Source organism: Pantherophis guttatus, chromosome 1, assembly GCF_059756535.1.
Source record: "Pantherophis guttatus breed Tessera chromosome 1, ASM5975653v1, whole genome shotgun sequence".
NCBI lineage: Eukaryota > Metazoa > Chordata > Lepidosauria > Squamata > Colubridae > Pantherophis > Pantherophis guttatus.
Genome location: NC_142063.1, coordinates 233653290 through 233713550, shown reverse-complemented (window position 1 = coordinate 233713550; position 60261 = coordinate 233653290). Strand labels below are relative to the sequence as shown.

The window sequence follows — 60261 nt, the reverse complement described above, 5'->3', positions numbered from 1 at the left end:
GATAGTTTCGATAAATTTAATTTAATTTAATTTAATTTTGAATTTGTATACCGCCCTTCTCCCTGAGGACTCAGGGCGGTGAACAGCCAAGTAAAAACATCGGATACAAATATTAAAATACAGTTAAAATATACATATATAAATTTGGCCCCGTTAATTAAAAACCATAGACAAAACACTTAAAAACACTTAAAAAATTAGGCCAGCCCGGCTTGCTGGAAAAGGAAGGTTTTAAGGGCACGGCGGAAGGCACTGAGGTCTTGGATTCTCCTTATCTCTGGAGGCAGTTGGTTCCAGAGGGTAGGTGCCCCCACAGAGAAGGCCCTCCCCCTGGGGGTCACCAGCCTACACTGTTTGGCTGATGGCACCCCGAGGAGGCCCTCTCTGTGGGAGCGCACGGGTCGATGGGAGGTCGTCGGTGGCAGCAGGCGGTCTCGAAGATAGCTAGGCCCTATGCCATGGAGCGCTTTAAAGGTGATAACCAACACCTTGAAGCGCACCCGGAAGACCACTGGGAGCCAGTGCAGCTCGCGCAGGAGCGGTGTTACATGGGAGCGCCATGCTGCTCCCGTCACTACCCGCGCTGCTGCGTTCTGGACCAGTTGGAGCCTCCGGGTGCTCTTCAAGGGGAGCCCCATGTAGAGAGCGTTACAGTAATCAAGGCGAGAGGTCACGAGGGCATGAGTGACTGTGCACAGGGAATCCCGATCAAGAAAGGGCCGCAACTGGCGAATCAGGCGAACCTGACAAAAGGTCCCCCTGGCTACAGCCGTCAGATGTTCCTCCAAGGACAGCTGCATATCCAGGAGGACTCCCAGATTGCGAGCCCTCTCAGTGGGGGCCAACGACTCTCCCCCAATAGTCAGTGATGGAGTCAACTGACTATATCGGGATGCCGGCATCCACAGCCACTCAGTCTTGGAAGGGTTGAGCCTGAGCTTGTTCCTCCCCATCCAGACCCGCACAGCCTCCAGGCACTGGGACATCACTTCAAGGGCATCGTTGGGGTGGCCTGGGGTGGAGATGTACAGCTGGGTGTCATCAGCGTACTGGTGGTATCTCACCCCAAAGCCACGGATGATCTCGCCCAGCGGCTTCACATAAATGTTGAACAGGAGGGGCGAGAGGACCGACCCCTGAGGCACTCCACATATAAGAGGCCTTGAGGTCGACCTCTGCCCCCCTGCCAACACAAACTGCGACCGGTCGGAGAGAAAGGAGGAGAACCACCGTAATACGGTGCCCCCCATCCCCAACTCTTCCAACCGGTGCAGCATGATACCATGGTCGATGGTATCAAAAGCCGCTGAGAGGTCTAACAGGACCAGAACAGAGGAGCAACCCCTGTCCCGAGCCCTCCAGAGATCATCAACCAACGCGACCAATGCCGTTTCCGTGCTGTGCCCAGGCCTGAAACCTGACTGGAACGGATCTAGATAGGATGTTTCCTCCAGGAATTGCGGAAACTGTCGCGCGACCACACTCTCAACAACCTTCGCCAGGAAGCGAAGGTTGGAGACAGGACGATAGTTGGCCAATATTGCCGGATCCAGGGATGGCTTCTTGAGGAGAGGCCTCACCACCGCCTCTTTCAAGGCCGTGGGGAAGTGACCCTCACTCAACGAAGCGTTGATAACACCCTGGAGCCAGCCTCGTGTAACCTCCCGGGAGGCCAGTACCAACCAGGAGGGACACGGGTCCAGTAAACATGTGGCCGCACTGAGTCTCCCCAAAATCCTGTCCACATCATCGGGAGTCACAGCATCAAACTCCTCCCAGGTAACATTCTCAAGACTATTCCTCGTCACCCTGCCCCGATCTACCCAGTCAGAGTCCAAATCCCCCCGGATCTGAGCGATTTTGTCATACAGGTATTGTCCGAAATCCTCCGCCCTGCCTTCCAAGGGATCCTCCCGCGCTCCCAGATGAAGCAGGGAGCGGGTTACCCTGAACAGGGCAGCCGGACGATTTCCTGATGACGCAATAGAGGCGGAAAAGTAGTTAAACTTTGCCGTCTTTATCGCCACTAGGTAGGTCTTAATATGCGACCTTACCAGTGTTCGGTCAGATTCAGCGAGACTGGCCCTCCAACCGCTCTCTAGGCGTCTTTTCCGGCGTTTCATCTCCCTCAGCTCCTCGGAGAACCAAGGAGCCGTGAGGGATCGACACCGGGTCAGAGGCCGCAAAGGCACGACTCGATCCAAGGCCCCACCAGCCGCCCGATCCCAGGCAGCTACCAGGTCCTCGGCCGAGTCGTGTGCCAGATCTTCAGGAATTGGCCCAAGCTCCATCTGGAACCTATCAGGATCCATCAGGCGCCTGGGGCGGACCCATCTAATTGGGTCCGCCTCCCTGCGGCGGGGTGTAGCGGTTCGAAGGTCCAGACGAAGGAGTGAGTGATCTGACCATGACAAGGGTTCCATGTCTATATCCCCTATAATAAGACCACTCAAAGGAGAATATTTGTAGTTCAGGGGTGACATGAGGGGTCGTTGGTAATCTCTGAACTTGCTGGTTTTCTTCAGGGGTGGGTTCTAAATTTTTTTACTACTGGTTCTGTGGGCGTGGTTTATTTTGCAGGCGTGGCTTGATGGTCATGTGACAATTCTTTAGGATTTAGCAGAGGTACTGGTCTACCAGGCTTTTAACTGCTTGCAGAGTTGTACCGGTCTATTCATTTGTTTTTGGAGGCACCAGTCTACTCATTTGTTTTTGGAGGCACTGGTCTACCACCACACTGCCTTTTAACACTGATCTGCTGTAGGGCGGCCCTTTGAAGCTGCAAGAGTTTAAACAGTTTTTTTCCTTCTAGCCGATCAGCTGGGACTCGGGAGGCAGCAATAGCTTGGGGGTGGGGCCAAATAAAAGAATAACGCGGGGGGGGGGGGCAGGGGGCCCCAGCTCCCGAAAAAAGAGAACCGGTTTGGTGACATCATATCAGCTGAACCGGGCTAAACCAGGAGGAACCCACCACTGGTTTTCTTGTAGACATCTCATTACCTAAACTAGGCAACATTATCAGTGCTAGCCAAGCTCCAGACTAGCACTGATGGTAAGCTGTGGTGGCCCAGTGGTTAGAATGCAGTCCTGCAGGCTACTTCTGCTGACCTGCAAATTTGGCAGTTCGAATCTCACCAGGCTTAAGGTTGACTCAGCCTTCCATCCTTTCGAGGTTGGTAAAATGAGGACCCACATTGTTGGGGGGCAATACGCTGACTCTGTAAACTGCTTACAAAGGGCTGTAAAGCACCGTGAAGCGGTATATAAGTCTAAGTGCTATTGCTTATTGCTGCCTAGTTTGGGTAACGAGACGCCTGCAAGAAAACCAGCAAGCTCAAGAGAGCACCAAGGACCCCTCTGGATAGCCTTCTAATCTAAAGAATATATTTCAGCGAGGAAACACAAGGGCTTCTGGGCCTACAAATCGCACCAACCCCGGCCTTGCAAGTCAGGTGGAACAAGGGAAGCGCAGCCGATATTGCCCGCTCCACCTCAGCTGCCGCCCTTTTATCCTTAAGCCTCCTGCCCGAAGCGCCCTTTTACGCGTCAGCCTCTTTTCAGCGCCTGACAGAAGCCGGAGGCGAGGAGGCTAGGCCTTCCCACCAGCCAATCAGCACTCGGAGTACTCAGCACACTGCCCAATCCTGCGCCCCTTTGCTCCCGTGTCCCCCTCCTCCCCGCCTCTATCTTTCTCGCCACCCTCAGCGGCATTTGGAGGATTGTAGCCGTGGCGGCTCTTCGGGTCGTCTCCTCCTCCTCCTTCGCGGCCTCGTCCTGACCCGGCCCGGCGCCTTTCGGACCCATTGAGGATGAGTTTCCCGGCCCTCCAACGCGCGTCCTTCTGTGACCGTTCTAGCTCCTTCAACTAGCGACTGGTGAGGCAGTCCCAAAAGGAGAAAACTCATCGCGGGCGAGGGTGGGGAGGGGAGCCGGGTGTCCGGAGGGACCGGAGCGGGAGTAGCGAGCGCACCTTCAACACCCCCCCTCCCCCCCCCGCTCCCACACACTCCAATTCTGGCCTTCTGCTTTTCACACCGACTTGCAGGCAGAAATCCGACAGGTGCAGAGTTTCCAAGTATGGGCAAGAAGAATGAGGTGCCCGGATTAAATTTCTGCACGTCACGGAGATACTAAAGCTCTATTTGTGTGTGTGTGTGTGTGTGTGTGTTGCTGATCCCAATAGATGAAGAAGAAAGAGCAGAAGAGGGGAAAGGAAGCCTGCAGTCGGTGCAACGGTGAAAATGGCTGGGAAAAGATTAGGTGTATAAAAGGAAAGGGAGTTAAGTCTTGCCTCTTCTTCCTAGAGATCAGTCTAGACCAGTGTTTCTCAACCTTGGTAGCTTGAAGATGGGTGGACTTCAAGTCCCAGAATCCCCCAGCCAGCAGCGCTGGCTGGGGGATTCTGGGAGTTGAAGTCCACCCATCTTCAAGCTTCCAAGGTTGAGAAACACTGGTCTAGATTAAGAAAATTGCATTTCCTTGGGTTACAGTAATGCATATCCAAAAATTATGGATCACGGTAGCAAAAAAAAAAAAAGGGCCCTGCCTTTTCCTTTTCTTTTTTGTAGTAAACCTTGTATTCTGCAGTTGCCCAAGAGCAGTACTGTCGTCCTGATTCCGATCCTGAAGTAAAATTGCACTGTTTTGCGGGTTGCATACTGGGCAGCTTTTTGCATGATTTGTTTGTTTTACTGACAATGCTAAATACTACCTGACTCTCTCATGTTTCTGTTGCTGAGGTCAGGTCACTTCCTGACTCTTTTTACCCTGACAGTAGCATGATTGCCACACATTAGCAGGTTGTTTATCTTCATAGAATAGAGGAAACCCTACATTGTGAGAAAGGTATCTCATATGGAAATATTTCAACTTTAGAGTGATCAATCACTTTTATCAGCCTTCTTGAGCTTTGTGATCTCCAGGTGTATTAGTTTTCATGCTCCTTAATCCTCAGGTAGGATGGCTTTTAGAAATCAAGGAATGAGTGTAAAATACTGAGAAGCAAGGAATACCTCTCTCTCTCTCTGTGTACATACATGTCTGTGTGTCTATCCTATCAACCATCGTACCTATTGTCTATCTCATTTTTAAACATTGTTTAGGATTTGTGTTTCTTTTATGCTGGTCTTGGTAATTTCTTGATTCTCTGTGGCATCTTCACTATTTTGTTTGTTGTAATGTGGTTTGTCAAAATAAAATTTTGTATGTTATGGTTAGGAAGCTAAGTGAATTATGTTTCAAACGTGGTAGATGTTGTGCCAAATAGGCCAACTATTGGTAAATAAGTACTAATTAGCTGTAATTTGTTGGCTCTCGCAAAGATTTTAAAATGAATCCCAGTTACAAGCCACAAGAATGTTTGATATGGGTTGGGTGACTGAACCACTTTGATGTGCCTCTTTTTATACGTTGACCTTATACCTCTGACATTAATAGTGTTAACAGTACTAATACTGAGGCACTGGCAAAATTTATGAAATATATAGCATTGGGCATCTGTTAGTAGCAGAGAGAATGTAAAGGAATGTAGAGTTGGCCTTGGAAAGTATGAAAGCGCTATTAAATGGGGAAAGAAGGGACAAGCTATTAAGGAGATTCTTGGAGAAGTCTAAGATTGCTACACAGACCTACACAGTCCCAAAATTGAAAGATGCTTGAAAAAGCTCAAAATAATTCTACACTGATTTTCTTTAATATAAGATGGGACAGAGATAAACTTGGACTGGCTTTCAAGATTCTGTTATTATCCCCTACAGCAGTAAAGTCTATTCCTACAGTATCTGTTTCTTGACCTGGCTTAGCTTGAATGGCTGATTTGTCTGAGACCTAGTCCTCATATAGCTAAATTAACATTACCTATAGAAGAGGATTAATAGAAATGCAATGCATTTTTAGGGGAAGAAATCTGAAGAGATTTGTCAATCCCCCCAAAAAACTTCCAATGCATTCCACAGTCATTTTATGTATTTATTTATGAGATTCATTTATCTCATCTTTCAAAAGCCCAAGATGGTGAGCTACCACTCAAGAACACAGTGAGACAGGTTGGATTGAGGATTAATGACTGGTCCAAAGTCACCCAGTGATCTGTGGTTGAATATGGTGTTGATCCTGTTTTTTTTTATGCCAGTCCAACACTAACTATTATACCACACTTAGCTTTTGTACCACTGTATCACTTTGGAATAAAAAGGTAGCATGTAATAGTGTGATTGTCTGTCTGCATTTGTGAAGAGAAGAGCTTTCACACAGTTTCTTCAAATGTTATTTTTCTCTTCTAGGCCGTGACCGTACTGTGACTAAATATCCAAATGGTGACTTTGAAATTTACAAGCTTCTTCTCATTTTTCTCCTTTCATAAACATTCATGAAAATATCAAAAGTTTGTTCATTGTTTTGTGACACTTTTTATTGCTTAACTGTGAATTTTGTCATTTGCTCTTTCTTATTTTTTTTTCCTGAGTCATTACAACTATCCCTTACAAAATGCTCTTAACTGAGTTTCAGAACTAAGTCAGTGTTTTTACAGTGCTAGTTTCAGAGCAGTGTTTTTGGCTCCTAAGAAACTAGTAAAATATTTATTTATTGGAGGTCTAAATATATTTTTCTTATTAGTTTGTCTCCTTAGCCAAACCTTAAAATAAGTCCCTACATATATTTCTTATTTAAAATGAAAAGAAGATACAGTTACATTCTCCAATAATATGAACTTACAATAAAATCTTAATGATTAAAAGTGGATGAATCTAAATGTTCTTTAGCAGAATAAAATAATGAGAAATTAGAAACCAGCAATACTGTACTGTGAATGCTTTAAATTGCATGCTTATCTAAAGCAAGTGAAATTTTTCAGTACTAGTATATCTAAAACTCTTCTTACTTTCTTTAACTGGCATCTCAGTTAGAGCCTTGGTGGTGCAGCGGACTAAAGTGCTGTTAAGTGCTAGCACTTAGCTGTCAGCTGCCTGCAATTAGTGCAAGTTGGAATCTCACCAGGCTCAAGGTTGACTCAGCCTTCCATCCTTTCGAGGTAGGTAAATTGAGGACCCGGATTGTGGGGGCAATAAGCCAGCTTTGTACAGAACAACACCACTTAAGGGGGGCCAAAAGCCCTAATAAGCAGGTATATACAAAAAAGTATGCAAAAATAGCCTAAAGTATAGGCTATTTCTATAATGCATTGTATGCTGCATTATATAATGTATGCATTGTATGCGGCCCTGAGTCTACGGAGAAGGGCGGCATATAAATTGGATAAATAAATAAATAAATAAAGTCTGAATATGCATTCTGAAGCAGCGAGGCTTTCATTATTTTTAAAATCAAAAATTTATTGCTTCATTTTTTTCTACAAAGTTTTTTTTAATCTGCCCATGTGCTAACAATTACCCACATAGCTTTAGAGAATCTTGTTTGTGATTTGGTTCTTTCATTATAAAATACATGAGTTAATCATTCTGTACTGCTACAAATCAGAGATTGATGCCACTTTGCTAAAAAGGTATTATGAAGTTCATATTTGGAAAGTTGTAACTTCTGTTGGCAACTACTTCAAATCTGAGTTGGGCCTGTTCCCTCAAATCCTGAGGATAAGCTATCTTGAAGAAAAGAGTTGCTATGGAATACCTGCTGCGAGGATATTATATACTAGAATTATATAAGGTTTTAAGGTTAATTGCACCAGTAATTATTGGATAATTCAGTGTTCTGAGAGGCTTCTGGTACACACAGGCACTTGCATTGTTGCAAGCTACTTGGCAATCTATTTGTTGATTCATTTTAAATAGTCATGAGATTGGTTGCAGGTTTCTTTGTTCTGTGACACACACTGTTCTCTTTCTATTGTTTGCAAACATCTCATGTCCAGAGAGGAGAAATTGGAAATGTGTTTATATTGTATTGCATAGTTGCTGATATTTTTGAATGGTATATCTCTGAAGTCTATGTGGTTAGAATACATTATGTTTTGGGGGTCACACTGATTTGTAATGCTTTTAGAATAAATACATTATTGTATTTCTAACATGGATAGGATTAAATTTATTGCCATTCCTGTACCCCTATCTCCTTAAAAGAGAATCTTTCTTATAAAATTTACTTCATAATACATTAAAAAGCTGTTCTGATATTTAAACTTATTTTTATTTTTAAATCAATATAAAGATACTGAATATACTCATGAGCTGAGAATTTTAAATACTGAAATACATCCCCAAAATGAGGTTTGACTTATCTGTAGATGGGTTTATTTGCAAATACAATTTATCCTTGTTGAACTATTACTTGTTCATTTCAAAGGTAGGCTACGCTGCATGAGGGAGACTTATGGTGGGTCCTCATACCTGCAGTGTCACAGCATCTCTATGGTCATGTGATTGAGATTTGGTTTGTAATTATGACATTGCAGCATCTTATTATAGATCACCATTTGCAACCATTACTGCCAGCTTCCAATAAGCAAAGTCAAGGGGGAAGCTGAAAGAACGTGCAAATGTTGATCACATGAACCAAGGGTGCTGTGACCCCGTGGGATTTTCCTAACAGTGGCATCTTGCTACAATAGTCACTTTGTCTGTCTGTCTGTCTGTCTGTCTGTCTATCTATCTATCTATCTATCTATCCATCCTTTTTAAAACTACCCACATATTTTGATTGTACTCATGGATAAACCCATCTGCAAATAAGCAGACCTTCAATTTTTTATTAAAAATACTATGAAAAATGCACCTATTGTGGATGTCAATTATGAAAATTAAAATATATGAAAATTTTGAGGGTTGTGTTGTCTGCAGATGTCACATTTCTCATAATATTTTAACTAAAACTTTGAGAGTCATCTTATCTGCAGATTGGCTTATCTGCAAATAAATATAGTATATATTTTAGCATAAAATTTAAATCATTAATATTCTCTTAAAAGGAGACATAACCTTCGGTCAAATAAATTCAATTGAGGATTGAGTTCTATTTAAAAAGAAATAATTAAAAAAGAAAAATATATCCACTGAGATTAAGCACTATGAATATCAAGTATAACATTTACTTTATTGGATCTTAATCAGTAAGTATTACAATATCACTATTAATGCTGTTCTAGGAACTGCTGATTAACTGCATCAAGGTACTGAAGTCTCATCATGACAGTAATTGTCAGGATCATGTTTTCAGATGCATCCATTCTCTTGGGTGCGGTTCCCTGCTGCCAAATTTATTATTTGAGAAGCCATCTATTTCTCTTCATACTCTACAGTCAGGCAAAGTCGGCCTGCTTCAGGTCCCCTTATTAAACAGTATCATCAGATGGGACAAAAGAAGTAGGCCTTCTCTATCACAGCACCTGCCCCCCAGAAAAATGTTCCATCAGTTTCATATTTTTGTGCGCACACACCCTTAAATGAGTCCTGAAAACTTGGGTCTTTCTCCAAGCTTTGTATAGAATATGGGTGAACACTATGGGAGGATGTTTGATTTGGAAATTTTGCTTTTTTTCTGAAAAAAGAAAGAAACTGCAATTCTATGATGTTAGATAGTATATTTCTAATATATTTCTTCTTTTATTCATCTTCTTACAGGTCTCTCTTGCAATTATGGCTATTTGAAAGACCTAGAACGAGTGGAGGGGGAGCTCCCCTCCCCCTTCCGTGTGTTGCTTTTTGGAGTCATATTTTTTTCTGGACAGTAATAATATATTTTGTAGATTTAAAATGAGGAAATGAACTCTCAATTTATATCGATAAAGTTATTTATTTTTTTAAATATCAAGCCTTAATAGCACAAAGATTCTCATGGAAGCTGGTCGAAAGGTGGAAATCATGAACCTCTTGTGAAGAAAGAACAAAGGGAAAATTTGCAGGGCCTTGTCTTGCATAAATGAACAGTTCAGCAGGGAATAAGATGAGTTCTTTGGTGCCTGATTGTACCTCAAAGTGTCGCTCATTACAGCATGCTTTAGATATTGTTTCCGTAGTGACCCGGGGAAGTGAAGGTCAGATCAAAGCCTTCCTCACTTCTCACTGCTATAATGCCGCAACAAGCAAGGATACGTTTGGCAGGAATGCCCTCCATATTGCCTCCTCTTGTGGTAAAAAAGGAGTGCTAGACTGGTTGGCAGAAACAAACGGAGTGGATTTGTTGGCAAAAGACAAGGAGTCAGGATGGACAGCTTTGCATCGTGGCATTTTCTATGGCCATATAGATTGTGCATGGTCATTACTAAAGGTATTTCACAGCTTTTATTAACATTACGAATCTATGCCAAGCCTGAAATCAAATTGGGCAAAAGAAAAAAAATGCATAAACAGATGCTGATTGCATTGTTGTCAGATCCAATGTAATTAATATTTCTTTTATCTACACAAAGCTTTTAGCTGTTTGCTGAAGTGCTAAATAAAGTAACTAGATTGGTCTTTTGACAGAATGTTTAAGCAAAAAGGTTCCCCACCCACAAATGTTGAAGAATTAAGAATAATTGGAAAGAAATTTATTTGTCAATCAAGTTAAGTGAAGTAGAGAAATATCTGACATAATGGATTCAAATTTGCCTCTTATCTATTAAAATAGCTTTAAACTAGAGAGTAATTCTAGATTGTATTATGTTGACTGTATTTGGTAGCTGCTTTATTAAATATCCCTACTTTAGGGGTGCAAAAATGATGCAAAAAAGTGATTGGAAAAATGAAGAAAGTAGTAGCAATAGTTGGTCAAAAATTATTTCTGCATTTAACAAGGTTGGGGAATGTTTAGCCTGACATCACAGCTTGGGGGGTTGGATTTGTACATTATTCTATTTGTGTATTATGGGTTTAGTGCAGAGTGTCTCATTTTTTTCCATTTATTTTCCCCTTGCTTTCAGCACGGTGTGAATTTGTATGTTCAGGATAAAGAAGGCTTGTCTGCTTTGGATCTTGTTATGAAAGACAGGCCAGCCTTCGTTACCTTCAAGAATACAGGTTGGTCATTCCACTGAGAGGCTTGTTATGCACTTAAACATAAACATAATTGTTTTGGGGATGATGGGAAGAGATATAGTCAGTGAATATATTAAAAATATCTTTTGAATGTAACAATCCAGTAGGTATGGAATATCTTTCATGGTATATTTGGTCTTAAAAACAATTATCACAATGTGTGGGCATTGTTAGGTACTTTAATTTGTCCATTTTCAATCCATTATGGTGGGTAAGTGTCAATTAGAAAACAAGGGAGGCCAATATTTTGTGTCTGCTCTGCTTGTAGAAGTAATCTTTTATCCTAAAGCTGCAATGTTTGACTATTCCAACCTGAGGGTATTGTTAAATCATCTATTTTGGGCCATGTGTATATATTATTGATGCTATTAAAAAGGATGAGGTTATAATCTACTCTTTTAAAGTAATCATATGCTAATTTACCTTAGCATATTGAAGCTGCATTTTTGTACCTTTTTAAATTTGTAAATTACATTCTTTTTTTTTAATGGAATAATCCATAAACTTTATCTAATGATAGCAACAACTACTTACTACCTTTACTACTATACTCTTTTACATACCATCTGGTGGTACATACTAATTCATTCTTCTGAACTTGTATGCTCAGCTTATTCTCTTAGTAAAGTATGTTAGTTTTAAATAAATTGCCCTTTCCTCCAAAACACTGTTTTTTAAATTCTGTTTTGTAATAAAAAAGTAAGTATCAGTTTTGGTAGGAACGCGGTGGCTCAGTGAGGGATGCGGTGGCTCAGTAGCTAAGACGCTGAACTTGTCAATCGAAAGGTCGGCAGTTCAGCGGTTCAAATCCCTAGTACTGCATAATGGGGTGAGCTCCCATTACTTGTCCCCCAGCTTCTGCCAACCTAGCAATTCGAAAGCACGTAAAAAATGCAAGTAGAAAAATAGGGACCACCTTTGGTGGGAAGGTAACAGCGTTCCGTGCGCCTTTGGCATTTAGTCTTGCCAGGCACATGACCACGGAGATGTCTTCGAACAGCGCTGGCTCTTTGGCTTTGAAATGGAGGTGAGCACAGCCCCCTAGAGTTGGGAATGACTAGCACATATGTGCGAGGGGAACCTTTACCTTTACCTTTATCAGGTTTGGTATCAAATACCAGTTTGCCTTTGGGAACATATTTTACAAAATATACTTGTAAGATGAAATATATTTCTATCTATAATCTACTAAATCTCTTGTTACGTCCTTTAACCAAGCAAAGTGGTGCATCATAGGGCAATAATTTTTGAACCGAGGTACCTCAAATGGCCTTACAGAATATATCCAAAATCTGGGATTTAAGATTCCCGAGGAAGAAAAGTTGGGCCTGCTTCATTGCTACTGGCTGCTGTTGCACTGGTCACATGATCTTTATTTTCAATGTTCCATGACAGTTTACCAGTCAGTCTTGCAATCTCTTGTTCCATCCCCTCCAGCAGTCACTTAGCTGCCTGCTGGAAAGAAGGGAGATCTCCCTGCCAGTTTCCCACAAGGAAACTCAATGGGGAAGCAGGCAGGTAGTCTGCTCTTCCTCTCACAGATTTTTTTGCCTGTTTTTGGTCATTGTGTTTTTCTGTTCAGGCAAGGAAATGTCTCTGATGTGGTGACCCAACAGGGCATGGGCTGTCGAGTATAATATAAAAATTGAAAATGCAACACTTGCTATTATGAATAATGTCTGATTCAGCTTTGATAAAATTATATGTCTGGTTGTACACTGAATATGTCTATCTTTTAAGATGCTATTATCTTAATTTTGATTATGCAAATTATTGGGTGTATAATTTTGTTGCAATAATACAGTATTACAGATTAATATTCCTAAATTATATTTTCGGAATATATGAAAAGCATTCATAAGCAGAAAAAAAGTAAATGCATTTCATCCACACGTCAAATGAGACACTGCAGTGAAGAACTTACCATTTTACTTCAGATCCCACAGATGTCTATACCTGGGGAAACAACATCAATTTTACTTTAGGCCATGGTGGTCAGCAGAGTAGACATCATCCTGAATTGGTGGATCTCTTTCCTCGAAATGGGATTTATATTAAACAGGTAATGTAGGCATTGTGGAAAGTTTTGGAAGGTGGGAAACTAGGGTGGCGGCAGTGGTAAACACTTGATTGACCATAGGGGTTGGGAGGAGTTCTTGCATAGCTGCTCCCTTTCTTCTTAACAGGAATATTTGAAAAGAGCTGTGATATTCTTCTGGGCCACTTTTCTTATTATACATCTGTGGCTAAACCAGTTTTCTTTCTGATTTCATAAATACTTTAGTTTCTGATCCAGTCCTATCCTAAAATCCTTAGCAAGAAATGATTTTTAGTACTTTGATACCACTCTTTCCTCTATGGTCTTCCCTATTCTCTCAACAACCTTCTTTTCAAAGAGAAGGATGGAGACTAGGCAGTAGTTGTTCAGCATGGTTCAACTGAGAGAGGGCTTCTTCAAGACAGCACACGCCTCCAGGAAGGAGTTGGCATTTCATCCTTCCTCAAAGAAGCACTTATCACTTCCAATGTTCCACATCTCCTTGGTTATCTGTAGGAGCCAGGTTGGGCATGAAATTCAGTCAGAAATGGCAGAGCTTATGCTACTGTCCGCCTTTCCATAGGTGGATATGTAGGAAATGACCTACATACATAAAATCATGAATAAAGTTATGCTTTATCTTGGTAATTTTTGTTGTTTTAAAACTCATTTAAAAAATATTAGAAATAAAGACAATTATTTTCAAAGTATACATTTTTCTTACGTTACTTTTTCCTGTAATACAGTCAATATAGTAAGTGGTTTTTTGTGTAGGCATCTAGTATTATAAATGTACAATGTGCAATTCATTTAAATTTGTTTAGTATATATTTAAAATCAAATTGAGGCATGATTTGTTTCCATATTATTACAAAATAAATGAATATCAAATTACTTTGCAAAAGTTAGCTAGATGAAGTTCAAGTTCTTACTTTTTAGAAAATCTCTCTTTTTACCTCTGCAGGTGGTACTCTGCAAATTTCATTCGGTGTTCCTTTCCCAGAAAGGACAGGTTTATACCTGTGGGCATGGTCAAGGAGGTCGCTTGGGGCATGGTGACGAACAGACTTGCTTGGTATTTTAAAACTAATAATTTAGATTATGAAAAAAATACTGATTTTTAGATCCACTAAGCTATAGGACTTCTAATTTCTTTTTAAAAACTGGCTATTTAGCAGATATTGAAAAACATGTTTCTGTTTAATGTAGTCTGTTTTAAATATGAATACTATAATTCTAATTGCATATCCGGAATGTCATGTACACAGTACATGTACACAGATGTTACTCCCCCATTATCCACAGCTTGAGACTTTTATTCCATAATGGAATTATGGAAATGATGATGGAAATAGTCCAGTGTAGTTGGAGGGTATAAGGTTGTCTTATAATATTAAAATACCATTCTTATACTTTTAATTGTTTATGTACATGGACTTACAGCATACAAGCAAATATATACACATACATGCATATTATTACATATATACTTCTTGAAGAAATTTGGGGATGTTGCAGTAGTGAAATCCTCTGCGGTTTTCCACCAGTTCGCTGCCCATGCATGTGAGGTGTGCACCAAATGCACGCTGCATGTGCAGTGCATGCCAAACGCACGCTTTGTGCGGAAAAAGGATGCTTAAGGTAAGTAGAACAACGAGAGGGGAACAGCTGTGCCGTGCTACTTAGATTCACTTAGAAAGCAGGATTTCCTGCTTTCTAGCGAATATAAATTGCGCAGCACAGCTGATTGTTGGAAATACCAGTTCAGACCAATTGGTAGCTTTTTTTTTACTACCAGTTCGCCAAACAGATAGCTTTTATCACTACCGGTTAACCCGAACCGGTGCGAACTGGTAGGATTTCACCACTGGAATGTTATAATTCTAATTTTAATGGGTAGATCATATTGAGCTTTTTAAATCTATAGTTAAATATATTGGTAGTTGATTCCATAAATAAACTCATTATTAATGAGTTCTCAAACTATCTGGTAGGGAACATAAATTAAAGAATAATCTTGGATAATATTTTGAAAGGTAGCCATGGACGAGTACTTTTCAGCAAAACAGATTCCTATACTTTAAAATTAACAAATTTATTAGAATATAATGAAAACACTATTAAGACATTTATTTAGTCAGTTTCCAGTGTGTATGGGTTATATTATTTCAGGAAAAGTAACAGCTTTGTAGTACATTGAGAGAGTTTTATTTTCTCCACAAAAACTTGTATCGTAATAACAGTATTGTTACAAGGTGTCCTACCAGACAAAGGATGAGTGGAGACACCTTTTGAAGGTGATTTTGCTTTAGTTCTTGGTAATGAACCTTCTAATAGAGAGATGTGGCTTGAATTGTTGAAGATGACATTTTCTTCTTCATCTGTCTTAGATTCCTAGACTGGTAGAAAGCTTGGTGGGTCATCAGTGTTCTCAAGTGGCAGCAGCTAAAGATCATACACTTGTACTAACAGAAGATGGATGTCTATATGCCTTTGGCATCAATACTTTTCATCAGCTTGGTATACATCCTCCTCCTCCTAACTGCAGTGTTCCCAGACAGGTAAAATTAACCTCCTTACTAAGAAGGTGTTTTAGATGTGCCTATACATTTGTATGTTCATGCACCAAGTGTGCACACCTTGTGAGCATGAACATACTCTATTGTCCATCCATCCTTCCATCCACCCATCCATCCATCCATCCATCCATCCCAATTTCTATAGCTGCCCATCTCAGTCCTTACAATTCAGAATCATATATATGCACATTCATACATCAGATATAGTGCCAGTAGTAGTATTGTGTGATATTTATTATTTATTTTACAGTATTTATATTCTGCTCTATTATAAAAATTCTAGACAGTTCACAAAGCCTGCTTGTAGAAGGATTATAAAACTATGTTCTATCACTATATAAGTATATAAAATCCAGAATTAAAATGTAACATAAAACACATTAAAATGAAATGCAGCAGTTAGATGTTAATCTCTGAAATCATGTCTGAAAGACCAACTTTTAATAGCTTTCTCAATGACAGAAGAAATAGGTAGTCCTCATTTACCATCTACTATTGGACTGGTAACTCCATTGCTAAGTGACACGGTTGAAAAATGAAAAGTCACATGCTCACACCTGACTTAAGATAGCAATTGTCAGTTCCTACTACAGTTACTGTATTTTTCGGAGTATAAAACGCACCTTTTTCCCCCCTAAAAGAGGGAGAAAATTTAGGTGCATCTTATACACCGAATGTAGCCCCGCCCACCCACTGGCCCCCACCTTTTGGCCTCTGCCTCACAGCAGTTTACCTTCTTGCAAGCAAACAGCAAGAAAAAACAGCTGCTTTCAGCTTCAGCACAGGCTAATTAGCACAAGTTGATTGGATCGGTCTCCCGACTCTCAGCTGATTTGCTCTCAGCTGTTTTGCGCAGGGCTCTGCTGCTTGCTGCAAAGAGGTAAATTGCTGGAGCAGATTTTTTTTCCCCTTGTGCTAATCAAGCTATGCTGAAAACGAAAATGAAAGTAAAGCAAACTGTTTGCTGTTTGCTTCAACGAGGCAAAATTGCTCAGAGGGAGATTTCTTTTTCTTCTTTTCCTCACCAAAAAAGGTAGGTGCGTCTTATATTCCGGTGTGTCTTATACTCCGAAAAATACAGTAAGTGTGATGTTATGTCACTGAGACTTGCAACTTTACATTTCCTGCTGGCTTTCCAATTGACATTTTTTGTTGGAAACTGGCTGTGAAGATCATGAATGGTGATCATGTGGCCACAGGACACCGGGGTTGTGATTAAGGTGCTGAGTTAGAAAGCAGAAGGGCCATGTATTAGTCCTCCTTTAGATCTGTCAACTGTCTGGGTGACTGAGTCAGTCACTCGCAGGATTGTTATTGTAGGGAATATAGGAAGAAGGAACATTAACAATAGCATTTAGATTTATATACTGCTTCACAGTGCTTTACAGCCCTCTCTAAGCGGTTTGTAGTGTCAGCATAATGCCCCCAACAATCTGGGTCCTCATTTTACCAACCTCAGAAGGCTGAGTCAACCTTGAGCCTGATGAGATTTGAACTGCCAAACTGCTGGTAATTGGCAGTCAGCAGAATTAGCCTGCAACACTATATTCTAACCACTGCACCACCACGGCTCAGGTATATATTAGGTATGTAAACTGCCTTTAATTAATAAAAAATAAAGGAGAATAAACATGTAATATTAAATGAAAAAAATTAAAGAATCATCCAGAAGGCTAGGCTTGATATGGCTATTTCAAAGTTTTCCCTGATTGCTTTTGCATGTGTGTGCATGCACAAATAGCACTTCTGCTGGATCTGACAGGCAAATGAAGTGACTACATGCATGCAAATAAGCACACAAAGATAGTAGGGGAAAGGTGCTTTGAAGGCTGCCCTGAGCCTTTGTTTTGAGTGCTTTGCAGAAGTCTATTAAACAAGCATTTTATTATGATTAACATCATTCTTGGTGCTCTTAATCTAAACATGAGCCAAACAGATGACAACAATAAAATATTAAAGAACATAGCAATCTAAGGGAATATTGCAAGCTCTTAAAAAGCTCTTTAGCAATTAAGAGTTCTTCGAAATAACTGAAAGGTGTCCAAGCCTGCTGGATGAAAAATGTTTCTGTCTGACATCTAAAACTAAAAAGAGATCGCTTGGCAACTTTCCCTGAGAAGGGAATTTCAGAATTGTGGTGTCACTATGGCAGTGTTCATCATCTCTTTTGCAATGGCTGATTAAATAATATATGTTTCTTATTTTTTAATTTATGAATTAAAATGTCTTTGTTGAATTCTGTTGTTTTCCTGTTCTTTAGATTCAGGGCTATAAACTGATTTGATTTATGACACCTGTATGTATGTCTGTGGGCTTTTTTAAAACAGATACAAGCAAAAAATCTTAAGGGAAGGACAGTGATTGGTGTGGCGGCAGGGAGATTCCATTCAGTATTATGGACCAAAGAAGCAGTCTATACAATGGGACTGAATGGTGGACAATTAGGTGAGAGGGAATAAAAAACATTTGATGTTTTGGGTCTTAAATGTTACTAAAATTTTTACAGTCTACTTGCGGTACCATAATGAGATACCAAAGTTGACATGTATTTGAAGTAGTGCTGTTAATGGTTAAAGCTAACTATGCCCTTGGGAAGTTGTTGATTTTTCATATTGCAGTTTTTCTCTTAGCTATTGGATTTCCTTTACTTTCTAGCCCTCTCTATATATATCTTGTCTATGCAATGAATGTTCCTGCCCACCCTCACAAAAGGAAGGATTATTCTAAGAAACTAAAAGAATTCCTCCAAGCTTAATATTAATAATGTAAATACCTTTAATGTGGAAAACACAGAATTTTGTAATTAAATGAAACTGAACTCAAATATGTATCAATTTAGGAGCTACATAATCAAGGAAACATGGGTACAAATTTTAGAAACATTTACAAGGATCCTTGAAAGAGTATGTGAGTGTAATCTGTAAATTTAGCAATGGATTCAGACTGGTAAAAGGTTGCATTATGACTCCGTATGAAATTATATAGTTTTAAGACCCTTTCAGATAAATGTGTTCCAAGTAAAGGTATACATATTAATTGTATTAGGGGTAAAGTTTTGTTTGTAAAATGTTTTCATATAGTTGGATACTCCCTATAAGGTTGGCTTTTAGTGATATGCTAAACAGAATGTTGTGCAATTATTCATATAATAAACAGATTTTGTGACCTTCTTTCCATGCTGTAATCTGTAACTTTTTCCAGTGTTCTCTTTTAATGTGGTTTCATTACAAAAGATCTGTTCTTTGGCAAGAAGATCCTGGAACATTGTTACTGATCAGAATAAAAAAGTGCTGAGTGTGGTGGGATACTGGACTAAATCAGTATAAGGCTGCTTCATATATTGGCATATGTTTACAATTATTTTTTTGATCCTCCAGGCAAGTACAAGTGGGTGAATGGAAAATACTTATTTCTGCCTTTCTTAATAAGAAAAGAATTGTGCTTAAATGCCAAATAATTCTAGATCTGGAAAACTTGACATTTAGGGTATTCTCTTACATTGTAGGATACTTGCTAGATCCTAATGGAGAGAAGTGTGTAACTTCTCCTCGCCAAGTCTCTGCTCTACATCATAAGGACATCAATATGTCCTTTGTCACTGCAAGTGATGGTGCCACAGTTTGTGTTACTGAAAAAGGAGACATCTATTTGCTTAGTGACTATCAGTGCAAGAAGATTGCTTCCAAGTGAGTGGTTTTTTTTTTCCAGAGAATTGTCTAAGCTGCTCTTCCTGAATTTTTTAAAACTATGTCAACAGATTGAAAGGCTGTGGTTGTTGGGGTTTTTTTTTTTTGCAAAATCTTCTGTTTTGAGCATACCAATATGGCTGTCATCTAATTCTAAGCTATTTGAGTTGTGATGCAGGAGATTGCATGTGGAAGAATTAATACTGCTTGCTCCATTGTATAGTTGTACAAGTCTTTGTCTAGACTGTTCTGCCAGTTGTGTGAAATAGGCTTTTGCACGTAGAGCTGGCCTGGATGCAATCTTTTTTTTTTTTAGTATAGTACTGCAGGAACACAAGACAATATAAAGCAAATCTAGTTTGTAAACATAGAAATCCTTTAAAAATATTCAAGTTTTGAACATTTTTTCCCAGAGAATGAACTTTAGTGAAAAAAACCCCATATTTAACATTTTCTGAATAGTACCTATGTTAGTCTGTTAAAGCAATGAAATGGGGGCCACTTACAATATTTTATTATAGCACCTTTTTTTAGTTTTTAAAGTGCTACAAATTAATATTCTAATAATAATAATGTAATTTTGCCCAGTAAAAGTGAATTATGATGCCCCTAGAATTAAAATGTAAATCAGATATAAATAATTCTGCTGCTTTTAGTTTCAAAATTCTATTGCAGAGGTGGGGCAATAATTTTGGCCAAAGGCTGATTTGGTTTTGGGTAGCCATGTGACAGCTGGCAGGCAAGCAGCCTGATGCATTTTTCTGGAGACTAACCCCCTCTAATTAGTCACCTTTTATTTACACATGAAATTCTACTTATTTGGCTTGTGACGGTAGCTGTGACAGAATGATGTTGGGCTTATTGAAATTTATTTGATAGTTAGTATGCAGCATTGTTTGCAGAGAAAGTCTGTGTTCTTAAGAGTGTTCTTAAGAGAATTAAGTGGAAATATACGCCTATATTCATTTTTTCATCTCATTAGTCACCAGTCAGTCAGCTAGTATACCACCAAATCCCATAAGACTTGCAATGCTGTATACCCATAAAACGTCCATGGTAAATTGAAATATACCATATTTTTTGGAGTATAAGACACTCTGGAGTATAAGATGCATCTTAGTTTTGGGGGAGGAAAATGAGAAAAAAAAATTCTGCCTCTGCCTACCAGCATCCATCGGTATTCATCTGGCTAGCGTCCTTAGCAAACAGCCTGGTCAGCTTTAGCACGTTAGCCTGATTCAGCACAAGCAGCTGATTGGCGGCTGGATCGGCTTCCCGGAATACCCCCAATCAGCTGTTCCCAGAAGTAAACTTTAGTAACAGGTTTGCTGGTTGTGAGCGTGCGCGCTACACTCGCACGCGCCTCATTGGGGTAAATACACAGCTTCAAAAATGCAGCTGATTGTCGCAGGGCGCTCCAATGAGTACAGCAGGGGAAATGCGGAACCGGTCCGACAAGGTAGCAGCTGTTCCGGGTTGCCATTTTCGCCTCTGCGCCTCATTTTTTTACCTTCCAAAAGCTCCATTTGAGAGGCTGCCTTTGCAAAGAAGCTCCTTTGCAAACGGAGCTTTTGGAGGCTGTTTGAGAGGCTCTCTCCGTTTGAGAGGACGCACGGAGGCCGAAGGGTGCGAGTGGGCGGGGTTACATTCGGTGTATAAGACGTACCCAAATTTTCACCCTCTTTGGGGGGGGGGAAGGTGTGTCTTATATTCCAAAAAATATGGTAAACATCCATGGTAAACAGCATTAAAATAAATGTAAAAATGAAATAATAATCCAAAGGTCATAATAGTACATTGAAATCAAGAAGTCATCAGTCAATATCCAAACACCAAACTTAATTTTGAACATCTTCTGGAATGAAATTTGGATGAGACTTGGTCCTTCTTGAGTTTTGGCCCACCTCACCTGATAATAGTAATGGCTTTTCCTATAACAGGCTGGCTGATTGGATCAATTCTGCCTGAAGAATGTGTGGTACCCATTTTTTGTATGCAATGTAATATCACATTGTCAACTGCATGTAATCAGTATTTAATTTTAGTGAAATTTCAATATAAAAAACCCAGCTTTTTCTAGGCCTTGTTTTTTGGAATACAGCTCCAGCATGTTACTCCAAATGCTGATAGTGTAGCGAATGTAAATTGTATTTTGTTTAGCATAAGTTACTGTAAAAATGGAATTTCTATAAATGTTTAAATGCAAATCTATCATCTTTTTAAATTATAACTTGATACTACTATATATGGATTTTTGGATTTCTCAAATTTTGATTGCCTAGATTCTGACTATCATTTGAATCATTATCATCAAATTCTTTTCAGCTTACTTGAATCTGCAACTAGAATGCTTTCTTAAAAATAATGCTTAACTTTTTCTTTTCAGGTGCCCAAGCAACTTTGCATGCATTCTTGTCAGTAATTTTTACAATTTAATTAATGCAACTTGTAGAGTCAGTTTGATTTATTGAGTATAAAGAAAGCTGAAAGGATTATGGTTTGTTAAAATGATTTATTGTGTTTACATTGATATTTCAACCCAGAATGGCCTTATCTAGATTTTAACTATTTTAACTCTCCAGTTGTCTCCAAGATTAAGGATTTTAAGCCAGTGCACTTTTTAACTCTTGCTGTGAGTTGTAAGGAAATTTTGAATGTTACCGTCCTATTTTTCTTTTGCATTTCAAGTGATACTTTCAGATACTATCTTGCAGTCAATAGTTTGTGTTGTTTTTATTGATGCACAATATTTTTTTTTAAAAAAATAGTTGTGTGGTAGGTATTGCATGATTTGTGAAGCAAAATGTTAGCAACAGAATAGGACAAAATGTCACATTGGCTTATTGTACAGATGTGATGTTCTTTTAGTAAGAAAGGTTACTGTATCATGTTCTCTTTGTTTAGTCATTGGGCTATGTCAATACTGCAGTTTTTTCATTAATAACACACTTTTTAAATTGCCAAGTGAGATTTCTTTTTCTGTTCTTATTCTTGTTTATGTCGGCATAAATTCTTTTGTGTCCTTGTTTAGGCAACTTAACCTAAAAAAGGTTCTCGTAAGCGGAGGCCATTTGGATTACAGGGTGAATCCTCAACATCTTAAAGAAAACGGAGGTCTGAGGATTTATATTCTTGCACTGGATCAAGCTGGAAGAGTAAGTTGTCTCTTCCTCTCCCCCTCCATTGCTGCATCTGGACAGCATACAATAAGTATGCTTATTGTACTTTCCCCCCTCCTTTCCCCCTTTCTAACACTGAAAATTTCCTTTTTGAATTGGTTAACAATTATGTATAGTTGCATCAATAGAGTCATAGAGACAGTTAAGTTTCTGAAGCCAGAATGGCTCTATTGACTTCTCAGTACAGAAAATAAGTACAGAGCCTTGGTGGCGCAGTGGTTAAAGTGCAGTACTGCAGGCTACTTCTGCTGACTGCTGGCTGCCTGCAATTTGGCAGTTCAAATCCCATCAGATTCAAGGTTGACTCAGCCTTCCATCCCTCTCAGGTTGGTAAAATGAGGATCCAGATTGTTGGGGGCAATATGCTGATTCTGTAAACCACTTAGAGAGGGCTGTAAAGCACTGTAAAACGGTATATAAGTCTAAGTGCTATTGCTATTGCTATAATAAGTGGAGAATGAAGATATAGAGTGCCACTAATGTAGACCTATTTTTCTTTCCCCCTTTTTTAATGTTATGTTTTAGGTGTTGTGCTGGAAATCTGCCAACAGTCCAATGAAGCAGTGTCGATGGATCTATGGCCGCCAAGTGTATATGTCTGATGTTTTTCTAAATAGGAATGAAATTATGTTTGTTACACAGGATGGTGAAGCTTTTAAGGGAAAATGGATGGATGGGAACAGACATTCAGAAAAGAGAGGTCAGTTAACCTTTTGACAAAACTGAAGCCTTAAAATTTAATCATTTTTGGATATGTATTAGCATGAACCTCCTGGATATGAAATGAAAAGAATAGGCACGCATCGCATTCCTTTTCCCCTGCAGTCAGCATTTGTCTGCCTTTATAGTCTGGTTTGTCCTTTCTCTGTGCTGAGAAGATTTTGGGAGCACATGAGAAAGTTGCAGCGAAAGTGGCAAATTGCAGTCTTATGTTTACCTAACAGAAGCAATTCCCTCAGTGAAAAAATAACATTTAATTTCACTCATACAGGTAGTCTTCAACTTACAACCATTCACTTAGTGACCGTTTGAAGTTACAGCGGCACGGAAAAAGTGACTTATGATCATTTTTCACACTTATGAACATTGCAGCATCCCTATGGTCATGTGATTTACATTAGGATGCTTGGCAACCGACTCACATTTATGACAGTTGCAGTGTCCCGGGGTCATGTCATCGACTTTTGCGACCTTTTGACAAAAGAAGTCAATGGGGAATCCAGATTCACTTAACAACCGTGTTACTAACTTATTGACTGTGGTGATTCACTTAACAAATGTGGCAAGAAAAGTTGTAAAATGGGGCAAAACTCACTTAACAAATGTCTCATTTAACCACAGAAATTTTGTTCTCAATTGTGGTCGTAAGTCAAGGACTACCTGTAATTATTTCTGAACTTTATGTGTACAGACACAAAATTAAAAATTACATATCATGATGGCAATTTTACTGAGGTAAGTAGGACTGCTGACAGCTGAGACAATATTATACAGTAGAGCAGAAGGAATCTGACTGGTTAGTGCCATCTAGTGTATTGAAATAGTATAGATGTATATATAAAACTGATGGAATATGTGCTTATTATTAAAATGTTATTACTTTATCAATGTGTGTATGTGTGTGTGTACACACACACACACACACACACACACACACACACACACTTATACAGCTGCCCATTTTGTGATAACAATCCTAGGGGAATAACTCCAGAACATAGTTCCTCAACTTTTCTGGCTTTGCGGACCAGCAGGGGGGAGGGGAGATGGTTCCACACGAGCGGTAGGAACAGTTTATGGCCTGGTAGTGGGCTGTAGCCTGCTGGTTGGGGACCCTTGCCCTAGAATTTCAGTTGACATGATGTCATAAACCAACATATCTTTTAAACTACAATTATGCTATAGACGATTGATTTTTTTCCCTAACTAAGCATATTTAGGTTGGTTCTAAATATTTTGAGATATTTTAAAAAACAAGATATGTACTCTAATATATGCATATGTCTCTGATATGTCTTTCCCCTGTTAATACTTTCCTTTGTTGCTCCAGAAAATTAGCCAATCAAATTTTAGGGCTTGTAACTTTGTATGCTTGGAAAAGCTTTTTCTTTTTTCTTCCTGTTTGCTTTCAGTTAATGTATCTTGTACTTACAAAACAAAGAAAACTAAATGCAGCATATTTATTTAATACTCTAATCACCTCAACTGCTTAAACCAGATATACTGGATTCTCTCTATTTAGCCAGGCATTATATAGGTAGTCCTTGATTTACAACCACAACCCTTTATTAAGTGAAAACTGCCCGTAGTCCTTGGATTTGATAAAAAAGTGAAGTTGTGCATTACTGAGTTTGATGTTAAGGTTTTGAAAAATCAGCTGCATTTGTGATGTCACAGTAATAAATTTTATTTCCAAAGCAGCCACGGATATAGTAGATGAAGGTTAGATTCAGCATTTTCTTCATCTGGTAAAGTGCTCATATTAGGAATTATTCAATTTATTCCTGGCAAATTAAGAATATTTTCTTTGAAGTCATGAGGGTTTATTTAAAAAAATGTAAAAAATAATAAAATTTTAAGATAGTTGGCAAAAATGCAGTGAAAGATAATAATTTAAGGAGAATAAACCTTTCAATAATATTATTTATATTAGAAAAACCTTTAAAATAAATTTCTGTGTGTTAAACCTGAAAGTTAGTCCTTTTTTCCATTTATTTTCAATGGTCTCTCATATGAGGCTATAGTGGTGCAGGTTTTATGCAGTGTTCTAGCCTTTCCACAGGATGGCAGTGGTCTGTTACAATTAGTAAGATTGAAGTAGAAACTGCTTAAAGGGTATCTTTTAGTTCATAAGAAGTTAATAAAGAACCCCCACCCCAAATCTTGGATATAGCCTTTGATAGGAATAATGAGATACACATCCTACTTCCACAGGAAAAATAAGCACAAGACACAGCGATGAAGCTTAACTAATACCACGTAGACAGATAAATATCAAATTTCTAATGAAATTTTCTTGCTCGACTTGTTTATCTTTTTCCTTAGAGAAAAATAGATTCCTGAAGCAAAATTCTCTGCTCTGCTTTTTCCAGCTTTTTCCATCTTCTTTCAGATTTCAGCCTCCATTAGGCTGAGAACTCTACTGGTTCTTTCTTTTGCTAGCCATAGTACCGAGCTTCTCTATTTCCTCTTCCAGTTCTGCTGCAAGATTGATTAAATTTAAAACATTTAAACAGTTTTCCATTTTCTTGCGTAGAGAGAGGGATTGGGATCTAAAACAACAAAATTACATCCATTAGGATCTGTTGTGTTACTGACTGCTCTGTGCACAAAAGCAAGTTTCTCAAGTTGTATTCGTTCATATGCATGGTTTGCATCATAAGACGAGATATCACCTAAAGAATTCTGAAGAGATATTTTGTAGTGCAGATGAGCAAGAGCCTTGCCTCATTCACAAATGTGGACTAAAGATGTTTGCATTCTGGTAATGGGAAGGTGCCCGCTATGTCTGAGTTGGTGTGAGCTGCAGACCCTAGAGAAGCCTAAGATGGAGCCTGCTTGTCTTGTGCTTAAAGCTAACAAGTGCTTAGTACTTAAATAATTGTATCTTGCTTAAATAAATAAATATGTAAATAAAATCCAACGTGATGAAAAATCTCAGCGGAAACAGTGTCTTTGGGTGAAAAGAATGTAGCTGTCAGATCTAAGAATCCTTAAAGAAAAGAAAAGAATCATTATTGTCTATCTATACTCTTACTCTTAAGATCCTTGCAAAGTTTTAGAAATCCTCAGTTTGCTAAACTATGGGTAAAAATTTAGAAGCCAGAGAGGAAACTGACAGCAAGCCAAGTCCCCTTGTGGTTTTGGGCCTAATTTCAAGAACAATTTAGAAAGCAAACTAGATATGATTCTTAATAGAAATTTGAATCTATAAACTTTTAGCATAGGTGTAATCAGTAAAATTACTCAAAAATATTTATGTTCCTCTGCTGATCACCTAATTAATTTTTTCTTTATTTTACAGATATGGTGTCAAATCTTCAGAATTCTTCAAGTGATATCTCATCCTATGATGCAAACAATACATATGAACGAATACAACTTGAGAAACTTGCTTTTGTGCATAGAGCAGTCAGTATTACAACAGATCCTAATGGATATAATTTTGCTGTTTTACAATCAGATCCCAAAACAAGGTTTGAGTACATATTGCAATAATCTTTCCCTTTGCAACTTCTGGAGGGAATAGTGCTGGTGAACTGAAAATTCGTCCTTCTGATTATTTATGCCTTTATGCAAATTATGCAAAATATTTAATTGCTAAATATTAGCATTCAAGTTCGTACTCTTACCTGACTAAGAAAAGGGTAATTAATCCAGCTTTGCTGTCAGCAGAGAAAACAGTATTGGGCTATATTTCAAAAACGAAGCAAAATATGGGTTGAAGTACAATAAGAAATAATAGCATATTAAATCTTCAGAATGGGAAAATGTTTTTTAAATTGTTAAAACATAGATAAGAATGAATGTTTTTTATTCAAGATACTTACAGTCAGCAGTTGAGAGCTTCCCACGTTCCCTCTTCCAAAACTTGAGCATATCTAAAAGGCACCTACTATATATATCCAGGGCAAGATTGTATTCATTGTGTTTTTGTTTCATGTTCATCAGCAGGTTAAAAATTTGTATTTTTATTGTTGCTTTCTCTTTCTATTACACCTGAAGATTTTTACAGGATATATTAAAAGCTGGATTTCTTGGAAAAATTAATGCTTGTGCTCTTTTTTCTTCCAGTTTGTATGAAATTCCAAATGTGTCAAGCTCCACCATTACTGAAGATTTTGGAAAGTTGTTGAGAGAAGCTGAAGTTATGGACACTATCCATGATGTTACTTTTCAGGTTGGCACTCGGACTTTTCCTGTGCACAAATACATGTTGGCAATGCGCTCTGATTTTTTCCGGAAACTCTTCGTATCAGACCCAAACTGGTTAGATTCTGCTGACCTGTATCGTAAAGATAAAGACGAAGTTGGTTGTGATCTGTTTGTGATGGAGAAACTTCATCCAGACCTGTTTATGTACCTTCTCCAGTACATTTATACAGACTCATGTGATCTGCTGATTCATGGCTACAGGCCCAGAATGATGTACAAAGAAAGAGTGGAAGAGAATGAAGACAACTTAATTACAAACTTGAATAAAATGGCTGTTCATGGGGACGTTAATAACAAGTCTGCATTTGCGGTTTATAGACGCAACCAAGTGCAGATGATGAATGAAAAACAGAGAAGTAAATCAAAATCCACTTCTAAAAAATGCAAAGATGTTGGAGAAGAAATGAATCTTGTTAAAATGTTGCAAATTGCTGCAAAGAAATTTGGTCTTAGTAATTTAAGTTCAAGGTATGTGATACCTTTTTATGATTTTGTATGTGTGATTTACCCTCTCCCTCCACACACATAAGAGTTTTATCTTCAGGTTAATATCTGGGCCAAATATTGATGTGTCTGGTAATGTGTTCTACATTCAGAAAAAATATATTTGAAAACATGAGGCTTTCTGTATTTAATTATGTACAGTGTTGTATCTAAGTTTTATGAACAAAAAATATTCTTAAGAGGAGGGATCCATCTTGCGGTTTGAACCATACAGCTGAACTCATTTACAAATATGCAGAAAGTTAACAACTGAAGTAGCATCTTGTTTGTATAAGTTGACAGTGTACATTCTACTGCATTTACTTTGCTACTCAAAATATAGTAACATAATTATACAAATTAGTTATGGACTTTACCATAATCCTGTTTAGCTTCCCTGATTCCTTTCCTGTTTGTAGGAAGCCTTCATAATCTTTTTACTTTGCTGGCACAGACAAACAAATGCATGCAAAAGCAGACATTTTTCTAATTCTGAAAAAAAGTGCACTCGCTACTGGAAAAATACCATGTATTGAACTTCGGCAGATGAATTTTCTATTGGTTATTTATTATTATTTTCAAAATAAATTCTTGTAATAACAAATGTGATTTTTTTTTAATTTTCACATAGGCTAGATGGAATCAGGATAGAAAATGGAAGAGTTAATGTTGTGAACAGAAAAAATGGCAACAAACCAAAGTTCAGTCAGAAAAAATGGTGAGTTTATAGGATTTGAAAGAGGTGGGGGTTACAAGGCCAAATAAACCAACGGGTAATCCAGAAACTACTCTTCCTGAATTGTGGTGAAGGGGTTTCAAATCTCAATGATGGCTATGGTATTCAGAGTATATACTCCAAGAAGAGTCATCCATGATAGGCTGAACTTAGTAGGGGGAATAAGAATAAACAAGATCCCCTGGAAAAGAAAACGACGGTCTACGCCATTATTTTGCCAAGAAAACCAAATGGATACTCGCAATCCATTTAATGTCAGTATTATACTAGAAGGTACTCTTTGGGTCAGAAGCTATCCAATGAGCTTTTGGGAAAGAGCAGAGGTAAGTAATGCTGGTGATTTAATTTGGACTGAAGCCAATGCTGATGTGACCAGAAGCAAAAGAAAGTTTAGCATTGAACATTGGTATATGGAATGGCAGAATGATGAACCAAAGCAAACATGATGTTGTCAGATAGAAATATCAGTACTGGACATTGACATTCCTGGAATCAGCAAATTGAAATGGAATGGAACAACATCAGAGTAACATTGCATCTAATGCAGGCAAGAAGATAATAAAATAAAGGAGCATCAGTTAACAAAAGAAAGCCAAAGTCATTGCAAAGGTGCTTTTTCAAGAAGCAACTGGTCTTTCTGGGTTTTTTTTTGAAGACGTTTCGCTTCTCATCCAAGAAGTTTCTTCAGTTTTCAAGAGGTTTGCCTCTTGAAAAAAGCTCCTTTGAGTCAACCATGACTTGGATGGACAATCTCCATAGAAGTCAAAGTCAGTTCTGCAATACAACCCAAAAATGATACAATAATCTCAACTTGAATGCTAGGCAAACCAATCAGCAATTTGATGATACCACTCCAATAATAGGAGCAGAGGAATGTATTGTGGCTTGCAAGATCTTGCTGACTCAACAACAACAACAAAGATATGCATTAATGTTAGGACATGTAAGAGCTCAGGGAAGAAATAAATAGCATCTAAGTAGTGGGGAAAATGGCTTTGGGTGTATAAAATAAAGCAGGATAGTAACTGAAAAGAATTCTGCGAAAATAATTTCAATATTTATAACAAATTTTCCAAATTTATTATCCAAACAACCTAAAATATGGCTCTACAAATGCACATTTCTAGATGGGCAAGATGAAATCAAATTGATGTCTACAAGCGTCTTCAGTCAGCAAGGACAAAATCTAGCACTGATTGTTGTTTTCAATCACAAATTTGTTTTTGTAAAATTACAACTTAAAATTAAATAAATACATTGTGTGTTTACATGTTAAGCTTTGTAAGCAATAAACTGCTGTTTTTGGTTAAATTAGTGTAATATTTGTATATATTGTATTCTATATAATGATGTCATTTTTTTCCAGTTCACACCTTTGTGATGTGACTATCAAGTCTAAAGATGGAAAGGAATTCCCATGCCACAAATGTGTGCTCTGTGCCAAACTTGGTAGGTATAATATAAGGTGGCTTGCTTAGTTTATTAATAGTTCTGGGTCTTTTTAATATATGACAGAATGAAATCTCTTTCCTTTGCAGACTACTTTCACAGCATGCTGAGCAACTCCTGGATTGAGGTGAGTGTGCAGATCCGTTACCAATGCCTTTTTTTTTAAGTGCAAAAGTATTTATTGGGGATTATGTGGAGAAAATTATTTTCTTACGAAGTAAATTAAAGTAATGCAGCATTGAGGATTATATCCTTTTAAGAAAATAAAAATCATTCAAGAATAAAGCAGTATTTTCTTTTTTGTATAATTGATTAAAAAATGTATAGTTACTTCATTTTAATACTTATTAAATATTACCTGCACTATATTGATAAATTTTAATGACATGATATATGTAAATATAACAATAGGAAGCAGGACCTTGCTTAGTGGGAGGAACTTCGGATATTCAGGGAAAAATGAAATATTAAAACGCCAGTTAATAATAAAACTGTTCACACGGAAGAAAATTTAAATGTCCTCATTGCTTATCAAAAATAGCCTTAGTAAAGTTTAGTAGATTTTTAATAGATAAAGGAGCATTTAAAAAGAATATTCTGGTTGAGAATACTTTTAAAAGAATAGGATGAGTTAACTTTTATAAAAATTGTATTTGTGACAAAGAAACCACTGTAGCAACAACGATTCATTTTACTGTGATCTCTTTTCTGAATGGAAATGCTTGGGTATGTTGCTATTCTCTTGATTGCAATGGAATAGATTTTTCTATAGGCTTAACTGTTGCATGTTTATTATTTAATTTATCACTCAACTTCCTAAATTCGTAAACCGTTCGGGAAGTTAAAAACAACATCCAATATAATAAAATATAAAATAGAGATTTTGTGGTTTATTGGCAGTGATAACAGAGGCAACTGATTTATTGCTGGATTTGACACTTAATTTCCTAGGGCTGTGCCTGAACGAGCATGGGTTGTTATATTACTAATAATGTGCACATATCAGCGTTATGTAACAGTAATCCAAGCCCTCCCATTCCCAATTGCATTGGGAATTCTTTTTGTGGTGTGAATGTTCAATGGTTTTTCTATTCAATCTTGAAAGCATGAAGTCAGATCGAGCCTTTTTCAAATTAGTGTACACTGAAATTGCCAGTGGATGACTAATAGCTATGGAGCATTTAGTAGACTCCCTTACAGTTATTTTCCAAAATGGAGCATTGCCAAAATTTTTCAAATAATTCAGTTATGTCTTCAGGATACTGTGTTTATGTGAGATTTTCCCCCTTGTTTGCATTTGGCCTGAGATTTCAGAACAATTGATGAGGCATGGATGCTATGTACTGTATCATTAATTCCCATATAATATGCTGTGAGAACATAAGGGCGTTTATCTGTAGTTGCTATCAGAAGAGCCTGCCAACCGTGCTTTTTAGCTCTATTCTGTGCATTAGCTTTCTTTCTGGCAACTGATGTCATTGAAAAGATAATTCTGTGAAGCCTCTTCGTTGGATAGGCTTCCATCATCTTTCAGATAAGAGGTATATTAAGAAGCACAATTCGTGTAGAATCTGGAGATGGTTAAAAAATATTGCTTCTGTTGTACTACTTCTTATGCTAAAATGTAAGAAGCATTAATCCGATTGTTATGGAAAAAAGCATGCCTTGGAGAATAACAATTTTGGGAAAATCCCTCCTGATTTTCAAGAATGAAAACAACCTAATTTTTCATATAATGTATTCCGGTATGCGCTACCAACAGACTCGGCAAATGATCTTCATTATTTGAAAATCATAGATATTTATTTCTTAATTGTTATTTTGTGTGGCCAGTTTATGTCTTTTGAAATCTGAAGATATTTTTTGGAAAATACTTACAGCAAAATTATCCTGGATCATAAAGTGGATTTGCACTCAAAATGTTTGTGTAAACTCTTTTTCATATAGGCATCATGTTGTTCATCTCTAGAGTTGCCGTTCCCATCTGAAATCCTGCAGGTCATCCTGGATTATATTTACACAGATGAAGCCGTTGCAGTAAATGGTGAGGGCATGAACATCTCTTACATCATTAGAATAAAAATGAGTAGTGTTAGGAATGAATAGGAAATGTGGTATCCTTTGAGAAAATTCGTGTTTGCACATAATTAGGGATAAGATAGACATCGGGAGTGGATATTGGGGGTAGTAAGGAATAGACATTGCGAGTAAAGAAGAAAGTAATAGTGACAGCCCCAAACTATGGTATGAAACTCCACTGCAAATAAGGCTAAGATTGCATGAGGAAGGAACTCCTCCTTTAAAATTAGCACCCTAGATTCCCCATAGCAGCTGTTGCAAATAGTAATTCATTTTTAAAAATATGCTTGCAGAAAGGTGAAATGAGGAAAAAGGTAAAAGAAAATAATTCATTATGGAAAATGAAACTTTTAGAGGAAAATTTGATATTTCTATCCAATCATTTGAAACCATTTGGTATAAAGGGAGTTACAAGTGGTAGCATGTGATGTTGGTTCAGCTAGCCCATGAACAGTAAGTAGAGTGAGTTGAAAATTTGTTCAAGTTACAATTTTTCACTGATTTCCAGAATCTCAAAATGTGGAATTCATCTGCAATGTTCTAGTGGTGGCAGACCAGCTCCTTATGTTACGATTAAAAGAAATTTGTGAAGTAGCCATTACAGAAAAATGTGAGTTTTTGTTTCAGATTGTTGTTGTATTTTCATTTTCTATTAAAATAATATAGAAGCTTGTATCACAGTGAGCACATGGTCATATTGTTTATTAAACATGGAAGAACAAATCCCGTTCTTAAAAAATAAGTGCAGCTACCCAAAGTTTTCAATCTATGCTACATGAATTCCTGCTGTCAGTGTGATATGAGTATGCATTTTAGAAAATTCCGTAGAACCTTGTGAATACCCTGGAATATGGTTATAAACCTTTCTTGGTGTACGGGTCCTCTATGATTGGCAGTAGGTGAAAAGTGATCACCTTATTTGTCTCTGTCATGTTCTCCAAATAAATAACCAGTATTTATAAATTTCAGTGACTTTAAAGAATGCTGCTGAGCTCCTGGAATTTTCAGCCACATATAATGCTGAACAGCTAAAACAGTCCTGCTTGCAGTTCATTGTATTAAACATGGCAGCCATACTTGAAACACGGTAAGAGCAGGACTTTGATATCTATATGTTTTACTGAATGATTGCACATCCAAATAGGAGCCCCACCCTCCTATTTGGAAAGCTGTATAAATATGAAATATGAAACCTAGACATCAAAATCAAACTCTCTAGAGGCAAGATTTTATTTTGCTTTTTAATCAAAACAGGACAAAAGTACTAAAAATAGGAATAACAGAATTATATTAACTACCAACATAACCCATATATTTAATGAAATCACCCGCAAGTTGAACCCGCATATTGCAATATTTTTTTTTCTTTAAATGCTGCCATTTAACTAATTCTGTTTTCATGTATGAAATGTTTTGAAGTCAAAACAGTCGATTTGAGTGTTCTGACCTCATATCAGAACATACACATTCCAAGAATTGTATTTTGAGGTTGAAATAAAACACTTGACATGTTTCAAATTTTGCTCCAATGAAATGCATTCATTTCAAGGTTCTGTTTTGTTCCAAGTTCAAAACACCTCTTTTTCTCAATCCTGGTCACTTTAGAACTTAAGTCTGTTATCAGTATACTCTATGCCAGTGATGGCGAACCTTTTAGGCACTGAGTGCCCAAACTGCGCACGTGCGCATGGCCAAAACTGTAAAGTGCATGTGTGCAAACACGTGCATGCATGGAGATGCATGCGTGCATGCAAGGACATGCGCACATGCGCAGCAGAGACTCAAAGACCAGCTGGCCGGCAGGAGGTGGAGCATCCCAACACCGGCAGCGCAGAAAGAGGTAAGATCTTTTGCTTTCATGAGCTTCTGTTTTGTCATTGGCTGGGAAACAAGCTCATGAAAGAAACGCCACCGAGATCTGACCTGGGGTAACGGCGCGCGTGCCTGCAAAGAAGGCTCTACGTGCCATCTCTGGCACGTGTGCCATCGGTTCACCGTCACGGCTCTATGCTTTAAGAAACCAAATTAAAAAAATATTCAGAAGTCAACATGTTCAGCTTTCGTTGATTACTACTGGAGCACAGCAGGGTATAATGCCATTCCTGAACCACATTTTCATTTGTATTTGTCATAGAGTTCTGGATGTTCTAAGTGATGAAGTTTTGAAAGATCTTTCTACCTCTTACAGAAAAATGGTAAGTTCCACACTCATTAGCTAAAACAGACTAGAGTTTAAAATAACTTGAAAGATGAAATGTAATGACAATTTTTTCTAGATATCTGTTTGGATGAATGTAGACCATTAAAATGATATTGTTTCTTTTGAAATCATTTTTTTAATTGAAATTCTCTTCCCAATTTATTTTGGATTATAAGTGGCATTGATAGCAATCTCGTGCTTCATTAAAATTATGGAAAGATATTGTGGGATGTTCCAAATAAAATGAAATGCACTAGTGGGTCTTGGCAGAGTGACCAGTTTCTCATTTTTGTAAAATAACATGGTTTTAGTATTAGCAATGCAGCTCTAAAAATAGTATAACCACTTGAGCAGCACAACTGATGGTAGCATGGAACACATAGGAACCAAGATGCTTGCAATTTCTGTGAAATTTTTGGAACACCCCAATTCAACATTTCATTATTTCTCTGTAATAACGTTCAGGTTTTAGGTCTAGAAATGTCATGACATTTCAGCATTCATGCTTGTAAACTTGGTGTTCCTATCAAGAGCCCAAATATTGTGAGATTTTGGTAAATTCATTTTTAATTTTTACCATCCTTGATGTTGTTTATGGATGCATAGAAGTGGGTGCATCCTGAAGAGTTTGGCCATCCCTGATGCTGCTTTTTTCTTTGCAGAAAAGCTTGATTTAGAGAATAATTTAGTTCAGCTGGTTTTCTTTTTACATTGCATTAAATTCCTATGGCACCAAAGAACAGTGTTGTATTTTGTATAATATAAGTAAAAATGCATGAACATTTTCTACTTTTTTGATAAAGAAGGCTATGTATGTGGTTTATATATATATATATATATATATATATATATATATATTATATATTGCTCCCCGAGATTCATTCATGCATTATATAACACTGTTAGAACATTGTAGCACTCTTTAAACCATACATTTTTTCCAGAATTTCAGCAGCCTAACAGCTTTTTAAAAACACAAATTTGGTGCTTTCCTCCCCCCCCCTCCCATTGTTAAATTAAAAAGATTTTGTAATGTTGCAGATTCCTGCTATGGAGCGCAGATTAATTACTCCATACCAAGATGGTCCTGATATTAGTTCTCTGGAGCCTGAGGAAGGAGAAACCTTTGTCTTCCTAAAAGAGGAGCGGAATACAGAGCAAGCTTTGCAGTGAGAATTCTTTTTCTTCTGATAGAAGTAATAGGCTTGAATGAAGCTCTTCATTCTTCCAATTGAGCCTACAGCGAAGTAGCCATTAAGTGCACCTCCACGTCTGATCTGAGTGTTATAGTAAAGTCTCCGAGCTATCTTGGGGTTGCTGCTACATTGGCTTGCAGTCTTTTGCAAATGTATAAAACCATTTATGCTGAAATGCAATGTCTGAGCAAAGTAGCACACTTTGGCATTTAGATTGCAGAATTTTGAGTCCTGCTTCACTCCAGAGAAGATAGTCCAGAGGACTCTGAAGCATTGCCGCACCATAGAGCTCCAATATTTAAGAAATAGTCATACATTTGGAATGGAATTAAATATCTTTTTTTTTTTTTTTTTAAAAAAATAATCTTTATTTACATTTCATTTAAAAAGAAAGAACAAACAACATAAAATGACAAACATAACAATACAACAATAAATATACGTACTTCCATATAGTACCATAGTACACAAGTATTCGGTACTATAAGTCTAAATTATATTCCGGAGAAGGCAGAACATCTTATATCTCTTAATGCATCATTTAGGTCTGTCTGACTTAATTAAATATCTTTCTTAATAAAGTGGAACTGCCAGACTTCAGAGCCCCCCAGAGTGAATAGGCTCAAAAAACGGCCCATTTTATTGTTGGGGGAAGGGCCAAAGGAGGCAAAATAAGTATTTAAACCTTTGTAATGCCTTAAAGCACCAATTTCACTCTTAAAAACTTTGAAGGATGCTTACTATGCTGCAGAAAGCCTGGTCCAGCCCTCGGACAGTTGAGAGCTGTGTACTCTTCTCTTAGAAGATTTCCTTCGATGCTTCTTGAGTACTATAAATGCCCGCTGTAATTTCCGTGGACTTGATTGAAACTAAAGAAGAGGAGAAAAGTTTAGCCAACTTCAGTGTTCAGGTGTTGAGCCTAGTCAGCCTGTATAATGAGTAGTAAGCCCACTTCACTGTTATAGTACAAGGTAAATGGCAAAATACTGAAAGAACCTTGGAATGGAATAAATTAAACATGTCAAGCTTTTCTAAATTGGGCTAGAAAACCATTGATCTTGAATTTGGAGAAATTTTAATCTGAGAGGCTGTAGTAAGAGGGAAGGACATTTTAAATCAGTGTTTTTTGAACATGGCAACTTTAAGACGTGTGATGCATCTGGCTTGGAAATTCTTGGAGTTGGCGTACACCCATCATAAAGTTGCCAAGTTTGAATAATACTGAATAATAATGTTTTAGATCTTTCTAGATCAAGGTTTGCAACCTTTGATGGCTGGGGCTGTCTACCACAGTTGATGGGGCAGTGACAGAAAATTAGTGGAGTTCTTCCCTATAGAGGTGTATTTTCCACTGAGCTTTTTTTGTGTTAAGGGGAATTACTACAATTGTTATGCGTTTCCTTTCTCAATATAATGGGAAACCATGTCACTGAATTTCAACATATTGTCTGAAAAAGAATTAGGAGTCTGCCTGTTGCCTAGCGATTACAGGGTACAAATGATCACTTTAATTACTTTGAAGGAATTAGTGAGATGGAAATCAATATTGGTTTTGGATTTTTTTTTAAATTAGAGAAGCACTCCTCAAGAAAGCTAAAGCAAAGGCTAAAAAGAAACCCCGAAGACGTTCCGACAGTTCAGGAGGGTATAATCTGTCAGATATTATCCAGAATCCACCGACTACAGGTTAGTGGCGAAAAGCAGGGCTAATCTATTTTTTTAAGAGTGATTTTAGGTAACGTTCTGCATAATGGCATGATTATAATGTATCCACTAACACATGGCTTATAATGGCTGATTTTTTTTATAGTGCCAGAATTAATTTAGAGATTTGATGTAGCCCAAGGTTCAATTACTTCATAAATGAAGAGTATTGTGTGCTAGGTTTGTAAAAAGGTTTTGTAAGAGATGTTTCATAATGCACAATAGCATGAATGAAGCAGCTCTCTTTGAATCATTATAGGATCTATGTCCTTTTCACATCTTGTGTAGCGGCTTTGAAAGCTGGCTCTGCATCTGTGTGCATGCACAGCCACTTTGTTGGTAATTCCAGAGAATTGGAGACAATTTTTTAGAGCACCAGAAAAAGATGCCATATTGTTTTAATTACTTGAAGCAAGATTCCTGTCAACTTTTTTTTATATATGCAGTATTTTCCCCTTACTTTCATTCAAGGAAGTAAAATTTAAAAAGTGTGTGTGTGTGTGTGTGTGTGTGTGTGTGTTTGCTGACGCAAATTAATACATATCCAACAACCACAGTGCCTTTTTTTCCTATAATGTTATGCATATGTTTACTGCTATTAGTCCATGGAGAGATCACATAAAAGGAGATTGTAAAATGAAAAATACTACAATGCCTTGTGAAATTTAAAGTTTGAAGTTTCTTTTCTGTGAAGTTGATAACAATACTGGGAAGTGGCTGCAGTTTGCAGATATCCAGTAAAAAGAGAGAATCAGAATGATATAGTTATCTGAAAAATTACAACATAAATATCCAAACACACAAGAACTGTGTGATATGATTTAATAACCATGTTACAGGTGCATGTACACATTGTTTCTCTTAGTGTTTAGATTGGTTTATTTCCAATCTGAATGCATATTCTAGTTATAATATTTGCATATTAAGACAAGACTTATTAAGATATAAGCATGTTGATTAAACATACAGCCCAAGAAATGGTGAATATAGATTTGAACTCCAGAAGTTTTCAGTCTTCGGGGTTCAACTTCATTCAGGTTTAAACTGGGAACCATTTTGAAGTAATATTTTATTTAGTTATTAAATTTATATGCTGCTCATTTCACTATCCAAAGTGACCAGGGGTGGCTACTTCCAGCCTCATTGACCTTAATGGTTACATCAAGCATAAGCATAAATATCCCTTGTTGACAACAGTAAAGTCCTAAAAAGGCCACTATTTTCCCAGTAAAAACTACTTTTATATTGTAAGAAAGGTTTTTTTAAAAAAATAAAATTAACACTTCCTTGATTATACGATTATTTAATTAAAATAGCTGTAATAGTATTTCAGAGAGAACACCTACCTCACAAACACCTCAGTCACAAAGAATTAGCTTACATTGAGTTAAACTGATCAGCATTTTAGATCTGTAAACCTGTAACAAAAAAGTATATTAGTGTCCTGCACATAACAGATTACTTATTTTCTTCATGTCATTTTGGTTGTAGCTTTAAAATAACATTTCAAAGTAATATTTTTGAATTGTGTGAAATTAATACTATTAAATGTGATATGTATAAAAATAGTGACTATGTAAAAACAATACTGAGCTATTTGCTGTTGTTTTTTGGCTACATTTCTTAACTGAATATTAAATGGGTTGTAGCCCTTCTAACCAACACCTCCTAGCCTCTTATTACTGAAGGAAAATTAAAAGGAAGATTGTTGTTAGATTTTCCAAATGATAAATTTATTTTGCTAAGAAGAAAATACACAAATCTGATTTTTTTCCAATGCAAGCAGCTTATTATAATACACTTCACTGAGGCATGCAAACTTTAACTGAAAATTGGAAACAAGTGTTTCAACTACTCTGAAGCTGTTCCATTCATGAAGCAATGCTATTTCAAAATGTTTCCTCAAAATGACTGAAATAGTGTAATTTATATTTAAGAGGTCATACACTCTTCTATTCCAACTCCACACCAAAGGAGAAAAACAGCTGCCCCAGAAATGACAGTGTGAAGCAATGGGAGTCTTGAGAATTGTGCATAAAAGTACGAATACTGAAAGGCTGCTGCTGCATGCTTGAAACAGAGGATTTGGGGCAATCCCTTTCTCTGTGAACTCAAGCAGGTAGTCTTAACTACTAGAGGAGTCTTTCTGGATCTCAGCAACTTGATCTATGGCTTTCAATCCCCAGCTGAAAAGGGAATTCTGGGAATTGAATCCACACATCTTAAAAATTGGTGAGATTCCGGAACATTGTTGTACAGCATAACGATCCATTCTCCAGATAACAGAAGTTTTGCTTCCCTGGGTATTTCTGATCTGTCCTAAGATGATTGTGTATTTTCTCCCCCCCCCACCCTCCAGTTCATGCAGGAATACTGAAACTGGATAAAGCTAATTCTATTGAATCCCTCCCTGAAATGCTGACATCTGATTCTGAAGGCAGTTCTGTGGGAGTGAACAGTCCTAGAGATTTGCAGTCGCCTGATTTTACAGCAGGTCTCCCTACAGATAAAATTGAGGTTTGTGTTTGCTAATTGTTTTTCTTTAATACTGATGTATTAAGTACAGCATAAAATTTAATAAGTTTTTTAGAGACAGGATAAACCATACCCAGTGGTTAAATGACTTAAGGGGACAAGCGTTCTTATCTAAAGTGCTATGTCTGTCGATTGGACTTTGGTGGTTTATGTGTATTTCATTTATCGGGGGGCTGTTTCCTGAATTCTGCAGATGTTAACCCTCTACTCTAGATTGTGGCTTTGTAATCTGCAAAACATACTGCATAAAATTAGTGTTTTGTTTAGTGCAGAATAATTTACAGGTAGTCCTTGATTTATGACCATTCATTCAGCAGCTGTTGAAATTGTGAAGGTGCTGAAAAATGAACATACAACATGTGCCCAAAGATCACCTGTGGTTATGTGTATGTAGGGAATGTAGGTAACTTGGCAACTCACCCACACTTAAACAGACACATTCCAATTCCCTCCCAACTCTCTATCTCCCCCCACCCTCCCAGCCCAGTCTCTGCCTTCGGGCCACTCTGGACCTTGCCTTGATGGGCAGCAAGCAGACCAAGAACCATGTGGCTCTTGGACTGCTTGCCACATCCTGGGAAGCTGCAGCTGCACCAACTCAATCCCACTCTTGGTCACTTTTGCCACCATGCCCTTTTGAGACCCCTGCTGCCCTGCACTCCAGTGCCCCAATTTACCTTTGCCATTTTATGGCTCCCATTACTGACAAGGTGTATTTGGCCTGGCTGCTGGGATGGGCAGGGTTGGGTTCAGTTGCAGAAAAAAAATGGTGTCTGAGTGGCAGCACAGCAAAATTCCCCTTTGCAAAAACTCCTTAAATGTTGCATGCCAAAACTCCTTTACAAAAAGCTCAATCAATCAGAATAGAGCTGGAAGGGACCTTTGAGGTCTTCTAGTCCAACCTTCTGCTCAAGCAGGACACCCTGTACCATTTCAGACAAGTGACTGTCCGGTCTCTTCTTAAAAACTTCCAGTGATGAAGCACCCACAACTTCTGAAGGCAAGCTGTTCCACTGGTTAATTGTTCTCACTGTTATGAAGTGACTTTTTCCAAAGTCTCAACATCTGTTTTATAATGTGACCAAAACTGGATGCAGTATTCATGCCAAAACAGCCCTCCTTTCCAAACTTCTTGGAGAATGAAATCATTAAATTGCTGCGCGTCATGCTTTTATTCTCATCGCTCCCCACAATCACTATTGTGACACAGGTAGCCATATAAATTATTTAAATAGATAAATATAAAATCAATTGAGAAAGTGGCACAAAAGTCAGTAGGGTTTGTCCAGGTGATTTCCCAAGATGAAGAATGTTAAAAGCAATGTGACACGAGAACTAGCTTTTAGAATGAGATAAAGAGAGAGAATAGTTGCCTTTATAGACTTCAGCCAAAATAGATTGAATAGATTATCTGAAAAGTTCATAAGGTTCTTTTTCTACAACAATGTAATGGCACTATGTTTTGACTACAGGTGAAAGAGAAAATGGGTATTTCAAATACGTTTGTTTCTCCTGCCAACAAAGAGTTAAAAATCTGTCATGGATCATCAGTGCAAAAACATTCTCTTCCACAGAATATCCCTAATAACAAAAGCACCTCTATGAGTCCTTCCAACTGGGTTGCCGGCTCTTTTAGGTATACATTTTCTCCGTGTTTCTGCCTTTGTCAAATTCTATCCTCTTGCAAGATTGTTCCTTTGTCTGTGGAATGTAAGCTTCCCTCGTCATTAAAATGCAGGGCCTTCATAAAAATGATTTTGGAAGAATCAAATCATCTGACTTTCTGGTTAGTTTGTGGTCATTCTGCTCAAAACATTGATTTATTTCTGCTTAGGATGCTAATTTCTGCCTTTCAGTGAGTGCTCTTGCAAGCCTAATTATGTTTGGTTGCAGTTTCAATTTTCCATCTGTAATATTAATTCATGATAGACTTTAAAAGAAAAATAAGCAGGCAGCTTACCTAAAATTCTATCTTAAATATTTTACTCAGTGTTGTAAGTGGACCTAAAAGTATCCTTGGTGTATATATTTCCTGAAAAATATGTATAAATAAAACATTCATTCGAAAACATTCTATTTGAGGTTTGCCATAATTGAGGAGGTAGACATAAATTATACATCCGGTTACATATAGAAGGCTACAATGGTGTGTGGCAACTGGAATGTAAGTAAAAATGGATATTTTTAAAAGTGAACAATTTGTTGTTGTTTTTTATTCAGTCCTGCCAGTCCTCCTGCTGTTGATTTAAGAACTATTATGGAAAGTGAAGAAAATCTACAGAAATGTGAAAGCATGCCAAAAATAAATTTATGGTTAGTAAAAAGGGTGCAATACAATCAATTTCACTGTATTAAAGTCCTAATTTGTTGTGTATCTTTTTTGAAAAAACAACTTTGTTAGAACCAATGCTTCTGAAGTTTCAGTTTTGGATTAAAAATTAGTATTAGTAGTGCAGAACTCATGTTGTCCTGCAAACATGGGTTATTTATGTGTTCATTGACATGAATACATATTCACAGATTAGGAATATTTCTTTTTAAAACTGCTATTATTCTAATTATGGGTTTGGTTAACAGTGGCAAATAATTTTGTAAATTCACAAGATATAATCCATTAGTTTTGTGACTGATAGTCTTTTGTTACATTCTGTTTGATAAACTTTAGTAAAATAATTTTACATTTCTGTATCTAATTTTAGTAGAGCCACTTCCCATGGAAATAAACTTTCTCAGAAGCAAAAGAAATTGATGGCTCTGGCTGCTAAGGATAATAACCCAGAGACTGTGCCCGATGCAGTTGTGTTATCTAGAGCTCCCAAAACTACAAAGCCAGTGACTGTGTGGTATGAACCTTCTAATTTTTCTTTTTAGTTTACTGCCTATTGAGATAATTCAGGTTTGTTTCAGACTGGGAGGGACAATAATTTAATACTATTGATTTGACTGTCAAATTTTTATTCATCCCTGGCATCTCAAGGTAGGAAATGAACCTACTTTAAACCATGAAGAATCATTACTGGTGGTGTTTTGTGGAAATATTGAATGGTTGGACCAAGAACATGACTATGTCCAAAGGAAGTACCAAAAATAAAAAGTTTATTATGATACATGGTTCATTGAGTAACTGTATTTATCTTTGTCTTTAAAATTTATAAATATATAAGGCTTAGCTTGTTTATGTTTTTGTATCAGTAAATAGTATTAGTAAATAAAGTATTCACTGAATATTCCTGAGTACTTAATTAATAGTGAGAAAAGAAGAGGTGTACTTAACATGTTGAGATTTGTGATGTGATATAACTCTAATTTTTAAAAAGGACCATGGCATTTGGCATCAAATTGAGATTTCTGTGCTTGCAGTATATGGCATTCTCTTGAAGCATTGTTTTGCAGTGAAACAAAATACGTGTCTTGGAAATCCAGCAGGTCTTCTGGCAAGAAAATATGCCAGAAGGGTGTGGTACCTTTTGGAATTTTTTTTTGGTTGACATGGAGATACAGGCTACCTTAAAGCATACTTGCATTTTTTTTCTTGCCAAAAATAATGTCCAGTTTACAGTTTTGTGGAATCAGGGATACGTATTGTTCTTTGAAGATTAATTAAGTAAAATATGTGGAGATTACTGTTAGAGTGAAACGTGGAAGACTAAAAGAACAAAGACTAATTTTTCCATTTGGAAATCGATTTAAGTATAATTTCCAAATATATATGTATGTGTGCATATGCATCTCTGGTGAAAGAACATAATGTATTTACTGGAAGATGTGACTTCTTCCTTCTGGCAGGATATATTATGCTGTTACTTTCCTAAGTGCCAGATGGTCAGGGTTTTTTTTTTTTTCAGTTAACAGGTTCAGCAGGTTCTCATTTCTGAGTATTGTTTATTATGCTTAGGACCTTTGGTGGCTTTAACTGAAAAACCTCCTTGTTTGCCTAACTCATGCCATGAAGAGGCTTGCAATACTCATGGTACATCAACGTTGTAAGCGGGTTTCTTCATCTGGAATGTTGAAACTTAATGGGCTGCAGACCACAACATCCCAATTACTCCAACGCCTGAAAAGAAGAAATATCTTGTTGAGAGGGAGAGCATTTTGTATCTAACAGGGAAAAAAAACAGTGCAATGGTTAGAACTAGGGTTAGGGTTAGAATAGAATATTTTACTGGCCAAGTGTGATTTTACACACAAGGAATTTGCACTGCATAAGCTCTCAGTCTACATACAAACAACAAAGTATATAATCATAAGATACCAATAACAGAAGGTGGTAGAAAAGATGAGAAGGATAATAGTAATACAGCCATACTTCATGGGTAAAAATATATCCTTAGACCAGTGGTGAAATCAATTTTTTTTACTACCGGTTCTGTGGGCATGGCTTGGTGGGTGTGGCAGGGGAAGGATACTGCAAAATCCCCATTCCCACCCCACTCCAGGAGAAAGATATTGCAAAATCTCCATTCCCACCCCACTCTGAGGCCAGCCAGAGGTGGTATTTGCCAGTTCTCCGAACTACTCAAAATTTCTGCTACCGGTTCTCCAGAACCTGTTAGAACCTGCTGGAGTTCACTTCTGCCTTAGACATAAAGCAGTACTATGATACTTAGGTGTTCAGAAGAGTGATGGCACGAAGGGGAAAAAAACCCCTGTCTCTGTGTCTATTTATTTTGGCATACAATGTCTTATAGCGGTGCCCTGAGGGGACACATCATCCATACAGTTTACTGGGAACATACTTCAATGGATGAAATTATTTTTTGATTTTAATCAATTATGTAACAGCCCCCCCCAAGGCCTTACCTTTGATTGAATGATTTCAGAATTTCTAGCAGATCCCTCAATGCATTGTACTGATTGAACACAGAAATAGAAGATACGGAAAAGTAATGTTCTAGGACAGCAGTCATGAAGATTCATGTTTCTGAGTGGTTCATTTCACTAATAGAAAAGATAGGTTAGTTAGCAAAAAGAATTGCACTAGGATTGTCAGTAAATGTAGCATAGTAAGATTTGGTTTATTTTACCTTAGGGCTTCTTCATTGCATTCTGCTTTGCCAAAATCATTCCGAGATTTTCTGTTACAAGAGAAAAAAGTAGTTGGTGCCAATTCTGCTAAAGTGATGGAGAATGTACCAGCGCAAAAATGTTTGAGGTAAGAGAACTTCAAATTGTGTTTCCATCTCTGATAAAATACTTTTCTGAGAAACATTGAAGATACATATGCAAGGATAAAAAAGTCAGTAAAGAAGTATTATTTTATTTTGGTGTACATTCTGTAAAGATGTGGTGGCCAGTCAGTGAATATCTAGCATCATGAGATCATGCTGCCAAAATTCAGTGACAAAATAATCAAATTTCAGAATGATTTTTCATGGCTTCAGTGTTTTCAAACCTGAAGGGTAAGAGTGCTCAGCAGGCCCCTGGGGTGACTCCTGCATTATTTCCTGATCTAATATCCCAAAGGCTGAAATCTTTCTTAATTGGGTCACTATCAGCCTTTTTAAAATTTTGGGAGGTTTTAGTGATGGGAATGGGAAGTATTCTTACCTCCAACCCACTGAAATGATTGAAAATTGGTCTGCTGCTGCTATCTATACCTGTTCTTGCGTCCCCCCAAAAGTTGGTGATGGCATCATATCAAAGGAAGATTAGGAGGCTGCATTATAATCTTCATCCATTGTCCTTGGGTAAGGCAATATGATCGACAGGTCATCCTTTTAGGACTGCAGAACATTTTACTTAAAAACAAATGAATGGAATGTCTGTTATTTTTTTCCTCCTGATGTGCAGTCTGTTTTTTAAGTCTGGATATATATCACTCTACCATAACAAAAGATTTTTTTGCCAATCCCAGTCCTGTCAAAACAACCACCCTGAGCTGAAATAGTATTCTATTTTACTTAACCATTGTTTCTTCTTAAAATACTGTTCCTCTGACTCATACTCTGTACTAGTGAATCCCAACACTGCAATGGCTGTTTATGTCTTCACAGAAGTGTTGATTGAAACATTTTAGTCCCTGCTGAATAAAGACTATGTGGTCATAACCATTTACTTTGTAGAAGACGGAGTGCTGCATTTATACAAGTTATTTGGGCTCTGTGTTCTGAATTTTTATACTTCAAAGAACATTTGTTATTAGCAATAGCAATAGATTTGTATACTTCTTCATAGTGCTTTTATAGCCCCCTCTAAGAGGTTTATAGAATCAGCATATTTCCCCCAACAATCTGCGTCCTCATTTTACTGACCTGGAAGGATGGAAGGATAAGACAAACTTGAGCTGATCAGAATTGAATTGCTCTTAGTCGGTAGCATTAACCTGCAATACTGCATTCTAATCACTGCGTCATCATGACTCTCTAAAAATTCTTGCACTCATTTTTTGTCAGCAGGTACACAAATACCATTGCTCTTGGGGCAGAAAGTGAACATTCTTGTGAACCAATGCCATCAGAGAATCAGAAGTAAGTTAAATTTATAGTGCAAATATATATGTACAAAAGCACATATTGTAAAAAATGTGATGCTTTGTATTTGTAACTTATCTTACAGTCCTTGGTTAGCATCACCCTTACGAAACCCGGCTGCAGCATTGCCTATCACATTTGCAGAAATTGTAGAAGAAGAACTTCAGCAAGAAGCTGCTCTTATACGAAGTAGAGAAAAACCTTTAGCTTTGATCCAGGTAAAGAGTAATAAAAGTCAGAATTATGCAGTGTACGAATGTCTGTTTCTTGCCTTCTTTTCATCTCTTCCTTCGTTTGGGATTCCAAAGAATCTTAGTGATGTTTCTAAATATGCCATTCAATACCATATTCGTAGGGTTTTAAGCTGCAATACATTTATTTAAACTTCAGTTTTAGCATTTCATATCTAGATTACACTAAATTGTCATGGTTTCAGTAGCATAGCTAGATATAATTGATGGCTGCTTCCCTTCTTGTGTTTTGTTAAAACCTTATGGATTGCTCTCTAACTCTGGAATGCAGAATCCGTAATTGAAAGTAATTGAAAGTTTTATCCCATTAAACATTTCAGTATATGTGAAAGATCGACTCACTGCCCTCTATTGTGAGCTTTTGCTCTTATTCCAGTTTTTGCCAGATTCCTAAGAGTTTCTCCCTTCCTTTCCTCCCTTCTCATTTCAGATTGAAGAACGTGCTATTCAGGATTTGTTAATCCACTACCAAGCAGTTGGCAATCCTGATGAGTTTGTGGTTGTTGAAAGGTCTCCACAGGGGCCAATTGCAGCTCCTATGTGGAATAAGCATTGATGCCCTCATTTAAAAAAAAAAATTCTACTGTTCATAAATGTGAGGCTATTTGTTGTTTGCATGGATCTGCCGATTCTAAAATAAGAATGACGATCGTAAGATGTGTTACCGCTTTTCAGTATAGTATCTGTTTTGAAATGTGCAATTTCTTTATCAGATTGCTGTACTATATTGTGCTCATTTACCAGATGCTTTTTACTCACTATTTGGAGTTGAAAGATATTGCATATGGTTAAACTTAAAGTACGCAGGTCATATATTTCATATAATTAGTTGTCAATAATAAGTACCATGTTTTGAATTACTTTTCCAGTTGGCAGCAGCAATTGATTTCTCATACTCATGTATACCTGTGAAATTAATGGGACTAAAAGTGATCAACCTGAATTTCAGATTATTTAAAAATGCTTTTGTATGTAAAAGGAAGAAAAATAGTGCTGTTATAGAAACGGGTATTTGATGTCTGTATTTTTGTGGATTTATAGTCTTTGTTTTTTCTGGACAGTGCTCTTAACTCCATGCCTTACGGAAATGCAAGCGCTTACGTTGTTATAAGAATGATGGTGTTGATGATGATACTATTTACTACTAGTACTATTACTACTACTACTACTACTACTACTACTACTATTACTACTTATTTCTTCTGAAGCTAATTTTCAGATGAGGTCTTGCAAGAAGGGTGTACAGAATGGGATCTGATAAATACACATGTTAACTTGAAAAAATACCTTTCAGAAAAGCTAAAATGCAAGTGAAGTGTTAAAGCTTGAAAGGAAATCGGACAATTTACTTAAGTGTTTCTCAATCTCAATATCTTTTAGATATTTGGGCTTCAGTTCCCATAATTACCAAGCCAGCACAAAGAATTCTGGGAGTTGAAGTTCGCACATCTTAAAAGTTGCTGATATTGAGAAGCACTGCCTTTAGATGTATACATATAACATGGGTCTTCAAAGCCCTGATTGCGGTGTGGTTTTTTGTTGTTCAAAAGCCTTTCTGCAAAGTCTAGAAAATGATGTAAATTATGTCTGAAGTTGGGAGAAGAGTAAGATGATTTCTTTCCATTATTTCAGATTCTTCCATAGTAACCTGTGGCCAAGTGGTCCCTTCTTGACCACTAATGGTCCTTGGAAGAAATAATCTTTATCCATAATCATGTAATTCTGTCTAATGATGTGTGATTGAACCATAAAAATAACTCTGTCAACAGAGCTGCAATAAAGAGCGAAGAGCAAGTTCCAACAGGCAATCTCAAAACAGCAGTTCTTACCTTCTGTGCCAGTGTCAGAAATTCTCAGTGTGTTCATTGTACTTAAACAGGATCATAATGGGTATAAAATGAATTTAATTTCATTTGCATTTGCAATTAAAGAGTCAACTTTAAGATTAGAACTGAAGAAGCTCTTGAATGCTCTTCTCAAGCGATGTTTTTCCACAGGCTACTCCAGTGGTGAAATCTAAAATTTGTTACTACTGGTTCTGTGGGCGTGGCTTGGTGGGGGGGGGTAATGTGACTGGATGGGCGTGGCCAATTTTTTTTCTTTTTACTTTTAAAACCATTTTTTACATGTAAAACCATGTAAAAAATGCTTTCAAAAGGCTCTGACGATCCCAGCTGAGTTGCCTGATCATCAGAGGGTTTTTAAAAAACCCTCTGTGATCAGGTAACTCAGCTGGGATCGTCAGAGCTTGGATGTCAGAGGCATTTAAAAGAAAAAAAGCCTCTGATGATCGCGCGGCTCAGCTGGTCATGGGGGGCGGGGGCAGGGATTTATGCTACCGGTTCTCTGAACTGCCCGCCGCCATCGCTACCTACTCGCCCAAACCGGGAGCATTTCACCCCTGGGCTACTCCCTTCACCAGATATCTTCACAAATAATGGCTTTGGCACTCATCTTTTTGCAGAAATACATTTCTTTGGGTGTAAAAAAGAAAAAAGTTCATTCTAGATGCTTATAAAAACTGTATTGACACTATTCTTTCTTCTAAGTAGGCCATTTTCCTCATCTAGTATTTTTTCCCCTTAGATTTAGTTTTTTTTTTAAAAAAATCATGTTCAGTTAAAAGATCCACCTTTTTAATATTTCTATGGTATGCCTGGGTGAACTTAAATGGTACAAAGTGCTTTGGATTGGAAACACTTGTTTTGGCCCAAAAAGCAGCTCAAAAATGTTTTTTGATGCTGAGCTTCTGACAGTCCAAGCTCTGAGCTATGTCAGTCTCAAAACACTTCAGCTGATGTTGAAATGACTATTTCAAACTCAAAATGGGACATTTCAGATCAGAATTACTTTGGACACCACTAGGGTGTACTAGTGACATATTCTTATTCATCATAACTTTCAGTAGTTTTCACACTTCCTTTCAGACATAATGAACTATAGTTCAGTTGTGCATATGGTGATAACTGTCTTCTTTAAAAAAAAGGTTTTTCATCCCAAAGTGGAAAATTGGCAGTTAGAACTTTGAGTAATTCTAAAATCATGAATAATACTTTGGGTTCAGAGTTAATCACTAGATTTCTAAGCACCATGAAGCTCAGCGTAATGATTACAAAGTGAATTGCAGCTCCGTCATTATTAAACCACTCTGTCTAATAAGTGAGTAAATATCCATTATTTCAAGATAAAACATAAAGCATGTTTTTTTTTACAATAATTGCAAAAGCTCCTTATAAATACAAGAATTGCAAGGCATACTTTCCAAGATAATCTATAAGTAATTTAAATACTTATTCCCAGAACTTCTCTTTAAATCCAGGACTCCCTAAGAATGATTCTAGATGCATTAATTGATTTCTCCTATCAATTGGACAGTTAAGTTGCCTGTAGTAGCCAATAATCACTTAAAATTACTGTCCGCCTTTTTTCAGCATACAAACTGCAACACTTTTATTTCAAAAAATGCCCAATTGTAATTTTTCTGGTTGTCACAGGATTCACTTTGAAAGCACTTTCATGGAAATTTCTTTTTTTATAAATTTTTTATTTTTATTTCTCATAAACACATTTATATGTACAGTCATTTTCATCATTTTTCATTCATCTTTTCTTTTAACTTTCATTTTTCATTTTTACTTTTTCGGGACTGCTCTTTTAACCTTTACCTTTACTCCAACCTTTCTTCTCCTCCCCTTCTCTTCCTTCCTCTCTCTTCTCCTACTTCCTTCGTTCTTTCTCTCCTTCTCTTTCCTACTTCCCCTTCTCTTCCCCCACTCCTCTCTTCTTCCCCACTTCTCCTTTACTCCTCTTTCCCCTTCCTTTTCTTCCTCTCCTTTTCCCTTTCTTCTTTCTCCTCTCCTCTCCTCTCTTCTCTCTTCCTCTCTCTCTACTCCTTCCCCTCTCTCCTGTTGTTTCCCTTTTCAGTTCAATCTAAAGTGGTATTCGAGCAGCCCCGATTTTCTAATTATCTTTATTCTCATTTCAATTTCTTATTCAATTATTATTTATTTTTATTTCATCATTTGCGTACATTTTTGTAATATTTCACTTTTTTCCCTTTTACACCCCCTCCCCCCTTCTTCTTTTACTTGACATCATCTGGGTATTTATTTTTCTAATTGTTTTCTCCCATCTATTCTCTATTTTATTTCTATATCCTTATTCATATTTCTTTTCTAACTAATCATAAAATTTATCCCACGTCTTGAAATACATCAACTCCTCTTTATCTTTTATTCTCAATGTTAATCTATTCATTTCTGCACATTCTAAAATTTTCTTTATAATTTCTCCTTCCAACGGGATTTTATCTGCTTTCCAGTTTTGTGCAAATACAATTCTAGCTGCTGTTATTATATGAATAATCAAATATGTATCTTCTTTACTATATTTCTCTGGTACAATTCCCAATAAGAATATCTCTGGTGTTAATTCTATTTGTTGCTGCAGCATTCCCTCTAACCATGTTTGTATTTTCACCCAATATTGTTTTGCCTCTTTACACAACCACCACATATGATAGTATGATCCTGGCAATTGGTGACATTTCCAACACTTAGCTAATTTATCTTTAAACATCTTAGCTAATCTTTCTGGTGGCATATGCCATCTATAAAACACCTTATACAAGTTTTGATATCAAGTGTTCTCGCAAAAGTCATTTTCTGCAATGGTTGAAAAATAACTGACACGTTTATTCTGTGAAGCACAGACAAAATACGATTTTAAAATATGGACATCAGAAGGAAAAATCTACTAAAACAATACATGGAAAATAGGAAATACAGTGCAAAGATCACAAAATGCCTAAAATGAAATAGAGATTAGAGTAAAACCCAGTGTGTGCTTTCAAAATGTATTATAGAAGATTGATGATCCCTGCAGACCAGATTGAGAAGAAGGTGGTGCTACCCAGGAATGAGCAGAGGTCCTGCCAGTCACGTTGAATTGCATCATAGTACACAAGCAGTTTGGGCTCGTGATCAATTTTATAAGGTAATCCTGAAGAAATAAGAGTTTTCTGTGTATGTTCTGCTCGGATTCATAAATAAATAAATCTTAAAAATTGTCACCACACAAATGCTTTTCTTTTTTAAACTTTCCAAAGAAAACATGTTTTAAAATGTCAGCAAAATAGAACTAAAGATGCAGATCCTTCAGACAGAAGCTACCCTTGTTCTCGAGATTCAGAGCATAATTGTTAATGTGCTCATATTGTATTTTGATATTAAAAATGCAAGGAGCTGCAAGATTGCTATGCATTTGTTAGATTATGTGGCTTAATTAGATATATGTTTATAATGAAAGAAAGTTCTCTGAATATTAATATGCAATGGATTTCCATATCTTCTGACATCCTGTCTAAACCTCAGACCATCTCACATGGAGCACATTTGAGGGTATCTGGGAAAAGGAGGAAGAATTGGTTCTGCCAATAGAATGATGCTCTGGATTACAAACATAAATCAGTTTTGCACCATTTAAAACATTAGGTGGTACTTGTAAACAGTTCCAATTTTCTCAGTGATTGAAGTTTACTGCATTTCTTTTTTTGAGGTCTTACCAAAATTCTTATACATCTCTGTTCTTGCCATTACAATGTTCTTTTGGAAATGAGCCTGTCTCAGTTTCTTTATAGAGTTCCAAATTCATAAAAAAAACCAAAAAACCCCATACTGAGTTGAAAATAAATCATTAAAATCAGGATAAGCAGCATAAAAGAATATTCCCAGCTGTGTGCGCCAACTATGATTTTTCCCCATTGTTTTAATAATATCTATAGTGCATGCAAGAATAGAAATCTCTAGGACGCACAAAATTACTTAGTGTTTGAATTTGTTATAGTTATATAAATTCTAAAAACTGAACAGTCAGCTTTTTGAAGAATAGTAATGGACTTTTATCACTGCTGGTATTACTACAAATATCCCACTGTTTGAAATAGACATAATATGATAGGTTCATAATTGAAATCTTATTAGCCATCATTTCAAAGAGATGTGTGTGTCAGATTTTAACCACAGCACTTTTTAATATTCCTTCCTATACACTCTTGAACAATATGTTATTACATATGAGACAGGACAAAATAAAAGCATTATTTCCAATGCTGTAGTTCTGTTCAAAAACACTTCTGAGTTTTCCATCATTACAATTAGAGTTAAGATGTATTAGTTTTTGTATGTTTAATAATGTATATATCATAGCTTTTTGTAAATTCACAAGATTTTTTGCAAAACAACCAGTTGTGCTTTTTCTCCCCTTCCCTTAAAAAAAAAAAATAGAAGATTAACTCAAACAAGGAACGTTTACTTCCCTCAGCCACTTTTGCAAGCATAATCTACAAATAGATAATTGCATTCCTTTGCCCACTTGGAAGGTAGCCACAATGACCTGAGATTTTAAAAGTTAACCTTTTCTGTCCTGAAAAGGTTCCCAAGCTGTTATTTTAGCTGAATGCATATGTAGCAATAGCAACAGCACTTAGACTTATATATCGCTTTACAGCCCTCTAAGCGGTTCACAGAGTCGGCATATTGCCACAACAATCTCGGTCCTCATTTTACTGACCTCGGAAGGATGGAAGGCTGAGTCAACCTTGAGCCTGGTGAGAATCAAACTGCTGGCAGTTAGCACAATCGGCCTGCAATACTGCATTCTAACCACCGCACCACCACAGCTCCATGTACATGTCCCTAGAATTTCCTCTACCTACCTCTTTATATTTAATAGAAGGATACAACTTGCTGGCTAGTATTCTTTTTTCTTATTCTGGTTTGTCTCCATGACTAGAAGAACACGGTCTCCTTGGATCCCTCTCACACACACACTGTCAGGTAGCCCTTGACCCTTGGTTGTCCCCAGTCTTTTAGCATTTTCCCTGATTTGTGCCTTGTTCTATTTTTGCAAGGCTTGGCGTTTCTTTGGACTTAAAACTCAGTAGTGCAGTTCATTGCAGCCTATCTCAGGTTCACCAGCTAATTCAACCTATTAGTCTTCAGCAGCCAAATCCATCTTGCCAGCCATCAGTTTTTCTGTCAGACATTTTCCCCACTTTTTTTTTTTTTTAAATTCTGCCAGCACACTAGCTGCCCCCGACCACTTCTCCTTTGGGAAAGATTTCCTAAGGGAGATTACTGACCACTTCTGTTAACTGACTAACAAGAAGCCTGGAGCCTGAGTGGCGTAGGAGGCTGATGCCTCCTACTAAGGCAGCATTTAACATCCAGCTGCCTGCAATTACTGCGAGTTCAATCCTCACCAGGCTCAAGGTCGACTTCCATCCTTTCTAAGGTGGGTAAAATGAGGACCTGGTTTGTGGGGGCAATAAGCTGACTTCGTATAAAAATATACAAAAGTATGAAGGCTATTGCTTAACGCCTTGTAAGTCACCCTGAGTCTCCGGAGAAGGGCGGCATATAAAAATAAATAAAATAAAAAAATAATAATAAAGACAGTGCCTGTTTAACTATGTGATAAGAAGATGTAAGGGAGCCATGGGCAATAGCAGGCTGTCACATACAGTTTCCTGGTTCACATGTTTTAGTCCTAATTTATAGTGCAAGGGGTAGAAAACACACTTCTATGAAATTACAAGATTTCCTGCGACTAGCATTTTAAAAATAGAGTTAACAAAAGGCATTTCATGTATGGGTCCCAGTATTAATCCCACATTTAGTGACTAAGTTTGGGGTTGGGTGTGGTTTTGAAGTTTTTTTGGGGGGAAGGGGGGGTGTCAGATTAATCCAAATAGCACTTCAGTTTCTTTGCCCAATGTGAGTTTTTTTGTTCATTTGCTTTTATTCTGAAATTACTAAATTGCTCTTTAGAGAAGTCTTTATCTTTTGCCTAAACCTCTCTTCTAATTAAATTATGGTGTGGTGTTTTTGTATTTAAAAGCTGCTGCTGCTTGTAATCTATTTATTGCAAATATTCTTATGGTTTGATTTCATATCTATCAGGAGCAAGGAACCAGAGTGGCACCGTGAGTTGATTAGAGAAGTTTCTTTATTGCTATTTGCCTGTTTACAAGAATCTTGCCAGACTGACTGCACTCTTTTTGGAACAACCAGATAGGGGCTCCAGGATTTTTTTTTTTTTAAGGAAATTTATATTGCTGCCAATTCGCACATGGCGACTCAAGGCGGTTTACAAGAATATAAAAACCTCATATAAAAACAATAAAACTAATAAAAGAGAGAATCATATAATAAATTAATAAATTAATATAATAAAATAACTCACACACCCCATGCCGTGGCGACATCACATCACATGAGCCATTTAATGGGCTCCATCCCACTCTGCGTTCCCTAGACAGGGGAATCAGATCTCTGTTGCTTCCTTTCCTGCAAGGATTCCAAGCTAGTCAGTCTCTTAACTCTACCCTCCATTCAAGCTGCATGATTCCACCACAATATAGATGTCTTTATTTATGTAGGAAAAAAATCAAATATTTAAAGTTTGGATCCCAGTTGGAAGGAACCCAAGTGGTCATGAATCCAACCCCCTGCACATTCTAGGATTGGCCACTCCATCCCTGATATATGACTATCCAACACTTCTATGATCATATTTGCATAGTAATGAGATTGTCTATAGACCAAACTAAACAATGAAACTAATTACTCATTGTTCCCATTTTGAGTGGGATGTGATGAATTAGTGCTTGACCCCTTTAGTTCTGATGACCTCTTTCCTGGGTGATAGATGAGAAGGCTGACTCTAAGACCTGGGAGAACTATCCAATCCTACAAAACAAATTCAAATGTATTGGCAGTAGGTAAGGTAAAGGTAAAGGTTCCCCTTGCACATACGTGCTAGTCGTGCCCGACTAGGGGGCAGTGCTCATCTCCGTTTCAAAGCCGAAGAGCCAGTGCCATCCGAAGACGTCTCCGTGGTCATGTGGCTGGCATGACTAAATGCCAAAGGCGCATGGAACGCTGTTATCTTCCCACCAAAGGTGATCCCTATTTTTCTACTTGCATTTTTTACGTGCTTTCGAACTGCTAGGTTGTCAGAAGTTGGGACAAGTAACGGGAGCTTACCCTGTTATGCAGTACTAGGGATTCGAACCACTGAACTGCCGACCTTTCAATCGACAAGCTCAGCATCTTAGCCACTGAACCACCGCGTCCCTTGGCAGTAGGTAACACCCAAATAAAGGAAGGTAATCCTGAGCAGTTGCCCCATCAGTTTGCAATGTTCAGTTACTAGTTTGGCTCTGGTACTACTGTCATGTGGATGTGTAGCTCTCATTCCCCAATGTGGGAATAAGTAACATTTTTTAGTACACGGTTTGTGCTATGTTTAGTTGGAGAAATTTAAAATTAACATGCAACAGAACAGGAACCTTCTTATCAACTATGGAGAAAATGCAACCATAAGTAATTCAACATGAGTATTCTGACTGAGACAATCAATATATAAATATTTTAGAAAGTTGAAGCTTTTAACAATTACACATTAAATTGGAGATGATCACAGGAAATATTTTTGGCTAGGTACATGGTTTACTGTCGAATATTTGAATCCTTGGATTCATCTTATTTATTCTCTTTTGCTTCTGCCTTGTCTTTCCATTCAACATCAGTTGGAAGCTTTCGATCAGATGCTCCTAATAAAATATACATGGAATGAGAAACAAAGAGGGAGAATGTCTTTTTTAAAAAAATTCACTGAGTATTTGCCCAAGGAAATACTCCTATTTTTAAGGGATTTTTGTAGCCTCAATATCTGATTCATAGAATCATGGAACACTGCTTTCTCAAACATCTCTCCACGCAAAAAGTCAAAGTTTTAATACATAGTAGCAAGTGAATTTTCACTGAGAACCATTTTGCTTCAGTCAATATGAATCATCGCCTGTATCACTCTGCATTATGACTCATTCCTGAGGGCTATTTTCTCTCTTAATTTCATGTAGGCAGCTGTTTGCCACATCTGCTAAATGTCACTGAGCAGAGTTGACACTTCATTGATGTGATGTGCTTTTTCATAATAAAAGAGGCTGAAACAATAGGTGAAGACCGAAGTGGAAACGTTAATGGAAAGATGCTTGGAATGGAAAAAAATAGTCTTGTACAGTTCAAGCTATGTGCAAGGTGGGTGATTTCATCCAAAAGCTTTGAACACCTGTTTTCAAAGGGAGCTATACTAGGAGAAGGAGCTGAATCTTTTGAGTATAACTTGAACTGACATCTGAGCTGTCATTTTTGACAAGAATCGGGAGCTATTATTTGCAAACAAGACAGAGTTTCCAGTCCAGATGGCTGCTTCATATTCATTTGTCTTCTGCTGGACTAAGAAAGGAATCTTAACTCCTCTCTTCCTAACGTGCTGTTTTCTACATGCAAACTGGATGAGGTATAGAATTAGACTTAATTGTGGGGGGTCGCCATTGTGTAGCCCAAAGAGGTACATCTGAGAATACCAGGTTTACATCTGCAGTGAATCTGTAGTCAGCCTCCAAGGATGGAGCTTCCTGAAGTCTTAAATATTAAACTGCCATGCTTGACAAAGCAGGTGTAAGGGATGACCAGGCTGAGCCCAAGGGAAGGGTCAAATGCGCCATCAGTCGTGAGACCAGTGGTGGGTTGCCCCCGGTTTGGACCGGTTCTATAGAACTGGTAGTAAAACCAGCGGGAGGTTCTGCCCACCAACCCCAACATCATCAGGAAGCTTCTGTGCATGCGCAAAAGCATGCACCCACGAGTAAAGCGAGTGCCCCCATTGCGAACCAGTAGTAAAGGTAAGTAGAACCCACCCCTGCACGAGACCCTTTGTGCCACAAGAGATCAAAGTCCAACCCACCTTGAATCCCTTCTACACTGATCTACCGCCAATTTCCTTTCGCTGTTAGTAGTTCAGATTCTTGTAGAGAGCTTAAGTTTATAATAAATCTTTATACCCATTTGAATTGCCTGGATCTCCCGATTTCCTTGGCGCTTGGCCCCTTTAGTTCTGATAACCTCTCTCCTGGGTGATAGATGAGAAGGCTAACTCTTAAAACCTGAGAGGGCTATCCTATCCCACAAAACAAATTCAAATGCATTGGCAGTAGGTAACACCCAAATAAAGGAAGGTAATCCTGAGCAGTTGCCCCATCAGTTTGCAATGTTCAGTTACTAGTTTGAGTTCAATAATACTGTCATGTGGGTGTGGAGCTCTCATTCCTCAATGTGGGAATAAATGATAATCAGACAAAGTTAGGAAGAGGGTCCCTGCCTGGGATAGATTTCTGTGAAGGGAATGAAAGACTCAGGTGACATTCCCAAATATTCCTCACATTTAAAAGGGGAGGGCGGCAGTGAGCCAGCAACAATGTGAGAAAATGGTTTTGAAGGAAAGCCTCAGTTTGGAGCAAATTGCCTTGCTTTCTTTGATGTTTATGAACAGACCTTGGTTATCCAGAGATATATGTTTGTGTGTTTGGCAGAAACCCAGTGAATTTGTCCAACATTCTGCTGGTTAGTACATATTTTCATGAACATATATAGGCATGCCATTTGCTGTCCTATTCAGACTACAAAACAACTTGGCTGGACCTTGGTGTCAATGTTGGGTTGCAGTTGTAAAATTTTTGTGACAGAGGCTTTGTTCTATGTATTAAACAGGACATCTCAATTCATAAGTTTAATTTTGTTGGAGTTGTTGTTCCTGCTCCACAATTGTGCAAAGTTGTGTTAGTGTCATCAGCTGCTTTCCTGTATTGAAGTTTAAATTAATTACATTACAAATACCTTGTGGTTCATTGTCACCAAAATATTTTATGCTGTTTCTCCTCTCTGCAGCTTATCCAATGAAGGATAATACCGTATGAATCCGAAGAAAGGAATTCTCATCCACAAAGCTCATTCCAGGATAATTCTTACATCTTTGGGGTGACAAAAATTTTTGTGACAATATTGTAACAGGTGTCACACTCAGTCAAAGCATCTATGGAGATTGCAATCTTGCATCTTTATTCACCATATTTATCACTGATATTTTCAGGGTTCAAAACTCCTGTTCTCTCTATGTATAGCGCAGATTGCACCAAAACATTTATTTCAGCATGACCCCAAACCAGAATGAAGGCATTCACATTATTAACAATCTTCACATTGTATTAGTCAAAAAAGGCCTTGCAAAAAAGATTTTTCATGTGCTATAAAATGACTCATAGGATAATATAGACAAGCAGTTTCCAAGTGTGTTCTTGCTGCTGAGAAAAATAACTACAATTTACTTAAATAATTGGATTCATAGGTGTTACTTTCTTGGTGTGGCGTTGGTATTTTGTTCCACCTTACCCAAATAGCATTATCTGCTAGTATGGAAATTATATGTTTTTGCAACTGATTGATATCGCCAAGTTTTTTTCTTAGAATTATGGGTGCCAGCTTTCCTAGCAAGAAAATGATGTCAGACTATTAAAAACTCATGGTAACGGAGATAATCTTTGCAAAATAGCAGCATATAGCTGCCCTATATGGGTTAAGAAGCTAAGCAGGATTGACCTATTTAATTCCTTGGGTGGGAGATTACCAGGGAATTACTGGGGCATGAAATGTGATGGTGGCAATGGCACCTGATTTCTGTATATATTGCCAATAAAACTTCAAGAGTTTTAGTCCAAGGGCACTTGAGTGTAAATAAGCTCATTTAGATATTCTAAAGCCCACCCACTTAGCCTATGCAAATCTTTTATTGGTTGTGAAAAAGAAGAAGACAGTCCTATACTGTCAGCTCAACATTGAAACCAGGGATGGCACCACTTGTATGGGAATTTTGTGTATTGCAAGCCAATACATCTAGATCTGCGTTTTTCAAAGTAGGGATCTTTCAGATGTGTGAACTTCAACTCCCAGAATTCCCCAGCTACAAAGAAGTAGAGGGGACTGAAAAACATTTTTTTGTGATGAGTTTCAAGCCTCTCTTCTTAACTTTTGGAAGGAAGATCATTCTGTGTCTGATTTATATATTATGTATTATTTTGACAAAGAAAAACAAGTCTGCTCATTTCCCCCTTCCTACGCACACACACATGCATGCACACTTATATATATTTATCTGATGATCTTTTTTTCAATTTGTATGGACACAGGATGATGCTGTACCTTTACTTCCAGGCTATGAAGCTTTTACCTACATGGTCCCATTTTAGAGAAGAAAAAGTCTAGCTATCAGCGAAAAAACTCTTGCATTACTCACTAAAAATATTTCTTATAAAGCCATTTCTACAATTTTCAAATTGGCTTTCTCCATTAATCACCATATGGATTTTCCAATTTTTTTCTGGAAGCACAGATTATTTTTCTTAATAAAATGCTGGGAGCGACTAGCATGCCTTTGTGGGGTTTTCTTTTTTTAAACAGAAAGGCAGACAAACAAGCGTTCATAGATCTGTCAACAATACACGGATAAAGCAAAGCTTCAGTTTAAAAGTAATATACTGTCCAATATTGGACACAATCAACTGGAGAGTTTCCGGCTGCCATGTCCTGCTTATGAGGATATTTTGGTTTTTTTAATATAATAATTGTCTCTGATGGCTGCTAGAGCACAATTCTCTGAGGAGATCTACTCAAAAGGTTGTCTCAAGAATGCTGTAAAGAGAAAAGCCCATATTAAGAAATAATTAGGTCTTGGAGTTGCCCATCTTTCAGTTAAGTTAAATATATTTCCATTTAAATTACACTGATTATTTGGAATCAGGACTTTTATATTTAAATATATACAGCACAGCCTGAAGTGTGTAAAATCTATTGCGCTTCAGTTCTTGTTGCTT

At 37.5% G+C, this 60261-nt stretch overlaps 1 protein-coding gene across 1 annotated transcript; it reads left to right on the top strand.

Moving 5' to 3' along the window:
- Window positions 1-3460: 3460 nt before the first annotated feature.
- Window positions 3461-48430, top strand: IBTK (inhibitor of Bruton tyrosine kinase). Its single transcript, XM_087882540.1, has 29 exons — window positions 3461-3875; window positions 9573-10218; window positions 10853-10949; window positions 12905-13029; window positions 13970-14080; window positions 15396-15566; window positions 17912-18029; window positions 19090-19270; window positions 22302-22425; window positions 22975-23149; window positions 26474-26645; window positions 27244-27852; window positions 28499-28585; window positions 29970-30052; window positions 30142-30179; window positions 32000-32096; window positions 32640-32741; window positions 33101-33218; window positions 34266-34326; window positions 35373-35500; window positions 37101-37213; window positions 39600-39748; window positions 41239-41402; window positions 41987-42079; window positions 42466-42609; window positions 44799-44921; window positions 46165-46236; window positions 46325-46457; window positions 46921-48430. Exons 2-29 carry the CDS (start codon window positions 9871-9873, stop codon window positions 47044-47046), a joined length of 4062 nt encoding a protein of 1353 aa, XP_087738666.1. The 5' UTR covers window positions 3461-3875; window positions 9573-9870; the 3' UTR covers window positions 47047-48430.
- The last annotated feature ends 11831 nt before the right edge of the window (window positions 48431-60261 follow it).

Excerpts from the sequence above, each read along its gene's own strand:
- IBTK (XM_087882540.1), top strand. The coding sequence starts at position 9,871 with ATGAACAGTTCAGCAGGGAATAAGATGAGTTCTTTGGTGCCTGATTGT. Across the intron at positions 23,150-26,473 it reads CAGACATTCAGAAAAGAGAG|ATATGGTGTCAAATCTTCAG; the intron begins GTCAGTTAACCT and ends TTTATTTTACAG. Across the intron at positions 28,586-29,969 it reads AAGTTCAGTCAGAAAAAATG|TTCACACCTTTGTGATGTGA; the intron begins GTGAGTTTATAG and ends ATTTTTTTCCAG.